This window comes from Plectropomus leopardus, chromosome 7 (assembly GCF_026936395.1).
Source record: "Plectropomus leopardus strain MGB_pleo_1.0 chromosome 7, ASM2693639v1, whole genome shotgun sequence".
Lineage (NCBI taxonomy): Eukaryota > Metazoa > Chordata > Actinopteri > Perciformes > Serranidae > Plectropomus > Plectropomus leopardus.
Window position 1 is genome coordinate 26290924 of NC_142182.1, and position 72089 is coordinate 26363012.

The following is a 72089-nucleotide window of genomic DNA, read 5'->3' on the forward strand; positions in this document are numbered from 1 at the left end:
ATGAATAGCGGAGACTTGACATTTGTAATACTTATTTAGCCAGTTCAGAAGGCCTGCGTTGGCTGATAAGTCTAGTTTCTAGTCTCACGCATGATTGTTGTGACTTTTGACATTATTATTATGATTTTAAAATAAACTAGAGTTGAAATGATGTAAAAACTAGCCTAATTTACACTGTTTACACAACGTGTATTGCAGTCTGGTTAGAATGTAAGCAGGTAGATCCTTAAATCTGCAATAGCCTCAAACAAATGACAGTGGAAGCAACATCTGTTGGAGTTTCAGCACACGTGGCTGCCAACACTGTGAGGCCTCCCTTCACCACTTTGACCACACGTGGCTCCCCTATAGCTCCTCTGGCGCAGAACCATAACAGTACTCCATATCTCTTTTTCACGTGATGTATCCACCACTGTCCTCTTGCACAATCCACAAGGTCTTTATGTGGATTGGGAGTGATAGTGGGTTGATTCTCGACATAAGACTCTTTCCATGAGGGTCGCGGTGGTGCACCTGTTTATCCAAAGCCCAGAAAATGTCAGAGCTACTGTGGTAGACGATGACTTGTCTTTTCGAGTCAGAGCGAGTGTCAGTGAGTGTCTGAGACATCTCATTGCTTCGCCAAAATTGCAGAGCGGAGTTTTGCTCTCCACACGAAAACATGCCCTGTTGGTTTCATTTGATATCTGATCACAGATTATGTTCCCCAGTCATAATTAGGAAATATCTTTTTCAAACATTTTGTGCCAGCAACATTATATTATGGTTAAAGGAAACCATTTCTGCTATGTCGAAACAGCAGCGCTGAAAAAAATGTCACTTTTGAAAAATGTACTCAAGTGTTCACTCACATTGGAGCCTTGTGTTGTTTTTTTTCTCTTTTCTATGAGCACCCAAATTAGTTTAACCAGCGCTTGTCAACAGCCAAACCATCAAATAACTTACATGCAACATATTTGGAACCAAATGTGAACGAGCTACCACAACAACGCTAACAAAACCAAGCTCTCTTCAGGCAGGGGGCCGTAAATGAGTACAAATAATGACACAACGCCACCCAGAAACAGCTGTTGGAGAATGATGGGAAAGGAAAGTGGACTGACAGGGCAGTGGGGACGCATGTGAGGTCCTTTTCAGAGCTGGGGAGGAGGAACCTGTGAAAGGGCCTGCCACGCAGGAGAAAGGAGCCTCTCATGGCCCATTGTGCATGAATGCTCCAACCTCTAGACCTGTCTCTCCAGCTCCAGCCATCAGCCTTCCTCCTGACCCATTCTCTTTACCCGGGCTCGCCTGCTCTCACCCAGTAGGAATGTTTGTTTGTGTTTGTGTACCTCTTTCACTTTCTTTCACCTCTGTAGCGACCCATTTGACTCTTGAGATCTGCAAACCTTTCCATATAACCACATATCATTTTATATTGAGCAAAGAAAAACTACTTCAAATTCTAGTTCACATGCACAGAGAAAAAATCCAGTTTATCTCAACTCATTTTTATAGTTTTAGCCATATTGGTAAAAATCACACTGTACTCAATCCAACTGAAATTAAATTGCATGTTATTTGTCCCCTGCAGCATGCATTTCTGCTCTCTGAATCATGTGTTCACCCTTTTTCTCCTTTCCTAAAATTAAAAAAAAAAAGATATGTAGATGTATGTTTTGTCTGTAAAACAGAGTGACTAATGTGATTCAGTTGGACTATAATTGCTGATATCGCTAAAAAGAAGGCCAAGAAACATGAATCAATCACAAGATCATACAGGTTTTAAACTAACCCCCAGGCTGACCAAACTTATTTTGAAGAGAAAATAAAGACAAATGGTAAATGGTAGCAAGTTTATAGTGTGACTTTATTTTTCCTTTTCTCCTGTAAGCATCCATCAGTTCAGAATGACTTCACTGCTAAACTCGGACCTGCTTGCTGCAGTTTTTCTTGGGGATACAATGATTTAACTTTTTCTCTACACCCACTGTACTGTAATACTTCAACTCAGGTTATCTATTGAGTACCGATCTGATACCAGCGCAGTTTTTTTCCCCCAAATTTATAATCTGCACATTGTGGCACTCGCTTGGATTGTTGTTATGTGAGGTAACAAGAGGGCAGATGTTGCTATATCACTGAAAGTGTGACTGATAGGGAAAACACAAGCTGTCAGCGCATATCAATCACAGTGTGGCCAAAACTTGATCCGCTTAAGGACAGTATCGGTGCAGATATCGATCCAGATTGGATTAGTGCATCGATACTTTTCTGTGTGGTAAGAATCTAACCAATGTTTTTGGTGGGCTCATCTTCTATTTTCAGATGAGATGGTTTAGATAGCCTGGCTGAACTGTCAGCTTGTTTATAACCGGTCTGGTCATCTTACCGCTTGTGTTTCTTGCCATGTTGATGTCGTTGCAATTTTACAGTGTAACCAGCTGTTAAATGCTACTGCAAGGTTATTAAAAATGACCAAGCTGTGGAAATAAGAATTAATAATATGTTTATATAACCCTTACTTTATCTCTAAAGTAAAAACTATAGTGTGGGACTTTAAAATATAAATGAACGTCTGTTACACTCACGCCATGGCCAAATCCAGTTCACACAATGCTGATTAAGCCTAGCACTGCCAGGCAAAACTCTCTTTATTTCAATGTAATGGAGTAGGGTGGTGACGGGTGTCTGTCCCAACTTTCCCGCACAGGTGCACCAGATTAATGAATCTGTTTTTATCTGAGATTTGTGTTTCTTTTGCTGTCTTTTTCTGTTCGGCACTAGTGATGTCCCGGTGATGTTTTTTTGCCCCCCATCCCAATCCAAGTCATTTAATATTGAGTATCTGCCAATACCAAGTCTCGATCCAATACTTTTGTTTTCCTCGATAATACACTTCCACAGTGCACACTTTAAGAAGGCTTCTTTTAAGTAATAAAAAAACCTGCATCCAAGCTGTTCCTTGATGTTATTTTATTAATTAGTCTATTATTATTAATTATTTATTTTACGAAATAAAATATAAAATGACAAACCCTTCCTTTGAACTTGTTGGCCTCCTCGCTGTCTTGAGGGAATGTCTCTGTCCAGCAGTTGTTGCTGCGGTGCAGCCTGTGTCTCAGTAATCTGAATGATCTGTATCATGTTGAGTGTTTATGTTCGTCATCTGCACATCTTTTGGGGAAAATTACCCTTCATCAATACATAAGCCATGTTGTGTTATTGCTTGCGGGGCTTTTGTTTCACTTTGCAGTAGTCAGTGTGGCTGTAGTAAGCTGCGCACCAGCCCTCTATGCTCTCCCCTCAAAGCACAGTGGGGAAACACCGTGCGTTACAGCTGAAATTAGCAAAACTAATCTAAAATGAAATCACTGCCTTTAACTTAGGTAAATAACGTAAATAAACAGTCTCATACTGTGTTTTCATTAACAGTGTTTGACGCTTAGACAGGCAGGGCTCAGCCCCTACTCTTATGTTCAACAGAAAGGAGAGACAGACAGCTCAGTGGAGTGGAGGTGATGAAGACTGCGCTTTGCATTGCTCATCTTGAAAGTAGAAACATGTGACAGCTAAAATAAAATAATGGATTGGATGTTCTATAAGCTAGTATTCCCGATCCCGATCAGTCAAGAAATGCCTTGATCGGCCCCCAATCCAATGTTTGAAATCGGATCAGGACATCCCTATTTGAGGCTGCTTTTTTTTCTTTTCTTTTTTTTAATCTCGATGCTTGATCTGTATGTGTGATTCTGATGTTTTGCTGTGATACTCTTTATGTCAACAGTTTGAAAGACTATACTAGAATGTTTTTATTGAAATCCAAACGTTTTGTGCGTAAGGTCACACAATACAGGAATGGCACCAATTCAGTATGACAGGAAAAACATGGAATACTCTGCACTGCTTCTTTCACTGCATCTGGCCACCCTCTACCTATTTTATGAACCAACATTCATCAGCTTCAGTTTTATGCAGAGTCAGCCTGACTTTGATAATTGAGTCTTCCATGCCATGTCTTTATATTGCGGCTATCCAGCACTGCCATCACGGGGCCTCTAAGTACCAAGTGTTGAGCTTGCAGATTGTTTTACTTATACATTCAGCCTCTAATCTGCAAGATTTATACCTCGTCCCACCCCTGTAATTAACCAACTTCCTAATAACTCACCTCATACATTTATAACGTTTACTATCCCCACATATCAGGACACAACAGGACCTATTGAGATGTCAGCTTCAAACTGAAAACATGAGGTGGTTGCCATAGTGGCAGTCATCACTCATATTCCTCTAAAACCACCTCTGCTTCAAGCTGCGTTCGCTATTTATTCTTCAGCCAGATCTAAAGATCTCTCTGAGGGAACTTCAAGTAGCATATTTTAGGAAAGATAAAAGAAGGGATATGACCCACGAACAGGATTACTGCGGGTCACAAATCACAGTTTGTTTAGCTGTTAAGTTACTTAGCCAACTTATATAATAAGCTAAATCAAAGAATACACGTGTAAAAGAAGCCCCAGACATCTTCCGTTAAAACTGGCCAACTCTGATGCGACAAAGCACACCCAGGAAGTCCAGGTCATGTCGAGTTTCACCCATGCTGTCATGGACCCCGACAACCACAGCACGTCAACCAGTAGTCTGAGGCAGGCTTTGGGGTCAACTTTCTGCCCGTGGCTCAGCGCAGCAGCACAAGTGTCTGGTCAGACCCGCTGGTCAGGCACCACGCCCTGCCAACAACCACCGTCTGACAGCTGCTGTTGCCTCACCAACCTGCGCGCATGGGAAAACTTCACAGAAAGCCAAGCAGACGGTTGGGACATGACAGGACAGGATCGCCCTATCACTTTAGAGCAGGCAGTATTCTTAAATGGCCCAAGTGATGAGAGGTGTAGCTGTAGGTCCCAGGCCAGAAAACTGGCAGCAGTTAAAAATGGATTTTACTGCTGCTCCTAGACAGACTTAATAGCACTTCCCAATGAGGTCTAATGCGTTAATGTATTTGTGGATTACATTTTATTGCAATTCAGCTCAATAAAACAGAGAAATGTAAGGGTAGAAGTTTTCTTTGGAAGCATGATACACAGGTCCATATGCAGAAACCATGATACTCAGAATTAGAAACACATTAATTTTTCCTCTGCTTTCTGCCCAAGCCCGCTAATTGATAGAACATATCCGAATACTGGTAAGGTGATCCTAAAATGAACACACGGAGTAACTATTCTTTCAAACCACATTTCACATGTTGTTAATGGTTAATGAAAATCATCACTGGGCAAATTCAAAGCAAAGAATTTTTTTTACTGATCTTTTAAAACATGAAACAAAGATTTTGTTTTGCTAATATGAGAACATAAATTTGATTTGTTGTGTTCACAGAACTCAAAGTGAAAAATCTGATTAACACCATATAGTGAACCATTTTGCTCTGTTGTGTTCTTTTTAGATTTACAACACATATGGCACTTCATAGCTTTGTTATAATCTTCCACCCATTGAAGTTAATTGCTTAAAAAAACAAGTTATTCACAGGCTTGAAAGTGTTATTCAGATGAACTATAAATAACATGAAACACCACGTTCTAGCTTTAAGCGAAACCTGTACCCTGTTTCTCAGAAGCAATATTGATTTAAATGACTTTGTGGTAGCACACAGCTGTCTGCATCCAAAAATCATGGTGTTGTTTTGGTGCCAGTAAGGCTCCTGCTCAACAAGCAGACACCTGCACTGCAAATAAAATGATTACTCAAGTTTCTAACTGAAACTGACTAATGGAGCATGCTTCAAAGGTTTCTTACCAATGCACTGCTTATACTTAACTTAAGCATTAAGTGGACCCTGAGAACACTATGTAACAGCAGTAAAAGCTTTTGAAGTGTAAAACAAATGTTAATATTAATTCCCCATGATTTAAGGAAAATCAAATTATATACAAAATTCATTGTGTGAGACCTTTGCGAAGCAAAAATGACTGGCAAAGCCACTGGAAATACAATGACAGGTTGCAAAAAAAACACCTATGGTTTGGGGGTTAAAAAAACGCTGGAAACACAGTGATGGGTCACTATAAAACCCCTGTATTTTGGGGCCTAAAAGCCAATGGAAAGAGAGCAACTACTTGCTAAAAAACATCCAAGTTTTAGGGCTAAAAAGCCACTGAAAACAAAGTGATGGGTCACTAAAAAACGGCCATCTTTTGGTCTAAAAAGTCACTGAAAAACACAGTGACAAGTCTCTAAAATGCTCACATTTTGGGGCTAAAAGCTACTGGAAACAGCAGTGACTCTCTAAAAAACTCTTGTTTTCTGAAACACTAGTATGTAAGGATCTGAAGCTTGGCAAGCATCACGCCATCACCCATCCTCTCCACCCCCAAATGACAAAGTCAGCTCATATACTGTGTCACTTCAGAATCGTTGATATGTATGAAACATACCAATGTACCATGTTCTTGGTTTGCAGAAAAGTACAGTGCCAATATTTTCTGCTGGTGACAGGGTTGGTATATTTAACGGACAGATATGACAGCAGTCAAGGAAGTAAATAAGTCATGCAGGTCATTTAGAAAAACCTGTTGGTTTCTCATAGAATCTGGGTCTCCAGATCTCGATCTTCTCCCTGGTAACTCTGATGGGCTATTAAGAGAAGGAGAGAAGCTTGGAAGACGACTGTCAGTGCCAGAGCTTTGCCTTAAACAAAGACATGTGTTACCAAAGGGATGTCAGCCTGCCCGCTCCCCAGCACTGTGTAACTCAATCTCCCCACATTCTCATCCACTGAGGGGGGTTCTTAGGAAGAAAGGGTTAAGTATGTTGATCAAAGGCTCAATGATGGACCAAAGGACTTCTCTAGATCATCAGTGTGACCTCGGTGCATCCATCAGCCATTAGGACGTCAGGACTGTGGCGAGCTAAGGCCCAGTTGGTGTGGAGGCAGTGGAGGAGGGGGGTGAGGGGTAGATGAGGGTCTTTTGGAGCTGGGGTGCTGACGGGCCTGTGTGGTAGATGGGGAGCTGGTGGGGGGAAACAGGACCCACAGAGACAAGAAAAAGAGGGGAAAAACTGGGAGGAGGGTTTGGCGGATTAAAGCCCCAACCAGCCTTTAACTTCTCCCAAACCACATGGAGCTGGTGTCCAATGCCCTACATATTCAAAGGCATGTACACGAGCCCACTTCCAGCCGGTGACACAGATGGAGACAGAAATATACAAGCGCCGGGCAACCAGTTCCTCTGATGTTGCTTTCCATGCGGTGCGCTCTGCTGACAGACCGAGTTAGCCATCAACTCTCTGAGCGGGAGATGGACAAGTTCACTTGTGTTAAGCAAACTTTGTCACCATGCTGCTCATCATTACCTGCCACAAACGCTTAAAATCCAGAGTACTTGTTGGGTTTGACACAGCTGAAAAAGCCATTAAAAGTTGTAAGATAATTAGTTTGAACAACAGAGCCCAGTGTTTCTTACAGCACACTGAGCTACATGTTGAGTTGGAGCTGTTTGTGTGTTGTTCCGGTGACCTTCCATCCCCATGGAAAAGCAAAGGAATCAGCAGAACTTTCCATGTATATGACCCACACCATGGAACCTCTTCACCTCCACCACTGCTCTTTCCACAGGCGAGACAGGGGAAGGATGATACACTGGCACTGAGTCTCACTGGAACTGGCTGTGTACTGGGGTTGGCTATTCCTGGACTATTCTTTGGACCCGGTTCTAAAGCATCGCTCTTCAGTGGAGCAAAAGAGTAATCGACTTGTTGCTGGTGCTACAACTTGTTGATTTACAGTAGCACACTAACTAACTCTTGTCTTAGTGAGCTTAGAGATGAAGTAAAGCTGCTCGAGGTGAGCAAATTACTTCAAGACTGATTTTTGGAACTTGTTGACAACAATTGCGTGCCGTGTAAGTTAACCATAACATTAAAAATGCCAATATTTTCCAAGTGGCAGCTGGAGAGTGTCAAGTTCTGTGGTCTCAGCTGTGTAGCATATTGATGTTGTTTTATCAGAACAGATCATTTAGAGTACAGGGCTTGGAGCATTTCTGAGTTTCTATGGTTTGGACTGAGTTAATTCTTCAGTTTTAGTCAGTTCAGTTTATTATTTGCAGCACAAAAATTAAATGCCATATTCAGTTTGCTTAAAAGATGAATTATGGTTTAGAAAAATGAATTGCTAAGCAATTGGCTGTAAAAATTCATGCTGTGTCCTTAGAATTACTGTACTTCAGTATATGGTAAAAGCAACAGGAAAATGTATTTCCAATACAATTTGTGATCATCTTCTTGAAAAACTTAATTTGCCTCTTCCAGAATGTTTGTCTTCACATCATCTCACAGAGGGTGAGGGGTGAAGTGCTAAGAAAAGGGCCCTTAAGGGTCTTGTAGTTTTTCCCTAGGTGGAGTCTGCTTTTAGAACCCCGACCTCACTTCATGAAAACAAAACGTGAGGAGGAAAATAACCTCAAGGCGAAGCCGTGGCCGAGCCAACCACTGGACACTGAGCAGCACAAAAGCGCGTGTGGGCTGTCCTCGAACTCCCTCCGCCAAATGTCTCCACGTAGAAACCCACTTCCCATAGGGATGTGTCCGTCTCACACGGGCAGACACAGGCAATCGTACATGTAGAAGTGTTGTGCAGACAGAAGGTGGGGGTGGGGGCAAGGGGCAAATAAATGCTTAGCACACTTTATATCTACAGAGCTTTGAGCTTTGCACACTCATGAACACAGACACAAATACAGCATTGCCTGGGGTTAAACCCATCCCATCGTCTCAGACTGCTGATGCTGTCCTAACTGTAGCTGTGAGGCCTGAGGGCGTCACCGCATAAGTATTAACCTCGCTCATATTTTACAAGCACCGCTTACTGCCCCAGTCCAACATAAACAGGTGAGCATGCCAAATTGGGCGTCATTACTCCCCAGGCTAATGTCTTGTCTGCTTATATATATATATATATATATATATATATATATATATATATATATATATATATGTGTGTGTGTATATAGTTAAGACTTTTACTTTAATATTTGTGAATCTAATGTTATTTACAGTGTCTGTGACAGTTTTTGAACCTATTCAGTCAGAGCCATATGTTGTTTTTGTCTCTTTGTCGGTGGTTAGGGGATTTACACAAAAACTCAATCAAAACTGTGTGCATCTTGCCCTTTTTTCACTGCACTTTATCATCGTGCACAGTTTTGCTATTACGTTTGACAGCTGATTTCAGTTTGGTTTATTGTGCTCTGCATGCTATTTTGATATGACACTAAAGATATTCTGAAAAAGGCCCCTTGGATCTTTGCTGTCTGTGCAGAAAAGACAACACAGTGCTAGAAAAACAAAAAAAAGCATGCATCAGAAACGGAGACACATGCTGGCACATTATTTAGACAATACAGTTGCAGATGGATGGAGGCAGTCAGGTAGCGTTCAGAGTCCTCAGTCTGGGGTCTTGACGATCCCCACTTTGCCTTGTGGTCTATGATGTCACACAGGGCTCTGCCTTTGAATGGCCATGTGTTCCTCACCACTAATATCAAACAGATGATGAGAAACCTCCAAATGATGGTCTTTCACTAAGACAAGCAGTCAAAACAAAGTTAAAGGAACACAGAAAAACACCAAGTGATCACATGAAAAAAATTAAAAGAGACTATACGTTCTTAATTGCTGCAGGCTGTTTTGCGGGTGGCGTTGAACTGTATTGTGTGCTCTTCTGCTTTGTTTTTTAAACCTGCATTATTATGTTGCAGAGACTGATTGTATTTCTCTCCTTGAGGGCTGCAAAGAGATGTTTTCAGCACAGTAGTACTTCCATGTTTTTCCATGTTGTATCACCTTAACCAAAGCCTCCACATCCTGGAATAACAAACAAGACTTAAAGGATTGCCCCAGAATAATCCATCATCCATGGGACTGTTAAACATCCTTCTTTCCTCAACTGAGGAGAAGTCTGTAATTGAAGTGCGGTGTCTGGAAGACAACAATCCTTTTCTTCTCACTTTGTATCTGGCTAATCTCAAGCGTCAGCTCGGAAGACCTCTGACTCCTCGTTTTTTAATTTAATGCCTTCATTTGGGTAATTTATTTTTTTGCCACCCTTGCTTTCTCTTTCCCCCTCTCTTGCAGTTGTGTCTTATCTCTGAGAGGCCGCGTGTGATCTGAAAGTTCCTGTCTCGCTTTTGCCAAAGTTACAAATTACAAGGAGGCAGACTGTTGGAGCGCATTCAAAGGAATTTGGGAGGGCTTTTGTCACTTCACAAACAGTGAAGAAAAAATGACTTGGCAGAAAGTAATGTGCTCCCAACAATAAAAACTAAACTTAAAGTTATTTTATATACCTTTGGCTAAGACCCATTCAATTACCTAGACAGCAGTAGTAAATTCTCTTTACACCAGATAGTAAAAGATTTTGTCAGCCAAATGAGGACATCACTCCAAAGGACTGACCTGTTCTGAGCTTCCTCATTGGCTCAGATCATTTTAGTTCAGTTCAGTTTTCTGGTCTTTCCTGTCTTCTTCAATCATTGTAAATGAATACAGACTGCCTCACATTTTCTTTTGAGTCAGCTGAAGCTACCCTGGTTTCCCAAAGCACTATAGACGCTCACATGTCTTGCCAGTGAACTCTAAATAACAGGATCATAGGATAAATTTGCATATAGTTAATACATGGCCTTGGCAGACATTAAGCATCCTTTTCAATGATGTCAGTGATGTCTTTACTCCCAACTGGGCCCTGAATTGGAAAAGTTGGTGCATTGGTTGCTCCCAGTGTGAATTAGACCAGAAGCATTAGCTTGCAGAATATATCCCAATGAACTAATGATCCTGACACTCAAACAATAGCTGCTTTAGAAGAAGGCACACACAGCAGACTCTGTTTTTCTATCTCATATTTTTAATGACAAAATGTTTGTCAGAAACAAATGGATTTATTTTTCTCAATCCAGGGCATAGTATGGGGAGCTTATGCGGTTCCGGTCCCCAGGGCTTCAGACAACTAACAAAACACATCTTACTTCTGCTCTGCTGCCCGCCTACAATGCTTTTCACATACAGGAGGACGAGTGGGAGCGTCCAGCAAATGAATGAAATTGCATGGCTCTCTTTCACAGAGGTGGATTGAACCACTGACAGTTATCATGTCCAAAATGATAATTTATGAATGATGTAAATTATTCCTCAAGCAGCACTGACATCGATAATCTTCTATACTTTTTCATGCGATCTGCAACATTTATAATACATGAGTACCACAGTTTTTGAAGGCCAGGGTGAAAGGATGAAAATGATTAATTAACTGTCATGACATTATTCTGAGGCTGAAAACTGTTTAGCCATATATTTTACCATGCTTTGCACATAGTCTCTAACTTGGTTCGACAGCTGCTCCTACTTACATAGTGTACCCACTCTTTCTCCAAACCACTCTCAATTAGCTCCTCTCCTAAATAACCACTCTTTTCACTTGCAGTTTCCGGCTACACATGCACCTCCTTGTTTCATCAAGCCATCCCATCCATCTCAAAAACACCCTCACAAAAGAACTACACTCTTGTTTGTGTGTCTAAAAACAAGAGGCACACTGAGCCACTTCCTATTCACATCAGGTCATTTGCATGAAGGTCCTCTTCCCATTTAGTGACTCCGAGCAGCTCTGCCAACACAGAAAGCATGAGGAGAGGCTCAAGTGTTGAGCCGGTTATCCCGGTCATCCTGCGTCCTAAATCCTCAGTCATTAGAGTACCATGAATCGTACTGCATCATGCTTCGAGAATACACTGCTAATATCATCAGTCATTCCGACCACAACAGAAAATAAACACGGAAAGTGGTGAGGTAAAGAGTTACTGTGGGTGTCACAGGTGGGTGTGACCACCCAAGTAAGACAGCCCCAGTTACCCTGAAATAACAGCATGGGTGCTTTTTCAACAATTCCAACTTGATGAATAATCACTTTTTGCAGGCTTATAGTGGATTTATTTTGTTGGGGGGGGCATCACTTTTTCACTTTTAATGGAAAATAACAGTTTTCCATAATCCTTCTTGCTCTTTTCCATCTCTTTCTGATCACATTTCGGCTTGACACAGACATGGAGAAGACGCTCCTTTCCATGCTGGGAGAGATAATTGACTTCTGTTCCGTGCGTGCCACAATCAAGACAAGACCACAGCGCATTATGAAAATGTGCTGTGTACAAAATAACGTCAGCAAGTCAGCATACTGCTTGATTTATTTATTTCAGATTTTTTAATGATTTATGCTTCGTATTGCATTTGCCAGTTACTATATTAAGCGTGGTTGGAATGTTTGAATAACAGACTTCTTCATAAAGTTTGGCTTCAAACCCGGACACACACAATGACCAGATTTAATGTGTTTCTTCATAGGGAGAGAATTTATAAAAATAATAGCTTTGGATATTTGTTGGAACAGTCGATATGGGCAAGTGAACACTGAGCGAGAACATTCTTGTACTGACATGAGTTGAACAATAAAATGAAGAATGTGGATTCCTTACTCAGGGTTCAAGGATAAGCTTTCTTGTATAATACAACTCATCATTATGTTAAAGACACACCAGCTCTTTGACTGTGAAAATGCATTTGCACCCTTTTCAAAGGAAACATGATTTTTTTTTAATGCCTCCAGTTTGAGTTATTTTAATCTGTCAAAAGAAATTATAATTGTCAGAATGAGGCTATATGTTATGATATATTAATAAGTTACTTTAACTGAGTAAATATGCAGATCTATGTACATGACAACTGTGTTTGATCCATCTGAGTAGCCCCTCTACTAAAAATAAAATAAGTTAAAGACTGATGCACATACAAAATGCTAATCATGCAAAGTGCAAGACTAAGCTACATCAGTCTCTAGATCTCTATAATGTATGGTTATTATTGATGTGCAAATTTTATAATACATTCTAAACCTATTAATTAATATGTAAACCTAAAGATAAACTGGCCTGTATAATCTGTAAACCTCACGTGACCTCGAAAAATATAGATTAAAGCTGAATAGACGGCAACATCATGAACAAGTCAACAAAATAAAAAGTGGTTATAACATAAAGTGCCACAAAGCACTGCACATTCTCAGCCCAAAGCCAAGTGTTAGCATATCGTTCATTTAGTCTTTTTCACACTGCATGAATTCAAGGAAAATTTGGGAAATCCTCTTATTTACTTTCTTGCCCGCAGTTAGATGAGAGGATGAATACCACTTTCATGTCTGTGTGTCAAGTCAACCTGTTCTCATTCTCAGGACACTAATTTATGGTATTAATGCTTTGTTGCACCCCTTGGAATCTTATAACAGTGTACAGGGCACCCTTTAATGTCTCCATGTGATAAACAGTTGAAACAAATTGTAACAGCTCGTTAATGTTGTGAAATAGTTGCGGATTGGTTTAGGCAATAAAATTGCCTGGTTAGGTTTACAAAAAATATAATTGTTTTGGGTTAAAATAAGTATGTTTGTTACATAATGGCATGTGACGTCATGTGACTGATAATATGTAAATTGTGTAAGATTACGTTAGCTTTTGGTTTCACACAGGACAACAATAGTGGTCTCCTGGATGAAAGTCCGTTTTTTTTTTACCCATCCACCTCTCCTCCCTCACACCCTTCGCAGGCTTGCTTGCTCTTTCTACTGCATCATTTGCTCTCAGCATCATCCACAGATGGGTTCGCTGACATTGCCTCATAAACATGTTAAAGGGTGTTGTTAGCATCGATATCACAGGTGAAAGGGCGTGACAAAGCGGTTGTATCTGATGCGCTGGGAATGAGAACAGGCTGTTCAAGTTTGGATCTAGAGCCACGAGGATGTTAGCTTAGCATTGTATAGTTTTGGCCATCATTCCTATCATTTATGATAACATTGCACATACCAAGTTATTGAAAATGATCTGAGCCTGCTGAGACATTTCTAAAAAGCTGGCTAGCTGAAGTTAAGATGGTGGGAAAACACAGTTGAACAGTCGACAGACTGCTTGAACTAATTGTACATGCTGAAGTTGTCATGTCATTGTTCCAATGGCTCGTTATTCCAAAATCCCAACAGTCCAAAAAATGTTGCATTGGTACAAACGCCCATTGGTGGGACAGCCCATCATCCAGAAGGCCCATTGCTCCAAAAATACACTCCTTCCCTGTCGTCAGAAATATATAAGGCACTTATTTTTTATGCTACGAATAAGGCATACTCTGCCCCTGGTTTGCTTACCCTGATTTCTTACTGTAGCCACTTTGACTCCTCACGCCTAAACCTAAGCAATCCAACCAACTCAACCAAAGAAGGCAACAAGTACTAGTCATTCAGGTGCAGAGTAGGGCAAGCCATGCCTTTGCCATAGTAATATAATCTGTCTTTGAAAATGTTTATTTTTGAAGGAATGGGCCTTTTTTTCAAACTGTTGGAGTTTTCAGATAATAAGTCTATTTAACAATGGGCAGTCCCCTTGCAGATGTGCCCTCATTATAATCTAATTTATCTTTACCAACAAAGTGTTTTAGATACCCTGCAGTAGGTTAAGTGTTGGCATGTTTTACAACCTTTCTAGACTTTCTCATCATCAGACTTGTTGTGCTTATGCTCAGTCAGATTTTTTTTTTGTATCACTGTGTTCCCAGATCTCAGCAGTTACTTTGGTGAGTACAATGTTGTTATAACTGACAGATATTAGGTCTAAAACTCCTAAAATAACATCTAAATTGCAATAAAGTAGAATTATCCTTTAGCATTGCCACAGAATAAAGCTAATCTAGCCAGGACCAACATTTCCCCACACCTCTGATGAGAACAGTGAGTGTAAATCATCAGACCCAAGTTAGCCTTGTGTTAGGTGAAAAAATGTATACTTTGAACTATGAGTTCTTGTTCAGCAGCGGGTCAGGCTAATATTAATCTCCTCTATAGGTTTTATTTTTCTACTATTATATGCATGGGTGTGTAGTTAAAAGTAATCATTGCCCCAGTGACCACAGCTTTACAGATATTTATGGGCTAATCAGTGTCTTTTTAATTTAGACTGCAGGTTCAACTCAAACTGATATTTTAGCAATGAACTGCCAAACTGAGTCAAATGGGAGTTTATTTAGTTCTCATGAGTCGTATCTGAATAGAAAATATCAGTGCAGCACTCGACAACACATCCAGCAACATATCAGCTTCATGTTTAATGAACTGAGGAAGGATCTCTGCAGTTAAATTAGTTTTCTTGCTACTGTCTATTAACTGAAAATAGATGTTACTGCTCAGGGTAAAGGGACTGCAAACAAACTATGCTACAGTAAAATAGAACCAAGGTGTTTGAATGTGAAACACACTGTAATGTTGTTTTTGTTGTCAACACACCAGTAGCAATGAAATCTTTTTTTTTTCTTTTCTTCCTTTTTTTTTAAGAAAAGATGAGGCTTGGGAGGGTCATTTTCTAATAGACACACATTTTCAGTCAGAGTTTCTAAAAAGTATTTTTCTTTACACTTAGTACAAAAAAGACATCTCTACCCGTTAGTGCTTCGTTTTAAGATACTATAACATAAATAAACAATTTATTTTCAGTGTTCAGAACAGACAGTTCCAGTGTGACTGGAAAACTAACATACTCCACCATATTCCAGTTGGCAGCAGAGGGTTTAACAGAGTTCTCCACTCAGATTTTGGCGCACCCCAACGCACCGTACTTACAAAATGTTCTTCATTTCTACAAACCTCCAAAATACGCCCCAGCCAAATTGGGGGGTCATTCATGTCAAGATTCACTTATGCTCCCCTTTAGTGAAAAATACAACAAAACCCTTAAAGGTTTTCAATCAAAGACTTGACAAATCTGTCCCAGTCACCCCTCATCAGCCTCTGTCATTTTGATGAACTCCCAGGTTACTGTGCGTCCTCTCCATGCACGGGTCTCTTGTGAATTTACCAATTACAAATCCCAGAGTGCAAAGCACAGTTCCCATCCAGGGCCTCATTCATTAACTGTAGTCCCAACTTCACTGCGGATATATCAGTACATGAGCACGATCTCTATGTGACAGTAAAGTTCTGGGGTATTACCTACTGATATTTAGCATTTACTTTCTGAAAAGAAATTAGATAGATTCTGCTGTGCAAAACGATGCCATGAAGAGCTAATAGTGTAAATTCCATTCCTTTATTTCAAAATCTCTCACTGGTCCACGTCACGCTTTTATCTCGCTCCCTCGAGTCTTCCTCATTCAGTTAGTCCTTGGTGCCTCACTTTCTGGCACTGAGTTTCTCGTGTCCTTATTTGCAGGTAAACACCTCCGTCCTCTCACTGCACGTGTTGCACTTGACGAAGCAGCACCATTGGAACTTACAATTGCACTGCCACACTTTGGTGTACTGGTGTGTATTGTAGCCCCGCCCGCAGCACATAAGGTCGCAGCCGTCTGTATGTGGCGAGGTGCGGTTGCACAGGCGTCCCTGGGTGCCCACACTCCCTGTGGCTGCGTCCTCCTCGCAGTAGTTGGGCGACCTCTCGATGTAGACGAGGTCTGTCTCCATTGGCTTACGATAGCCCTGAGTCTGCTTCAGCTTGAGGTGGGTGGGCTGGCGCAGTCGGCTAGCCCGGACTACCTCCACATGAACGGCTTCGTTGTACTTGTCCTTGAGTACGTAGCCAATTTCTCGGAACTTGGGAAGTGTAGTCCAACAGGTCTTGGTGGTGCAGGACCCCGAGACGCCATGGCACTTGCACTCGAGCTTCATTCTTTCTTCTAGTACCTGGACAGTAAAAGAGAAAACAAAAGAGTTGTAGAACTGCAGCAAATATGGACATGAAATTAGACTCTAAGCCCCGTATTAATAAAAAGCAATGAGAACAAACCTTATGCGTTTCTATCTGTTCGCCTACATTTCGGGGGGGGGAGGCTTACAGCGAACATACATATTGCACACCACTCTCAATAACCTTGTATGTTTATGGCTAATCTCAATAAACAGATTCTGCAACTGGACAAAATTTTTGTACTAGAAGTGTTGAATTGTTAAAAATCTTAAATATCTGTTTATTGAAATTAACAGAAATGACTAGAAGAGGAAGACTCAACTCAAAGTATTGGCCCTTGCCTCCAGAGCTTTATTGTGATGATGACAGTCCAAAATTGCTGTATGGCTATGACTATGTGAATGCCTATTTACCACAAGAGATAAGACAAAAAATGCCATACCATAAAATTGCAGTTATTGTATTTTTTTTTAACCATGCACTGAACCACTGAAATTATCCTAAATACATGGAAACATCACTCTGTATAAGCTTGCATTTGAACTGGTCTGAACTGTTGAATGCTCTCTAATCTTTATTTCTGCATTTCGGAAACATTGACAGATGCATTATTTAAGTGAAGAGGACACGACACATTAGGCTCATATATTATTGCATTTTGTCCAGATGCTGCCAGAATGCAAGCTTTGTGTTGTGCCACTAAGTAAGTGAAAACAAATGCAAAATATGTCAGATTGACTAGATGTTGAGATGTTTATTTGATTAACTTTTTGTGTAAAATCTGTGAAGGCAATGTGTCATTTCTTATCTGCACCCATGCTTTTACTAAGTGGTGATTGCGCTCGTAGCTTAAACTGTAAATTCAATGTGGGTACTTAAATCCAATTGCCGACCTGGCTTGAGTGCAGAGCGTTAGATCTCTGTGAAGTAGACAAATCCAAGCATATCTGATTTTCTAGTCATGGATGACATGCAGTTGCATGTCCTGAGGGAAGGAAAATTGCACTTACTGGTAATATTCCATCCTGTAATTTGGTCTACCTTCCCTAAACCACATCAATGACTGAGAAAAATAAACATGGCTCTCATACAGCTATCAATCATCTTTGATCATTTGAATCCAGATTATTGTCTCATTAATTGTGTTGCACATGCAGCACAAAACAAAGACATGCTCAATCAATTGTTCACAGCTGGACAAGAGACATGAACTTTATTCGACAGCTGAAAAAATGTGACAAATAGAAGAAAGAAATGTTGCCACATTCATGAAAGTGGATCACAGTTATAGATTCAGATGCTTTTAGTCAAAGTGTAATTTTAAATGCAATAATGTCACATTTTTTAGGTTATTCCCTTACTCAGACTTGGACTTGATTTTTCTTTGAGGTTATGTCCAACATATGGTACACAGGGCAGAATGTCTTCTCCTTGAGGCCTAATCCCGGGGCATATGGGAAATATTGTGCGCTGTCGTCAGTATTTAAGTGTCAATCCTTTGCCCTGTGGGACTAAGAAACTAAAAAACCTCAAAATAAAAACTGTACCCTCTTCATTTTCTGCTCCTCAAAGGAACAGAGGGAAGAGTGGGGTTGGAGTTCGAATGGGTCATATTAACACGTCTGTAATAGTCCTGACATGACTCCTTCAACCAAATAAGGAACCCCTGACTTGCTCGAACGAAGCGTGTGTCTTTGTTGTATGAGATGTAAGTTTGGTTGGCAGGGCATTTTTCCAGTGCAGCTTTTTTTCCTGGCACTTCGCCTCGCCAGAAGCACAAGTCATCATTTCTATCAGACACTTACGAAATGTACACATGAGTTGTTCAATATCTCTGTCTGTCTTGTCCACGCGCTCATGTGGTCACAGTTTCCTGATTTGAGGACATTTGATTGAAAAAACTTGAGCTCCGCAGACTTCATAAAAGCCGGGGTCAGCTGTCAATCACGCCTCGCATGTTGATTCAGAACGAGGATTTCCAAAAATGTATAGCGCAGAAACCACAAGGAATTCCTGGCACAAGGAGTCTGACAGATGCATGGAAACATTTACTTAAACTGTGTCCATCAAAGCCTCTGATCTGTTACTAATTAGTCCAGTATGAGCAGATTCCCATCTAAAGATCACTTGTCAAACACATAGCCCCAACACAAGATGAAAGAGATCTGGGGATTCACTGGCTGTTCTTTCACATTCGGTTTAATCACGGAATCTATAGTAATTAGAGTTTTCTGTTTCATTGATGCTTCTTATCTCTGTTTAGGAAACAGTCTCAGTTGGATCCCACTGGAGGAACCACTGTCCTTCTCGTCAGACTCAGGATCATTTTTATCACCTCATTTGTCTTGGAATATATCGGTATTGAGACTCTTCTATACAGCTGAGTTCATGGCACACGATAGATCAATAAAAGCCTGAAGCAGACAAAGAAAACAAGCAGTATTGTGAACTTTCACACGTCACAAGAGTTAGCTCAAAGTTCAGTTCACGCATTTAAATGTTTACCTTTGAACTTCAAAATATGAATTTTGAACTAAATTCACACAAAAAAAAAATCCTAGCTTGAAAAATTAACTAGTTTATGTTTATTCCTTTGATTTTTTGTTTGTTTTTTTTTTATTAAGTTTTTTAGAACCTATGTGCACAGTTTAGATATGTGATATTTTTGCTCTTGGACTCTGCACAGATTTGTACATAAATGTCCTTGAAATATCCACATGAACTGGCTTCAGCAGTTCGGGTAGCTGCATGGACCCTGTATTGTCAGTGCATGCTGGGTATTGTAAATCCTCGCTTGCTGTAAAATAAGCGTTAACTGTTGCAAGAGTGAACAATGCTCATGTTCCAAATTTATTAGTTGCAAACTAATGGGCTCAGTTCAGGGTTCACCAAAAATAAAAGCACATTTAATGAATGCACTCTTTTAGTGTGTTCATGCACAACACTGCAAACAAGATCCATAAAAGTTATTAACTATTTTTCACAATAAAGAAAGCCCAGCAGAAACTGGAAGATAATCTTCTGCACTTAAACAGCAGTGTTTTTGTTTTTAATTTATACTTGTCATTTCAGGTGTTTTGTATTCAGACAAAATCCTCATGCAACACTCTGCTCTACACTTAGCAACCTATATTTGTCTCTGTTGGCTTGATAAAATCTAATAGCAATCTGGATATTTTCTTGGGCTACATGCAAATCACATTTGTTATTCAGGTCAACAACGTGGTAATAAGCTGTCTTGTAACTGTCAAGAACATGAGAAAAATACAAACTTGTTTTTGTTTACAGTTGGCAATAATAGCAAGCTACCTAAAAACTATTTATGAACTAACACAACTGCATGGATGAATCCCATTTACAGACTAAAAGCAAGACTAAAGTTTCAGAGGCTCAGACCTCTGTATCCTTAATAACCTCTTCCAGTCTAAGAGAGATTTCGGCTTCTTACTGTCTCAGCAAAGAGGAAATCTGACTTTTGCACATCCTCCTAGAATCCGAGTTTCCGAGCCCCAGAGTGAGAACAGCAACAGTGCCAACTGACAGCCCAACATGCCAGCACCCTGGCATGCAGCACAGACCCTATCAGTCTGCTGTGTTAACACCGGCATTGTCGGCCTGCTTTCACACCCTGAATAGACGCAGTCAAATGGCAGTGACATGTTTTGGTATTGTGCAGAGAACTGCAATAATATCCTGTTCCTGACTTTACACTTCATAATTCCATGAAAGGAGCTGGAAAGAGGGGATGGCAGTCCTCCATCTGGCAACCATTGGCCGGGCCCCATTTTCCCAGTGGACACGATAAAACCCAAGTTATTAATTAGATCCATTTGTCAACATAACATCATCTCTTCTCTTTTATTTACCTCTCACACTCTCTCTCTCTTTTTTCTTTCCTCTGTGACTGTTCTGAGATGACTAATAGCAAACAAACATGTCCGTATCGGAGTTTGCCAACACTCTCTTAGAAATAAAAGACGCCCTCTTAGAATGGAAAGATATGTCAATAATTGGCTGAAGCAAAACAAGCTGCTGAAAGGGTAACTGAGTAATCAATCCATCAGCAACTTGATCAATCAAAGTGTTTTGTCACATGACTATGTGACTTTAAGCTCTTTATCTAGAACTGTTTGCTCTTCTGCAAAGGAACACATTAACACATGCATGTATACATCAAGCTGTAATAAAATGTTTTGTGTTTTTAAAAGTCCAGTGTGTGGACTTTAGGGGAATGTATTGGCAGAAATGGATTAAAACATTAAAAGTATGTTATAATAAGTAGGCCAAAGTTTCTTTGGTTTATCAAAAAAAAATAATGAAGAAAATAAGAATTGTTATGTTTTTGTTGTCTCAGAATGAGCAATATATCTACATAGGAAGCGGGGTCCTTCTTCATGGAGTCCGCCATGCCACACTGCCATATTTCCACAGCAGCCTACAACAGACCAAACACTGGCTCTGGATAAACCCATTCATGTTTTCGCATTTTTACATTGGCTATTGTAGTTAGCAACCCCTCCGGAACATGCCAAAAAGCATTGAAAGAACACAGATTTTTTAACATGAAACTGCTTTATTCTGTGTATTTAATTGGTCAAAATCACTGAATCTGTTTCTTTTTTGGGAAAAGAAGAGATCTCTGGGGATAATTTGGCTCATGTCGAATATATCCTAATCAATCAGCACTAAAGGAATCCTAAGCAGGAGTTCATGGGATAAGTTTCAACTGGTTGCAATCTACAATCCTCACCACTAGATGCCACTAAATCCCACACACTGCTCCTTTAAAGAAAGATTACTTCATGTCATCTATATTCAAGGACACAACTTAATCACTCTGCTTTATTACAACTTGGGTCTTATTTCTGTCATGTGGGCAATTATTTCTATTGCTTTTGATAATAAAGTAATTACTGAGATATCAGAACACAACAACATTGCCACAGCAACATGGAGACAAGCACATGAACAGTAAAATAATACTCCAAACTGTAAACAGACTTAAAAAGTTAAGGCAGGCTATCTAAACCAATAAATTTGGAGATGAAAACATAAGTGAATGTGCCCAAAATGTTAAACTAGGGCAAGTACGATAGGTCAGATTTGAGTGATTAAGTGTTCAGTGTTCAAGAAAAAGTTTGTTTATGTTTCTTATCCAATCTGAGTTATTTAAAACAATGTTGCCAAATTCCTAGATCTCAGCAGTTAATTGTTGAATAAAATGTTAAAACGGATAATAAGAAAGATGAGCTAAACTATAAAAAAAATAGATCCAAGCTGTAATAAACTGGAATAACACTTCAAATATTATTTCTTAAAAGGTGTATAATATTAGAATATTGTCCATTCATTCAGAAAAACTTCATTCAAAAGGGATTTGCTGTTGCTCCCCCTAGATCACCTCTGGGTAAATTTTTTTTTCTTTTCTTCTGTGATTAAGAAAATAAAAAACACTTTACCTTTCTCCCTGCCTCATTGTTATGCAAGTTCATCAGGCGGCGCGGGGTCTTTTTAATCTCGCGGGCATCCACGAAGCGGCGAGAAAACTCGATTCCGTACTTGATGTCAGCCGAGCAACCTCCCCACTTCCAGCCCTCCTCCTGATTGTAATACCCCTGCTTCTCCCGGTCACAGCCACACTGGCTCAGGTTGCCCTGGCTGCACGCTGCTGTGATGGCGTGGGCCACCCCTGCCGCTGTGATGGCGTAGGTGAACGCTGCTTCCCGGCTGCCTGAAAGAGGGAAAAGAGTTCATTTTTTTCGAAATACTAGGATGATATGAGATATTAGCTTTTACCACAGCTAAGCAGCAGCCAAGCATGTTTAGCGCCCACTACAAGTAAAGACCCATGTAAACATATAACACTTGCTTTTGTTTTTTAAGCCAAAACATCTTTTGTATATCAACCTAAACTATATCAGCTGTTTTCATTAGAAATTTGCCATGCTTTTATAATATTGTAAAAAATATAACTTCTTATTTGGACTTATGCTGACCGCCGTCATTTTCTGCACACTGCAATCACAGTGAATGTTGCAGCAGATAAACAGCACAGAATCTCCAAGTCTGCTCCATTGACTTGATAAGCTACCAATTTTTCCTTCCCCCTCCTAAACAGCTTCCCTCCTGCACCTTGGTAGAAATGTGGTCACATTTCCGACCGCAACGTCCTTGGGCCCGGCCTGTGAGAGTGCAGTGTTGGAATTCCAGTGTGGAGAGAGCTGGTCTAGGTGCTGTCCAAAGTGCTGAATTCCTCTACAGGAGCACCTTGTACTGCTGCCCACACAGCAAACAGCTGGGGTCTGCAGGTCTGGCTGCCTCACTCACATGGCTCGCGCACATAAAAGGAGACACCCTGAGGTGCAAGAGCCAGATAGTAGTAAGACAGCACAAAATGAGATCAGCAGCTAATCCTAAACAGGAGATATTTTTTTTACCTGTGCTGTGTGTTAGTGCTGTTGAGTGGAAATCTTGTAAATTCAATTTATGTTAGTTCTGTGCTTTCTCCTGACCATGCAACAATCAAATTGAATAATTGTCTAGAAGTTCACACAATTATCTAACTGCTTGGATCATATGCCTCTGGATAAAATGCAAAAATTACAGTCTGAAAGCCAAAATAGGTCACTGTTTGTACTTTTTCTAATAAATCAGCCACAGCATGAAGTTGCAGTGTCACAATTACAGCAAGTAATGCAAATTTTACCAATTCCTGCACAACCTTGCAATTCTTGCCAATCGCTGCAACCTTACCAAAATATTTGCCCAATCATCATAGTTTTCCTTGAGTTTCACCAGTCATAGCAGTCCACTGCAAAATGTCAACAAAAGTACTTCCTTGTTCCTGGTTGTTAAGATGCAAGAATGGATACAGTTGCATCCAGATTTATTGCACATGCTGATAGAATCAGGCTGAGTTAGATTAAATATGCATGCTTAATGTTAGCATAAATCACAAACTCAGAACAGTGCAGTTGTGTTCTCACTGGAACAAGTTGCCATAAAGTTTTATTTATTTTTATTGCAACTAATTTTGCAATTTTTACTGACTCCTGTAATTTAATTGCAAAAATGCCTGAAAATATTGCAACATGCATTGCAATGTTTTAGAAAAGTTGCCATGAAATTAGGCATTTCAGGCAACAACAATCCCATATTTCAATTGATTGATGGTTGCGTTTCTTAAATATGTGAAATTATACCATTCAACACCTTCAGTGCTGCCAATGTGTCCAACGTCTTTAAATTGCCTTATTTGTAAAACCAACAGTCCAAATCCCAAATATATTCAGTTTAGATGTTTTCTTAATAAATGACCCAAAAGATTAATTATACATTATACATTATTAACTACAAAGACTGTTGTTGATTGATTTTCTGTTGATTATTTCAGCGCTGAGGCAAATCATCATTTTCATCATGGAGTATCAGTGACAGATTAAAAATGAAAAGGGAGCCAAAGGACTCTGGTACACATTTAGCCAAAAGGTTGGTGGCAAAAACCATGGCATACCATTCTTTTTTCCTTCTAAATATCTCAGAATCCTCTCGTCCTGCCCTAATGGCTACAGAGGGCTGGCTTAAAAGGCCTCTCCTGGTCTAAAACAGACTGTGGGCTATTATAACCCTGGTCTCCCTTCAACTGGCAGTAATCTGGAAGGGGCCGAGCAGCAGAAATAAGGCTAACCGCAGAGCAGAGAGGAATGTTTTGTAAGTCTTTTGATGTATGTTGTGTAATGTACTCAGTTGCAATTATTTGAGTCTCTCTAGGTAAAATGCATTTTTTTCTGCCCTCCAAAGAGCCAAAAGCTCCTTGATGATTTATCATTTTCTCAGTGGCTTTCAGAGAAACAGCCAAGAAACTTGTCAGATCAGTTTGGCAACAAACGTCACTGTATTACATCACATCTTAACAGCAACTCCAGTGTTCTGGACATTGTGACTTGATGTCACTGCATGCTGAAAATTTGGGTGTGAAGAGCAAATCTTCTTTACTTCTTTGTAAGTTAAGTCTGGTAGCATCTAGTTGGAACCGTCATAATTGTTGCTGAATTATGATGAGTTCTTTGTAGTGCACTGTATTGGACTATTGGCAATAACACACTCAAACATGTCAGATGTGACAGATTTACAAAATGTTTTCAAATGAATGGAGTTTAAACAAATATGCAAAACTTTCCTAGTGCAAAACAAAGCTGCAAAAGTTTGAAATCTGGTAAAACACCAAATGCAGAAATAAACTTTGTAAACATTCAGTACCTACAATAAATAAACTGATACTGCAGATGTACCCACAGTTGCGTCCACCAAAAACAGAAATAATATCCCAAAATGAGCAAATGGAGGAAATGTTTACATCTGCAGCAGCAAAGTACAACAATAAAGTGGAAATTATAAGGAAATAAAACACAAAAATGCCCCAGTATGGCCTGTGTCATTTTGCCTGACCAAATAAACTTTTAAGAATTTTAAAAGTTACTAGACGTAAAATCTTTGCTTATTTTACCTAATTTAATGGGCCCAGACAGTGCGGTCAGATAGAGCCAAGGCTGCTAACTGGAGTCTAGCCTTGGCATGTCTGCTTTGCATAAGGCAGAATAGTAAAATGTACTTATCTATTGGGGTTTATATTTGCCTTTGTCTAATTTTATGGAGCTTTTTTTTGCATTAGTTACTTCTAAATAAACCGCCTATATGCAGTCATTTGCAGCTGTTTTTTATTTCATTTCCTTTTTTTTTTTTCTTCAGAGGGATTTTTTGCACCTCTTATTCTAGTCTCAGGGGCATTTTCTGAACTCTTGCAGACGTTTTCACCCAAAGCCACTGTTAATTTCCTATCTTGGCACTGCTGCTGCAGAGCTAATACCACGGCCACAGGTTTGCCCGGTGGGGACTGACTCACAACCACTTGCTTCTTTGGTTAGCAGTAGAGCTGTGCCCCACCAGCTTGTGGTAACATTCTGCTGCCCCCACCTCACACACATGCACAGATGGAGTGCGTGCAACCATAATGTACGTGCATTCACACGCATACGTATGCACGCACATACTCAGTGACTGGCCACATAATAAAAATACACAACACACTCTCGCTGCCCTCCACCCTCACACACATACACTGTTAAAAACACATTTGCACATAGACGCACAAACAGAACGTCAGTGTAATGTTTAAAACAGGATAAAGGCAGTTTCCAGAGAAAGGGTGGTTCCCTCAGCCATAGATGCATGCCCATTTCTGGGCCCATTGAGTTGTGCTGCTCATGGGGAAAATGATGATGATGGGGCTTGTACTGGTTGTCACCCCCTGGTGGGTCTGGCCGTGCCAAGGCTCTGCCTGGCCATAATGAAAGCCAATTACACAATCCATGGAACTGCGGCGATCAAGACCCTCTTTTTTCTTTGTGCAATGAACCAAAGAAGACATCGGAAATCAGCTTTTTGAATTATGTTGTCCGCTGGGTATAAATATCCATGTGTATGGAGCCTTCAATCTTCCTTTTGCCTATTCAGTCATATTAAGTGTGACTGCTCTTTAAATCAAAAACAGAAAAACAAAGTTATTTACTTCATAAAAATAGTACTGAGTAAAGTGTGGTTAACCTTATTCTCAGGTTAGAATTTAAGTAAAAACACATTTTGGTGACTGAAATCAAAGATGTAAAGGTTCTGAGTGCACTGAACAAAACAAATACATTAATACAACCACAACCAGGAAACTCTAACAACAGAGCTCTGTTTTCTTGTGCTGGATGTTGAGTGTGCAACATCATTTTACTCCCGTGCCCTCAGGAAAGGAAGGCCCCGCTTTGCTGAACAGCCGTGTGGTTGATGAAATGCGGAGGAGAAAAAGCACCCATAACAGCAGTTGAAAGCCCTACAGAGGCTGGCCCCAGAGTCCTGACAGCCCTCCAGGAGGAACCACCCTGGGATAGCCTCGCTAGCTGCCAGTGGAAAATTGGAGTGACCAGAAAAACCTCAATGAACTTGGAAACATCCAGGAGAGAAGAATGGGGGAATATTAAACCAGATGTCTAATGGAGTTTAGTGGCAAGTGTCTGCTACACTATCCAAGAAAGTCGGAAAGAAGAAGATCAGCCCTGCTTCACTCAGAGCAGGTACAAGCGTTCATAAACAATCCGGTTATATCCCTGCGTCAGAGACTAAAACCAGAGATGTAGTGAAGGCTCCTGACTCAGTGCGCCTTGGCCTTCACATTAACTGACCACACCACTTTGGATAGCGGCCCCTGCTGCAGCGCCCGTCGTGTCTTTTGACCATCTGCTGAAACTGGGACACAAAAAGAAATCTCTGGATGTAGTGGCTTGCCGCTAAAACGGCAATCTGTGTTTAGAGCCGGAGGCAGGCACACCGCTAGACAAATTTCACATGACACAGCACAGGAGATTTACAACCGACGACACTATACAAGCAGCGCTGGTGTAGTATAGGCTAGCTGATGTAGTAACACTGCCGCTGACCTCAACAGGCCTCACTTCTTTCTTCAGGCCATGGTTAGGCTATGTTGCTGACAAGATATACTGAAGGGACTTTGACACAAAGCTAGGAGGCCACTGCTTTCTCCAAAACTAACCCAAGGTCAGTTTTGTTGCATGACTACCCTTTCACAGGATAAAGGGCTGAAATCTAAACTGAGGGGATCTGTTTTCTAGCTGGTGAGACACCAAACAGGCAACAAATCTATGTTCATGTTTAGTTTCTGGCACTGAGAAAGCTACTGACAACCAGAGTCAAATTCTGTGTTTGTGTCAGCATTCTTGGCCACAAAACTTTTGATTCTGATTCTGACAGTTAAGGCTGCACAAGCTCTTAAGAAGGTCTGTGGCTTATTGGAGCTGCAGTGAAACATGCTGTAAGAGCACTGGGATACGAGTGAATTACTGCAAAGGTGTGGAGGACATTATATTGTAAGAAGATAGGAAAAGAAATTCAGAAGATGAAAAGAGCTGGAGAGAAGTAGTTTCGACTGGAATACTGGTCGGGGTCTTGCCAAGGAATAGAAAAACACACAGATGCACAAACACACAGACCGGCAGAGCCCAGCAGTGCAGTTGAATGGCTTCTCCACACAAGCCAAGCCTGTTGGTGGAGCAGTGAAGGGGAAAGCTTTTTAAAGGCCCCCTCATCCCTGGACATGCACTCACACCCCGGGGGACAGAGGAGGATTGGATTGCATAAGAAATTACATCTCAACAACACAACGATACACCAGTTTCAGAGATTCATATCCATTAAGCACAAGGACATGTTGTCACGGACAAATGGCACTACAGTGAACAAAGGGAAAAGTGTCACCTGCTGGTGGCCAGGGGTCCTTACACTTGTGGTGATGTTGACTAACAGTATGATGTAAACAGGACAGGAAAGTTTGCGTTTTTTTTCTAATCTAAAAGACGTAGAATTTGAGAAGACCCCCCAAAAAATGTACCTCATTTCCCCAAGAACTATATTTTAGGTGGATGGGGAGAGATAACAACACTTAAACCACACTTTACTCAGTACATTACTGTTTTTGGAGCCGCATATCAATTCACTGACTTAAAAATCTTGTTTTTTTTTTTTTTTGCATGGTCCCCCTGTGCTCTCTGCCTTGCTGCACTTCCATTCTCCAAATAAAGTAAAAACCCTAAAGCCAGAAGGATCTTAAAAAAGAAAAAACAAAACTTTATACAGCAAGTTCAAAATATAAAACACACCACAAAAAAACTTCAGCAAACGGGCGTATCAAATAGAAATCTGAGATACTTTTCGCTGTTTTGTAGGCACTAAATGTATGTATAGGTTCATGCGCACTCTATATAAAAGTTATTTTCCACATTCTACATATATAACAAAATTATGACACCCAAAACACTGAAAACAAGCTTTAAGCGATGCCTTGCTGGCGCTGGAGCTGTGTCTCCAGGGCCCCATGGAAGGGGAAGAAAGTTGGAGGAAAATCCCTTTGCTTTGTATACCAATCACTGAACTGACTAATGCGCTCTCTACTACTGTTTTCCGTTCCGCTTTATGTACCGTTGCTATGAACATATGCTCCCAGCAAATTATAGACAAAGTTGTGGTCCGTGAGGTTTGCAGCTTGAGGAATTAGCACAGCCGTGTTCCTGTACAATAAAATAATATTGTTTTACCAGAACTAGGCTCCACATTCTCCGTGTACTCACATCATGGAGCTGGGGAAGTGACACGCTTTGGCACAGCCGCTTGCTGTAGGGTCCCGAGTTTGATTCATATAATAAGGAGGGCTTTGAGCAGTAAAGCTAAAACAATTATGAGGGTATTTAACGTTGCCGGTATTAAATGCTGAGAGTCTAAGTAAGCTGCCTCCCAGGCATAGAAAATTGGGCTGGCAGAACACATCTCAAAAGCATCCTTTTTTCTTCCCCTGATCTCCCTAAGGTGGAGATAAAGCTTTTTGACTGAATACCGAGACTTGCTAAAACAGGCACAAATCCTTCTTCCCACCCTTTCATCCTAATAATGAGGCCGAATCAGGACCTCACCTGCTCAGATCTAGAAATGTAGGCCTGTTATGTGCTGTGCATGGTAATCATCGAGTTCATTTGAGGACAGCGTTGAGGATTTTCCTCAATTTCGATCCCATTTGACTCTGTTTCATCTTCAACGGAAACATATTTACCGAGATATATATCAATCCCACATCATATCTTTGAAGATATCATTATCATCATCACTATAATCAGCGAGTCAAATATGCCACTGATGACATGTTTCCTTTGTCGTTACAAAAGAAGCCTCCAGACCTAACATTTCCATATTCGTTGATATCCATCAGACCCTCCAGGTCTCTTAACATCCTCTCCCTCCTACCAGCGTCTCTTTGCCTCAAACCCACTAACTCATTCTCTCTGAGCTCTCACCTAAGTGGGCCAGTAGCGGTGTGATTGTTGGCACATGTAAATGTCCAGTGGCGGCCCTGCGTGTAGAGAATACAGTGATCGGCCTGGGATTGTGTGGAACAAAGCGCACTGTGAGATTACAGTTGATCCTCTCGCATCCTGTTTCCTCCTGCGTCTAGCGGCACTGGCAGACACAGACAGACGCAGATCCCACCGATAACACAGCGCCGAGGGGAGGGGAGGGGCAAACGACACACACATACACACTGGGGCCCGAGGGCCAGGGCCCAGAACGACCCCGGGCCACGTCAGCAGACAGACGGTGGGTGGGCAGGAGAGAGAGAGAGGGAGAGAGGGAGAGGGGTGAGGGAAAGGAGAGGGACCCCAGCTCCCGACACACCCACACAGTCTGAGACAGAGATGGAGCTGATGAATGAACAAGGGGCCTGGCGATGATAGCGCTGTTTGGTTGCGTAGGACGAGAGGCCCCACCCTAGATACTGACACATGTTGTGGGCAGGGGATGTGAGGCAAGAAATTGGGAGAAAACGAGGAAGAGATGACCTTTAGCGAGCCTGATGACCACAGCCCACGCTCTGTAGAACAACAACACATCAGACTCCCCTATCTGATAAAAGGGGAAACATCCTACACATTGCCACACACACACACACATACAGTGTATATATATGACTGCTCTGTTTTCTCTGGACTCACGTAGAGGAGCGCAGAAAGGATTACCGCTACCCACATGATGATGGGCTGAAAAATAGGCCTTTTATCCATCACCGTTCCACCATAACACAATGCACGCATCATTTCCACGCTGTTATCCGCATAGCATCAAGAACTCAGCTGCCTGGGAGTGAATGTGCAGTTTTGCTGGTACATCAGAAATATTTTATTATTTTGCGAGAACAGCCTCGATATATTGACAAATGGCAAATATTTTTATCTATATGGGATTACAAAATGGGCTGAATGATTACTCAGTCGATAACCACAATTTGTCCGAAGGGTGAACAACCAACAAGAAACTAATCCCACAAAGGGAAAAACCTCGGCGGCAGTGAGATGATTGATGGTATTTTGGGAGTTCACCAGTGTCAAAGTACCCAATTATGTGCTCATGAAAACCCCCAGTTATGAAGAATGAGTTTTTGACTGTCTTTATTACACTAGTCCTGGGTATAACACTCATAGCCAAAGTGCACTAAGCTCATATGTCAACCAGGGAAATGTTGTAGTTTTTTCAAGGAAGACTTAAACTGTGAAGCTTCTCTCTCTAATGATGATCGCCTTCAAAATACAAGCGGCAAAGAAATCTGTTGAGTTTGGATTAATTTTTTTTTTCAAAAAGAAAGATTAAGTTGACAATGTAGGTGGCTACAGTTACTCTGTATGACTGACTCATTTGCTTTCAAGGAAAGAATGTTTATCCTGTAGTTGATATTTAACTTGAATGTCTGTTTTTAAGACGGCGTCACATGATTTAAAAGGAGTTTGTTGAAAGAGTTCAGCTGGTCGAAATTAATATTTCAACTTGCATTTCCTTTTACTTTGTCAAAACTAGGAAACAAAGCAGGAATGGAACCACATGGTCATTTGAATAGATTTTCTCGTCCGTTCATTATTAGCCTTAGGTTGGACTGCGATGTTGTACTTGCATTCTGCGGGGATATGATTTCACCACAAATGACCATCAACTGATTCCGAGAAGGGGAAGGAGCTCCGCCAGTGCATTTATAATCTGCAAGTATTTTGTTGTCCTCAAACCAGGAGCTTGTAGTGCAGCATTTGAGAGGAGAAATGCTGGCTATGTGGGGGAAAGCAAATGAATGGCTATTTTAAGCCTTGGTGAGGAGCGTAATGATTAACTACGACTGCTTCTGTAATTTTTTTTTATTCAACCTTCCTTTTCTTCTTAGCGTGTCCACACATAAACTGTAACTCGTTCAGCCACAGCTGGACACGTTTTTTGTTTTTTGCTGTGTCATTGTATTCTACAAGGTCTTTGAGTTTGCATGACTGCCTCAGGTAGCTCCATCTCTGCAGTGTTACCCTGCGTCACTTGGTTCCACGTTGCAATTGGTTAAGCCATTTCCAGTCTACCCAACTGCTGTGGGGTAGAGTTTCCGGTAATATGCAAACCATGGAAAAATGTGCCAGGGGAGAGATTGGAGGACCTTTATCCTATGCAGTAATTCTTAAACTAGGATTAATGCTTGCCGTATTGTCCCCAGTGCGAGGTTCGCACACCAAAAATGACCAAATTTTGTCTTTCTCCTCAAGTGCAAAGGCTCCAAAACTTGTCCAGGCGCTTGGTTCTGCATCTTTGAATTTTTTTAACAAGGCACCTACTGCTCATGTTGGGCTTTTCAGATGAAAATGGACATCTTTGAGGAAAGACTGGCCAAGCAAGTTTGCCTATAGAGACAACTCTAACACTCTTCACTGAGAGACCACAGGGACAGTCAAATGGCGTACTGCTGCCAGGCAGCATCTTCTTCTGGTAATGTTATGTTAGGGAATGTGTTCTTCAAGTATAACTCATCAACTTCATGATTAATCACAGAATATTTTGTTGGCATGCCCCTCGTATTTTGGAGTGTACCGCCTCTCACTCGTAGCTCTAGTGCCATCTACAGAGGCCCACACCATGGTGTCTTGTGCTAGTGAAGGTATCATCATACAGCGGTTCGTATAATATCTACCGAATTAGCGGCCATCTACAAGAACGATGTTACGTACTTAATGTAAAGGTCCCTAGGTTAGGTTTAGAAAAAGAAACATGGTAGGCTGCCTTTGGGTTTGACCAAGTAAAGTTATGTATAGATTAATGAAAAAAAAACCTGTTGGTGGACTTTAAAAACGACTTTAAGTTCACTTAGTTTCACCAGGTTCTCAACGCGGTATCCTGGGGCAAATTCCTGTCTTTTGTGACACATCCATCACCCAACAAGTCTCCTTACGCAGGTTTACGGTTTTTATACTACTTCTTTTTTACTTCCGTCAACACATTTGTCACGTTTAGCAGCCTTCCAGATTACATGAGTCACACAAATTACTGGCTTATCATTATGAGGGTTACATACAAATTATGAGGCATTGCTTTTTGAAGGTATACATTTGAACAGTGCATGAGAACAGCCTGGGCAAGATAAACAAAGGTTTACTGCGCTTATGACTTCAGTGGGTGTTACTGTCTTCATAAAGCTCCTTCACCTGATTCTATGTATAGAATCATTGCAGCTCCTCTTTGCCTAAAGCTGCCGTGTGGCCATTGTCCTCTGTTACAACATCAGTTTAAGTGGTCCAAAGAACTTTCTTCTGTAAGAGAATTGTTCAGGAAAATTTGATTGACACCGCAGTGATTCACAAATATGAGCCAAAGCCACTATCAATCTTTTTAATATAAGAATTTGGGGTTATATCAACTATAACAATGTAAAAAAGAAGATTTCATGTAGTAAAAACCAAAATCCTGTGTATCTATTGTCTCTGACAATCTGCATCCAACACAAAAAGACTCCAAAATCTTCAATCTTCAACAAATTCAGCCTTTTTTCCAAAGGTAAGGAATGTAAAACGCTAAACCCAAATCCAAAAACTTCTATCAACCACATCCTCGTTGCAGCTATCCTCCTCCACTGTTTAAACTAGGGATACACAAACCGACCTCAGCCCTGAGTTATATCTGGCTCTATCTGTCTGTCAGTGACCTTTCCCCTCCTCAGAGAGGGAGCTCTTCTCGAAGGAGCCCTGCATCTCCAGCTCCTGATCAAGTACGTGCCTGTCCAGGAGCTCTTTCCACACAAGTGGTTTTCAATGAACCTGCTGACTTAAACATCCTTTATCTGACTAGACGCTGGTTTGGCCCCTGCAGCCCTGCAGTTCTGGCAGGTGGATCTCCCGCTGCCTTTACTACACTCTCAGCTTTCAAGGGGATATTGGAAGACAAGGGAGGAGGGAGGGACCAACTGGCTAGTGGGTCATACTGTAAAGGAGGATGGGAAAACAGAGACATGAACGCACCTTCTATTCTCCAACCTGCCTTCAGCCTAAGCCTCAGCATTTGATCATACTTGCATTTGTTTTGGGAACCACTCAGATAGATTTCTTAGCCGGTTTTCATGTTCTCATCCTGAGAGTTTCTAGTCATGACGCACAGCTCCGGGCTACAACTCAGTACCTATCTGAGGTAAATAAGAGAGAGAGAGACAGAAAAAGAGAGTACATGGAAGAGAAAGTGCAAGGAAGAGAGGTATGATTTAGGTCACAGAGCAAAACAGACGTTCTTTGCATCTTTTCAGAAAAGCCTTTTTGTTTTAAAGTAAGATTAATAAATATACCACTTCTTGCGTGCAGTTCTACAAGCATGTTGATATGTTCTTTAAACAGCAAATAAATACAAACTTTGGTTTATAGTACAGCTAAAAACAAATACACTGCTGTATTCCCTCCGCAGCAAAAGGCTCACCTGCTCAAGTGCTGCATCTATTCTTGTGCAATGGGCCAGAGGCAGAATGATTGAACTTTTGTAATATTTCACTGCCTGCAACAACAAGAAACCTCTTTCAGATGACAAGCATGAATCAGGACGGTGACAAACTGGCTGGAAAGTCAAACAGAGAGTAACCAGAGCAGGCCGTTTTATGACAAGGGGGCCAGTGTTGGCCTTTGATGCTGAGTGTAGCCGTTGAAAGGTGTCCATTTTCAAGCTCTAATCGCGAACATCAAGTGCATTGCAATTTGAACGGAGCTGTAAGTTGTGCTTAAGCAGGTCTTACAAGTGAAGGGCATCTTTATTACAGGCGGTCAACCAAAGGAATGTCTGATGGTACACAAGATGAGGCTTTTTTTAAGTTCATGTAACAACATAACAATAAAGCTGTAGTTGTAACTTTATATGAAAAATAACTTTTCATTGATGCTGAAACTGTCACTGCATTCACACAGTGCTAAATGAGACGGATAATCTGTAAAAAAAATAAAAAATAAAATAAATAAATATGTTTGCTGAGGCACTTGTAGATGGTACTTTGTTTGCCTGTTTGCAACATAGTAGTTAGGTCACAAACTTTCTCATTTTACAGCCAAAAAGTACACTGAAATATGTTTCTATTAGTATAATAATTCCTTGAAAAATTGAGGTGAAGTTTAGGCAATGTAGTAACGGGGTATTGATTCATATTTGATCAGCACTGTCCACATTAGTTTGGCAGTTTGACCACAGTTCACAAGCAGTGATTGACCTCAGCTCCAGAGACTCCTCAGCTCTGATCAGATTGTTTTTAGTGCACCACTGTAGATTTTTAGCAAACAACGTAAGCAGCATTAATAATAATTTTAATAATAATGGGGGAAATTACAAGTTGATTTATGGTAATAAACAGGACTCTGTGGTTATGCTGGTTGATGGAGATAAGCTGTGAGAAATACTGGTCCATGGCTTCCTTTTCCTTTACAAATGTAAAAAGTCAGTAGTTCTTGAAACAGTGTGTAATGAACCTGCAGTTTAATGGAATTCCACCTCGGATCAACTTTCTGCAGGTTCATTTAAGGCTACAAATTTCCTCATTCATCCACATGGCTTTTTGACAGCAGATTTAAGTTTAGTCTTAAGTGGGGCAACTATGTCCAATAAGGATAGACATAACTGATTAAAGGCTAGTAACTGGTGATTTGTATTGGAATGAGTGGGTAACATATGGCCAACTAAGTTTAAAAGTGAGGAGAAGGACTGGGCTGTGTATTCAGTGAAAATACGGAACTGTAAGTTATGCTTTTGAGGTTTAATAGTATTTTGGAGGGCTGTGTTTAGGAGGATGCACATGTGGTAAGAAATCAGCTCTCTAAAAGAGAGACTGTTTAAAGTCAATCCAAGTGTAAACACTAGGTCTAGTGCGTGTCCACAGTCGTATGTTGGACTGTGTACATGTTGGATAAAATTGTAGGATTCAGAAATATTTAAAAACTTGGTTGTGGCACGATTAGAGGTGTTGGCAACATGAAAAGTAATCCCCAACAATCAAAATTTTTGTCATTCTTAAACACACAGGCTAAAAATAAAAAAAAACAATAACTACAGGGTTAAAAGTTGGGGGCAATAAATAACAATACAGAGTACTTTAGGGACAGTTGATTTTAAACATCATCCCCTCAAAACTTTGAGTAGTTAACAAGTAAATAATGTGTTCTTTATCAAATTGACAAAAATCCTGAATGTTTTTCAATTTTGTATTTATTGAATAAAACAGCTTTGTTAAACCAAGTGCAAATGAACTTTATCTGAAAAATAAAAATGCTGATTTCATAGTATACAGCACTTTTACCAAGTACCACAACAGAATTGATTTTTTATGTTTCTCTGTTGTCTTGTTGTATTTAATTAATCTCATATAGACAACCTCAGAAATGTGTCCTAAAATCCGGAAATCAGTTTGCATTTGAGCACCTCCAGTTCCCTTATCTCAAAATCAGTTTTTGATTAGATGCCTGAAATAAGGTGTTGGTAACACAAGCTTAAGAGACTTTCAGGCTTTGTTCTAAGTGGCTAAATGAGACTTCAGAACGTCATCAAGCCAAACCGCACTGAGCAGTGCTTCACAACCTTGTGGTAGTAACATGACCGTGGTGTAGTTCATTTGTAGCCTAACATTAGCTTTTTACTTTTGGTGATCGCATTTAGGCTTCAAAAATCCTGAAAGTGTTGTTTTTTTTGTGGAGACTATCTTGATGAACAACACATATAAGTATTATAAATGTTTGTTCACCACAAAGCTTATTTTCTGCAGTGATCTTAAGTCTAATGGAAAAATCCCACAGGCTTTTTGACAAGCGAACCACGGGTGATGCTAACTTCTGTGTCCATAATCTTCTCTTCGCGAATGGCTGTGGGGTTATGTATGTAGTTATGAAGTATTTTCAAGTCAAAAGGCTTTAGTTCAAGGGAAATCCCAAGTCATTGGTGTTAAAGTCCAAGTCGAGTTCTAAGTCTTTTTTTCGATTTTGTCAAGTCGAGTCTGAAGTCCTCACATTTATGACTCAAGTCTGACTGGAGTCCAGGTCATGTGACTCAAGTCTACACCTCTGGAATATAATGACAATTTCAGAAAATACAACAAAAATATATATTTCATAAATATTAACAATTACAGCTTTAAAGGAGGAAAAAAGTACAAATATACAGTAATAGTGGAAATGATTATTGAAAACTGAATCACCAGAGTTGTGCAATAGAATAAATGCAAAAGGAAAATAAAGCATGCTCATATAATTCTGTTTGTGTGTAAAAGTTGAGGTATGGGGCAAAGATCACTGGCTGGATTGAAGACACGTCAACTTATTATGTGAGATGTGTAACAGAAACCACATGGGGCTTTCGATGCACTTCACGCGTGGGTGAACACACTTAAATACGCATAATAAAACGGCATCAACAAATCACAGCCCCGGGATCAGTCTTGACAGAAATATTTAAAATAGAATGATTCATCCAGAAACCAGGCCAAGGATTATGATTGGAGGCTTGACCACGTTCGCCATTCTCATCCTGAAACCCTCCCTCCTTTCCTCCTGACTCGCTGATGGATTTGTCTCTAATTTCATTATTACTTCTTAATAGACTGCAACAAACCACTCAATAACACCCATTTCTGTTAGCACAGGATAATTCATTCCACATTTTTTACAGACTCAAAGTACCAACTCATGCCAGCACCATAGCAGGGCACAGGGAGAGGACTGCTACATCTGCTTTTGCAAAGGAAACAGAGACGCGCTTAAATTGCCAGTTTCAAATCTCACTGCGAGTTTATGGTGTTGTTCTCCAATTTGTCCGTTAGAGCATAATAAGGGAGCCAACGCTCTTTGCGAAACAGAGAAACTGTTGAGGGATAGAGCTGCAACAAGAATGGGGATGCTTTCATTTTTCCATCAATCCATCTACCCTCAAGTCTTGTGTTCAGCAGAGTGTCAGGCAGTGGGGAAGGTGCCAGCAGAAGCCATCTTCTGAACTCAATACACTTTTTCTGTTTACAGTAGAAGAGTGAAATAAATATCAAATGACCGGCCTTTGAAACGGAATCACCTCTGCTGAATGGAGATATCTCAGGCTCTGTAATGCTCAATAACCCAACTATTAATGTGCGTTCTCTTGGAAAGCAAATGTAATACCATGGAGAAGCTCCAGAACAGAAAGACTGCCTCCAAGAGCAGGCAGCACAGAGAGAATGCATTAGACTTGCGGTCGGCTGATCTTTAGTTCTTGAAAAAATGCCGACATCTCCTCCCTCCAGTCCAAAACTAAGACTGGATCACAGAGCGGGGGGAAAGGTTTAGTGTTCATAATTTGGGGGATTTGAATGAAAAACTTAAATGGGAGCGGAACGGGAATAGCTTTTCCCCTGTACTTGATTATGATGATGTGGGAATTTGCAGATTCGGAGAAGGGATTGGAACATTTTGTTGAAGGGGTGTATTCCATGATTTCATATGCCATGCTAAAGAATTCCATAATGCATACAGACATGGTCAGAAAACATGGTTACATCTTCAGTCATCAGCAACAAACACTGGAAACTCATCGCGACTGAAAATGTCGTGTGCGAGTTGATGGCAGTTTGACAAAAAGGTGTTGAGGGAAAACGCTAAATCGCCCACTTTTGGCATGGAAGTTCTGCAGTAGCTGTGGCTTCTGTGGTCTCCCACGATGACCTAGTGGGACATTGCTAAACTGAACGAGCACTTTCAGATCCCAACCAACAGCCTTCCCACCTACAGTACTGAAGAGTTTCATCCCACTGCCTCAAGATAGAAAAGCCAACCACACACCTGTATCCACAAGTTCTACTGCTTGATTAGGCTTAGAGTATACTGAGGGGAAAAGGTTTAAACATCAGTTAATGGTAAAATTGTGTGTGTGTGTGTGTGTGTGTGTGTGTGTGTGTGTATGAGTAAGAACGCTCTAAAGGCTAATACAACAGTTATTTAAAGGTATATTGTGCTGGAATTGTCAGCAGACTGCTCTAATGCACTTTTTATACTTTTTCTTACGTATCATGTAATCATGAGCCAGAAATGTGTCTATATCCCACGTATGTGGGAAGGCTGTGATCACATGATGCAAAGGACAAAACAGAGTAATTTCCTAAAGAGACCAATGTTTGGGAGCATGTGAACTTTGGGTCATTTGATGGTACACTATAACCATGTTTCTTAAGCACAGAAATTTTACTTTTCTAAACCTAACTTCTGTAAGTGTATGTTTACGTATGTAATGTCATTTGTGGGGCATTCATTCATAGGATATCATAGAACTGTCCTCAGGGGATACATTATCGTTGGTTACTCAAAACCAACCTCCGATTCACCGTGCTTGGCATTTCACCTTGCTGTATTTACATTTTTTCAGCACCGTGTTGTCCATGATTTTTGTAGTTTCCTCTTGGATGTGTGCTGTTAAAGGTCTGAGTCAGAGGGCAGGGTCTCTGCAGATAAATACACCACCACTCACCTTCTAGTGGATCATAAGTAATGGTTGAGAGGGATTACTTTTGTATGACTCTATACATTTTTTGGGAAAATCCTGCATTGTTTTCCTTTAAGGAACCGCACATAAAAACGTATGTTACTGCAGGATGATATAGATCAAAAGGGTCACAGTATGTACCATTGTTCTATATTGCACAGAATTTTCCCTTCTATAGGGGTAATTCTTAATCATTACACCCCGGGTCCGACACTAGCACAAAAATCATTCAGTTAACATCAGAGGACACTGCCACTCTCCAGACAACCGCACAGCATATGGGTAATACTCTGCACTGTTTAAAACAAGCCTGAGTGACTGTAGATCATTGTATAAAGTCAACTGGAATAGCTGCCACTTTTCATCCTTTTTTATCCTTTCTGGTTTTAATAGTGCGGCAAGTCTGTAAGACAGAAGTGCAACATATCGCTCATACCCATAAGTCTCCGTCTGATCTCAAGTGCTGAGTGAAGAGAGAAACCTGAATACATCACCAAACTTCCACAATCCACAACATCACCACAATTATTTGTTTAATCGTCTGACTGCTCCTGTTATCCCAAATGAGCTACCCACATCAGTATACTATAAAAATTGAGAGCAAAGATGGCCAAAGCAAAAAAATAAGACCTTTGTTCTATCACAAAAAAAATCACAGTAGCATTTGTGATCAAGAGCTTATTTAAGTCTCAGATAAGTCTCAGTCTCTGCTGTGTTCCTCCAAAAATGTTGTTAGGTCCTGCAGGACATGGCAGTTATAATCAACCATCAGACCAGTATCACTACTTTATATGCGCGATATCGAACGATAAAGCTGATGACTCACTCCTCAGGTAAGATAAACATACCTGTTTGAGCTGAAAAAAAAAAAGTTTAGAGAAGATCTGTTATATATCAGGTCTCCAGAACGAAGCGCTGCCCAGTGGTTAGAGAGATTTCTCAATCCACTTCAGTTCAACTCAATACAACTTTATTTTCTATGCAACTAATGTTCCAGTCAGTGAGTGAATTTATTGTTCATCTCTGAACCTTTGGCTTGCTTTTTTACCGCACTTTATCAAAAACACATTTTTTAAACAATAATATTTGTGTGTGAATGGGTGTGTGTCCTTGTTTCGATCTGTCACTTGCCAGTGCATTTATGGACAGAAATAATTCATCAAAATGTAAAACATGGACTTGAAATCTTGATTTTTACAGTTATTGATGCTTTTATCACTACAGACTTTTTTTTGATTGTGCAACAAATCTTGAACCTCTTTGGGACTATCACATCCAGATCAAAAAATCAGTGCACAAGCCTCTTTTTAGAAATCTAACGCACAAAGAGCTTCTGTGTGAACACACCTCAGTAAAGCCATGGGTTCCACATAATATGCCAACACTGTCAGAGTCACAAACGATGCAACATGTTCAGCCTTTTGCTCCCGTAGAGTGGTGGAATAAATCTCTTCAAGGAGCATGAGACATGAAGATCCCTGTGCTTTTGCATCCCTGTTATAGTTTTTACAAACTATTAGGAACAGAGCTACTGAGTGAGTTAGGCTGTTCTAATACACTGTTTGTATTTAAGCCTGTGAAAAGAAATGCATCACATTTTGGATAGAACTTGTGTTATCAGAAAGGCTTGGATCAAGTGATCAAGATGTTAATGGTCATAAAAAAGGAGGTCGTCTGTTTAAAGAGGCATTATTGGATGGTGGATGGGTAACAAAGCAAAGGACTTTCCCCCCAGGAGACTGGTGTTTGTGTCTTTGTAAAACCAACTGAACTTTGAGTTATTTTAAGGAACATCGTCAATATGTTTTTTTCCTAAACCTAACCTACGTTGAGTACATAATGTCATTTGTGCAGCGTTCATTTGTTAGATATCCTTTAAACCGTTGTATAAGGATACTTTGTAAGGTTACAGGGTGCCATTGCCACACAGATGGGGCTAGAGATCATCACCATTTAATTTATAGTTCAAAACTGTAATTGAGAAAGTGTAGGTTCTGCTACCAGATGCGTTTCTTTCCCATTTATCAAATAAACAAAAAAATAATTTGAAAAGTGTACCTTCCTTTTTTCTGTATATTACCTCCATATAAAATTGAAACATGACACGACGGGAGGGGGGGGGGATTTGTGGGGATTATCATGTGGAAGAAAAATAAGAAAAAAAAGCAGAGAACTAAGTCTTTTGTTCACTTGTTATTTTCTTTATTTAACAAAAACCTCAAATCAGTAGTCTTTGTAAATCTGCTATGGGAGCCAACCCAGAACGAAATCAAGTTCCACATTCGACTAAAATAAGACGTCATCATTGGAATACTTTACTGAGATGACCACCAAGTCCCATCATTATTGGACAATCATGGCAGGCCCAGTAGTCATCACTCCCGACCAGAACTGGACACCAACAGTCATGTGCTCACTTCGGGCACATGACGCATTTGTGGAGATCCACTATGGAAACCAAACATGAAGAACAAAAGCGAGCATGAAATTCAAATGACGCCACTATGGGATATAAATGTCGCATCACTGATGAAAAGTGGAGGAGCCACTGTGGGATTGAATGGCCTCAGCCTAAGTGAGTACATTCATATAACTTTTCATGTGCATCAAATACACAAAGATAATTGACAATGCGAATACAAAGTGGTTTAGGTAAACATTATAATATGTAGGAACATGAGCATGTGTCCTACAAAAAATGCAGAGTAGACACACAGATGCTTCTGATGAACCAGCGCCTAATATCATCACAACATCTCTACGCCCTTCAAAAGAGCATGAAAGAACAGAGCAAAAGGAGGAGGAAAGGGGATGTTGAGTGTTGAGGAAAACAACATGAGCTCCATTACAAAAGAAAGCGCCACATTCACAACAAAGAAAAAATGCTTTTGGAGAGGGAGCTGGAGCTAATTCAGCTACTCCTTAAGAGGAGTGATTGTTAACAGAGCCACTGGATTAAATGCACAGCCCAACCGCAACGTAATGGCAACAAAGCATCTTCTAAATGAAAGGAAATATATAAAAGTCCCTGTAAAACAAAAGCGATGCGAGAGAGGTCTGCGGAGAGCCAAGTCTCTCAAACAAAAGCATCGTAAATGTAAATGTTTGTCTGCTTAAGGTCTTTTTCTGCATGTATGTGCACAGCCAGGCATGGACACAACCAATTTAGCCCGATTAACAACAGATGTGTCCATCTATTTTGGTTCGACAAGCGCTCTCTGCAATAACACCATTAGTTGTCTCCTCATTTGCGATATCATTTTTCAACCATACGTTTTCCCCATTAGGGCTTCAGTGCCTTTCGGTAGCTTTTCCATAACTCTGGCATAGCCAGCGACGGTCGGCATGCTGCTAACCAACAGTCTCATTGCAGAATCTACATCAACAGAAACCAGAGTGCGCTGGAGAAATACAACATTGTCAATTGAGAAGAGGACAACTAAGATGGGCTGGAATCTGCAGTATATGAAGCCCTCTTGAGCAACGCCAACGCCAATGGTTATACAATAGAGAGTCAAAGAGGCTGTGTGTTGCTGGTTTGAGTTTTGACTGTGTGATGTGTGCAGTTTGGGTTTGGCTTGTGAAGAGCCATATTTCATGGGGCTCAGAGGGTCGGGGGCTGGTACCACATTTTTGATACTCCTCTTGTACTGTTGCTTAAAACTGAGACAATAGGATGGCTTGAAACACACATTATGTAACTTCTGTTCCCTCTTGAAGAGGAAAGTCACTGGTACTATCACAACTTCATTATCATTACCAAATGACAGTCATTGATCACAGTCAGCTAAATCCATTTTGAGTTTGCAGCGCTCATATATTCATTTAATGATCGCCTGTGAACAATGTACACACACACACATACACACACACTTATGTGGAACCATCACTGATGATATTCCTCACACTCAGGCAATGGCCTTATTCCTTAAACAGAGTTAAGTAGCTTTAAAGTTACAAACGTCATTCTATACTGCACGTCTCATATGATGTATTTGCTTGTGTCGCATTGTTTCGGCGCAGCTTTGCAGCAATATTTCACTCAATTTGAAGTCATTGTCAAGTGTCATTTTAGTGGCTACTAGATGTAAATACTTAAAGTAAATACTTGTACATCATTCAAGATGCATGTACCTTTAATTCAGGGTGAAATTTGGGGGATTTCTGGAAGATTTGGGACCCAAAAACTTGCACCACTAATTAGGGGGGAGAATCACCAGAGGTCCCAGGATACAATATTAGCACAATACTTAAGTCACTATATAATATTATTGTATTTTTAAATATTTTGTAGTATGGTGAGTGTTGTGATAATATATTGATATATATTGCAGTTGATTACCTTTTTTTCAACTGCAAATTATTTCCCCCAAGGAAAACGTTGTCATGATTTGTTTGATCAAAGAAGATACAGTTTTTAGTCTGTTTGTCTCAGTTCAAACATTTCTATTGCAGCAAAATGTATCTAATGGAGTGAAAAAACATTTTATTATAGTAGTCTACCAAAAGTTTAATTTGTATTTGCAATATTAACAGTTTTTATTTGCCTAATAAAAAAAAACAATACTACCACTAATATCTGTGTATTGATGCAATATTGCTGTGCAAAATATACAGATTCTATTTTGTTTCCATTTCTTTCCTTACCCCTACCACTTATCAATGAAGACAGGTCCTGTATTAAAGGAGTCGTGTCCAACATTCAGAGCATACTATTATTCAAAGTCTGAGCTAGGATTATCTGCACATGGCTTTCAGCATGGAGGAGACTGAACCAAAGGCCAGCAGCCAACATGCTGACAGAGCTACAAGTATTTATCTGTAAGAAAACCGGGGGTCAGATGTTGCATTGCTAGTGATGGTGATGGTTAACAGCAGTAACCGGCATATGGGTGCAGTGCAGAGCGCCGACAATTAGCTAACCAGTGGGATACACACACACAGAGACTCACGGGCACTAACATGCACGCACAACCGGACCAGCTACCACAACAAAGAACAGAGAAGCTCTGATTACAACACGCAGAGAGGTAACATGACTTTAGTCTCTGTTTAGGGCGCGATAATGCCACTATATTTATACAAAGCAGACTCCCGCTTAATTAAAACTCAAAATCTCATAAAGAGCAACTTTAATGTCTATTTTTGTGGTACTTCCTTGTGTGAGCACTTGATTTTAAGATCTTATTTATTTCTGACATCGGGCTGTGTTTAATTAAGTTATCATAACCTTATTAACACACAGAAATAGAGGCCCGAGTTTTGCGCTCTAATAACAAATGAACCCAGCCATGTCCAATAGTTTGAGCAAGGTTATGCCACGTAACATGTCATGATCTACCCACGAGAGAGTCCTGCAGGGTAGAGGAAGCCTCTAAATCACTGCATTAACTTAAACAAATCAATCAATTCAAACCCAGTTATTACTAAACAAACAGTTCAACAAGTTCAAACCGTTCAAGCTTGAGCAGGTTCTCATGAAGACAGCCATATAGAAGCGCACAAACACAAATACACTCACAAGCGCACTCTGTGCCCTTTCCCTTTCTCGATAGAACCCAGACTGACCTACTCGCAGCTCCTGACCGAAGACTGTCCTTTCTCCCAGCGCCGAACAGTTCCAGCGTCCATATCGGAACTGGTACTGACACTCATTGATGCCCATCTGGGCGCCTTCGCCCACAACAATGATGGCGTCTGGGCGGCTCTGGCAGATGGCCCGCTGGCGAGGTGCCAGCCCGGGAATCTTGTTGCAGATGATGTTGGCACCCAGAGCCACCACCGAGGACAGGGCCCTGCCAAAGTAAGAGAAACACACCACACGCGCACACATTCATCCATACGCACACAACACAGACACACACACACAGACTCAGTTAGAACTTGGTCAGACTGACTCATTTATGTGAGACTGTCCAGAACAGGATTCAATTCAACCAGTGATTGATGCACGTTCCGTAGTGAAGTGAAGGCTGCACTGCATGAAAGTATTGCTCTTTAATGGATTAGAGGTAAATCAAAAACCTGAAAACATAATCCAACATAAAATATGAAAAAAGCACACAGGGAAACTTGCTAGAAAAGCACAGAGAAAGAAAACAAGATGCTTATTTGACTACTGACATTCCACATCGGTTTGGATGGTGGGAGTTTGAGTAATGACTTGGGGTTATGTGTTAATTGTTAGGTAACATAGTGGCGTGAACAGTTGCCAGACTTGCGCGAATACAGCATATACACTTGCTCAGTGTCTTGTGATGGAGTTGTGGGGTTCAAATTTTAAACAAATGTCATGCAAAATATTATTCTTTATGATTTGTGTGATTATGTGTTTGAAAGTTATTCAGGGTGAAAAGTGCCGCCTATAACTTTCATGAGAGACAGCTTTTACTTCAGCCACATCCTAAGATTGGTTTGCATGGAAAATATGTAAGGTTTTCAACACTCGTCGCCCTTATTCGCAGGGTATTAATGTGCTGTATATTAGATGACACATGTCCTTCTTGGTTCTCAGGGACACGTCGTCACTATCTGATCACTCAATGCGATAATATCAAAACATGTGTTAAAGATGGCTTTGCAACCGCTGAGAAAGCCAAAACAGATTACAACTAAACAAAGCACCGACTCTGTTTACAGCCCTCCAAACCATGTAGATACATACTTTTCAAACATGTCAGCAACAGGGAGCTATAAACAAGCGTGGAGGCAAACGCCGGCTTTGAAGTATGACGTCGACCTCCGAAAGCTTCACCACAAGCGGGGCAAACTAACGCAGGGAAGTTGTGTGTCAGCGAAAAAGCGACGGCGGCAAAAGAGGAGCGAAAAGGAAGAACGGATGAGGGAGGGGGGGACACTGAGGACAGACAGTGATTTTTGTGGATTTTACTTCACAGTGATCTTGGTAGGAGACCCCCTGACTAAGAACAAAGATATGATCGTTGATTAGAAGTCGCCCTCAGACAATCATGCTCCCTTTCCGCTGGTTTTCAGCAAAGAAGGAAAAACATAAATCTCAATTTCAAACACATAAGTTCAAATAAATCCTAACTGCAGCGAGGCGAGTATCTGTTACCAGACTGAGGACTGCACACATTCTCTTGGTCTTCGCAGTGCAGTCAGGGAAACGCACAGCAGTATATAAAAGGGGAAAAGTGCCATTGTGTATACTGTTGCTTTTGCAAATCTGCTCTCAAAGCTACCACGAAAAGCTAACGGCAAGAGTTTTTTAATTGTAGCAAACTTAAGATGTGTATTTCTAAAAATAAAAAAAGAGAGAGAAAACCAGAGGCAAGATGTTAATGCGACAAATTCATTTTTCTCTGCAAAACATGTGCATCACTACACAGTCAACTGAAGGCCATCTCTTCAAAAGTCTGAAACAAAGTCTAAATGAAAAGCAGAAGTTCATCAGGTGCATTCAGTGTCTGCAGTAACACTCTCAGGCCTGCTGCTGCTTTCAAACCCTCTGCGCTCTCCCTGCTGTTAAACAAGCTTGAACTCCTCTGACCCTCTGTGACCCTCTGCTGTATAAGCAGTCGTTCATGGCAACAATGACATGTAGTCCGCACAAACCGAAAGGTCAGGCTCATTAAGACAAGTAACGTGCAACTGGAGAAATTCACTGTCTTGCATATTGAACGTGACGGGTGAATGAAACTGGTTTGTTTATGTAAATCCAAAGGCAGTAAAATACGTTTGAGTCTTTTATTTATTATAGTAAAGGCCAATGCAATGGCCTGTTGATGTTTACAAGTCTGACAAACAGAATTGCCTAATAACTCCCCCCTCTCGGCTCTTTCTCATGCCATTCACCTGCTAATTCACAGAATCACAGTCAACCACGGGCAACCCAAAACCATCAGACAACACCAAACAGAGAATTCCACAGCTAAGCTTTTAAATCCCTGAAATCATCAAAGTGCACAAATGCGATTCTGTTTGCTTAGCGTATACTCTGTGTGTGTACGCCAGCAGCTTGGGGACAGCTCACCCACGGTCACAGATCCACCATCAGATAGACCACCAGCAGAAACTCTTGTATCAGGTACTGATCCAATGTGTACGCTGATGCAAAGCGTGCAGTGTTTGATTAATCACTGGCGCTGTGAATGCAGTTTTGACACAGAGAAGTTTTTGTTAACTACTCAGCAACAGGTGGTATGATTTTTTAAGTAAACCTCTGAAATTTATTGGCCACATTAGTGGTCATTTAAGTTTAATTTCAAGTTTGAAAGAATGGGTGGTTTTGGGGGTCCTCATTCAGAATATTTTGAGCATCAAACACTTAATTTCATGCCTTCTTGTAAATTTTTCTGCACCAACTTAGGCCATTTCTGCATCATTTCATGCTGGAAATGTTTTTTAATTTTGTCAAAATAAAAGTCCTCTGCTACTTTCATGTTTTTATTGGTGGGGGACACATAAAATGAGTGGTTTTGGGGGTCCTCCTCCAGAAAGTTTTGAGTGTCAAACACTTAATTTCCTGCATTCTGGTGATTTTTTTCTACACTAATTTGTCCCTTTTTGCATCAATTTATTGTGGAAATGTCTTAATGTGTTTAATTTTGTGAAAATAACAGCCCTCTACAACTCTCATGTTTTTATTGTGGGTGATAAATACCCGTCCCCCCACCCCACCCCTTCAAAAAAAAAAAAAAAAAAAACAAAGGAACAAACAAAATAATCTATGCCTGTGGTTATACGGTATATTCTGTCAAATTCTGCTGTTGGACTGATCGAACGTCAATAAACTGGCTTTGCACAAGGGCTCTGACACATGCGACACATCTTCATCCTTAATAATTTTGTCTGTGTTACATTTAATCACAAAATGTGTGATGGAAAAACACATCACATAAACATCCATCATTAAATGCAGGAGAAACAGAGACCTCTGCCAGTCTAACCTGACAATAAATTAATTTCTTTGGAAAAAACATGACCGAAAAAATCAAACCGGTACCAGTGTCAGTGATGAGGAGCTTAAAGATTCCATCACAGGGTAGTTTGGCCTCTACGTCACAGCATACAGCGTGCTTTTAGCCACCTACTTCATCACATGAAATACTCTGAACCTAACTGACACACTATTAAGCTACCACGCTTGCATCTTCTACCAAGGAGTACGCACACAAAAATGCCTGAGAAACAACTCAACTAAGTCAAGTGAATAAATGCTTCGTTTTCGAGGGGAAGGGATTAAACTTTTATTTTAGTGCTGTGTATCATTTTCCCTCTTTTGTTGCTCATTTACAAACATAGGTGTAACGTTTGGGAGTGACACAGGTGGGACACATTCCCCTCAATATTTGTGGATATTCCCCCCTCAAAAAACATGAAAGTAGCAGAGGACTTTGACATTTCCACCATAAACTGATTGCAAAAAGGAATAATTGGTGCAGAAAAATCCACTAGAATGCAGGAATATTAGTGTTTGATGCTCAAAATTTTCTGGTAGACAACCCTCAACCCTCTCTTTCGTATGTGCCCCCCTGGTCTTGGAACAAAACTCACACCCCTGCATATAACACTATGGCCAAAATAGAAAGAAGACATTTACACTGTGAATTGATGCAGAAAAGGCACAAATTGGGGGACAAAAATCACCAGAATGCAGGAGATTGAGTGTTAAATGATCAAAATGTTCTGGTGGAAGACCCCAAGCCCCACCGGTGTTGAATTGAAATCTATACCCTTGTTTACAAATATAAGAGCTTAAGAAAATACGTTTTTATGGCTTTTTTAAACTATGCCCACAGACGCACACCGGTTAGGTCAGTGTTACATTAACACAACAGGGTGAAAATGGTCAGATTATTGCCACTGGAACATCAGGTGAGAAATTCCTGATATTGGAGTTTGAGGTGTGCTATAGCCCAAAAGCTCTACATGCTCAGATCCTTTCGCTGACGGCTCATCTGCTACCCACAGCTCTACAATTTTTACAGTTTAACAGGCCAAATCATTTGTTGTGCAGCTCTGAGGAAGGTGCACTGCATTACTCTGACTCCATATAGAAATATTCTCCCCCAGACATATGTTGTGGTCAATCCTCAATAGAAAACATACTTAAATAATCCAAACAAACAATGGTATGTTAGTTTTAATGTGCAAGCCATTACTATACTTAGCAGTGTAGCCCACTTTTAACAGAAAACCAAAAACCACATCTATTTCAGCATCAGGTTTGGGGTCTCCAGGCAGCAGAGGAAGGAGCGAGGGCGCATGGCTGAGTAATTATTTTGGAAGCTTTAAGAAAGCCAGTGTTCTCCTGCAAGTCTCGTTTAATTCAAAGCCGCAGCGCATTATAGTGTCAATCACGTGCATGTTGCAGGCAGATATTCTCAGATGTGGCTTCACAACGATAACATCGAAATACTGAGAATTAACCAGCGATGAGGTAATGCACAGAGATGATCTTTCACACGCTCTGACAGGTTAACGGTGCTCGCATGCGTAAAAAGTGCCCATATTGTGTGAAATTCTCCTCACAGGGGGAGAAAAAGACAGAATCTCCGCATCCAATTGTCTTGAACATCTCTGCCACTCTGTGGCCAAAATGAATCCATGTAGCCGTTACCCAAATATTTTCTGACCAAGCTAAATATTTGCAGTATACAAATTATGACTGCCTACTCACAACACGAGACATGTTCATCCGCATGCACACGGCACATTAGCGCGTTCAGGTTTAATTAGTTTATTCCCACGTGGATCATTTTCTCGGCTATGTTTCCACAGATGAATAAATCACTATGAGAATTTACGCCTGTATAACATTAGGAAGTGTGTGAAAATATCCCAGAATTAAGTCACATTTACTGTTCAAGTTGCACTTTAGCTACGCCTGCTCCCTGCGCCGTTACAGTCTGATGACACAATATACACAAGTTAAAAATGAATCTTCACTCTGTGAGCGCGAAGAACTGAAGAAATGCATCTCCAAACCGGCGTTTGGTGATGGATAAAAAGGATATATAAGCTGCACGGGAGCTATACCAAACCCGTGCGTCTTTGTGTTGCTGAGTATGAGCGCGCGCGCTCTCTCAAGTTAATTAAGGACCCCGTTAATTGGTTCAAACTTACAGGTAGCTGCCACTCGTCAGGATCAGGAAGATCTGTGGATAATAGACTGACAGCAGTACACTGCGCGACGAGAAGATGATCATGATGACATTGAGCAAATGGCCACGTTCGGATTGAGTGAGACGACGCGGACAGGATGAAAAAAAAACTCCCTTAATTCCCGGTTTTTAAGTCCCTTTCGCATAAAATCAAAAAAAGAGGTGCTGTGCGTCTCCTTGTCTTTGGTGCGGTGGCTCTACGCAGCTCCAAGCTCCCAGGGCCGTGTGTGCGCTGAGATTGGCTCTGTCATCTCTCAGCGGCGGAGGCTGTTACACAGTACTGTGGGTTCCCGAGCCGGAATGATGATGGTTTTAGGGATTTTGCATGGCAGAAAAGTGCCTCTCTCCACTCTCATGAGAGTCGTGCCTGCCATTGGGCAGGGAGAGACACTGCTATCCGCCCACTTTGCCACAACGGGACAATAGGGTGACACTGATCCGATCCCCGTTGGACGTGCAGGAGGTTTCATTCATCATCACACCCCCACCTCCACCACCACCACCACCACCACCACCACACCCCACCATCCAGCCAAAAATAAACAAACATAGACGCTGGCTGCTTGAGCCTCGCATCACAGCTCCAAAAAATCAGTACATTTATGTGGCAGGATGTCATTCTGGATCAACAAGTTGGTGTCACATTAACGCAACAAAGTCCTCATAATATGACAGATATTATCCCCATAATATTTCTGTATGGGTGTCTATGTGAGGGTGAGAATAAAGCGACATTATCCTGCTGAAAAGACATTTCCTCACCTCTTATGACATTCCTAAAATCTTCTTAGGACCTATACTGCATTATGTCTTCTTGTAACAACTTTTCCTATAATATTTCCTTAGAAATATAACATAAAACATATTTGTGGTACTCAGATATGAGTTTCAGGGACCTTGTTATTTCCTGTGGTAGCTCTATAATATTCCTATAGGCGTCTATAATATTCGGCTCAGTCTGCTGCGCTCGCATGGGATGGCCTATAATATTAAAAAATAAATTTTTCTGCAGTTATTTGAATATTAAAATCCACAGACTTTAAGGTTCCTAAAGGTGAAGGTATTTCTTCAAAAAAGGTTTCTTGTTTGGATCTGAGCAGAGAAATAAAATCCTTGTGGAGATTTGGAGTGAGTTGAGAGGCTTTTATCGCCTCAGCGTCGGGACTCTCACTCAACACCTGCAGACTCCGGCTATTGTAAATGAAGAGGGTACCATGAAAGATTTAACCGGAGTAAAAAAGGATTTAAGGAATGAGCTAACTGCTCGGGCTCAGTAAACACAGAGATGGGTGACTTTCCCCCCATATAGTGGAGCTACTGTCATGTGATATGAGCATCTGTGGAACTTGAAGTCATTTACACGCTTCACTCCACATGAGGTTCTCACAGGGAGGGCTCACTTTTTTTTTGTTTGGTTCATTGTGGCTGCAGGAATCTCCGAAAACACCATGAAATCAGTACAGGTGCTTTAGTCTTTTTTTATCATATGTGGCAGCTTGCATTTTAGTTAATAAATTATAATTACGCGCAATTGACTCATGAAATTAAATATAGTGGCGCATAAAATGTTGTGTTGTTGTTAGGGACTGTATTTTATCAGGATGGATGGGGTGCATTTTGGTGTTCTTTTATCAATTTGTCACCTTAAGTGGCTAATTAAAAAAAAAGAAATCCCTCCCGGTACTTAAAAAATACTTGAACTGCATGCACCGTTTTGAACTACCCCCTCACCCCTGAAAAAATAAAGAACAGTCCCTTATATTGATTTTGTGGCTTTACCTCAACTGCATATCCAAGTTATGCATTATTGCATGCTTACCTGTTTAATTTTAGACTTCTGGGGCTTATTATAAGTTAAGTTATAAGTTTTAGTGAAGAAAAAGTGTTGTTATTTCAGTGTGTAATAAGAAGAAAAACAATAACCGCCCCGTGCCTGCACAGCTGACAGAAATACAAAAATAAGTGCCACATGAGACATAATTCGTCCTGATTCTAATGTGTGACTACCTGGGGGTCCTAATATGCTCATGCTTGAGAGGCGCTGCCGTATTTAGTGCAGCACAGTAGAAACAGAAGTCCTTCTGTGTTTATGCATCAAGGTGAGGTATTGCAAAACAGGTAAAAACTCCGTCTGGCCAATGGAATGTGGAAATACAACTCAGTCCGCCGCTATTAATGAAGGTATGCAGGAGTGAGCTGGATCTGGAGCAATGACAGCGGCTCAAATTATCTTGTGCGACAAAAGGAGCAGGAGTCTCACGAGGTGAACTAAACTGTGAATCGATCGCATTGTCTGTTGGCATGGGACTTGATCTGCCACTTTTACGCACGACACATTCCCCAGGTGCAGGCGTTTGGATATAATGATTAAAAGATTTTTTTCTTAAACACGCCTGCTGAAAACACATTTTTTTAAGGTCAGAGGGCAGCCGACGCTTTCCTGTAAAGAGTTTAATAGTCAGTGTGTCGCAAGTTGATATTCACGTTTGCGCATGTGAAGAAATCAGTCTACGCAGGTAACCACAGGTAATGAAAACTCACCCAAGCCTGAGGTATATGATGCCAAAACACAGGAACACGTAGAGACTCCGCTTTCGGAGGGGTTTGTGCATGATCGTTGCCACTTTGTCCAGAGGCCATGCACTGTAACATCAAGTGGTCACGCTTTTCCGTTCACATTGGCAGGTTTCCTAACCCTTCCAGATGCACGTATACCGCCTATTTTCCGCGACGTGAAGCTGTAGCGCCTTTGAAATCTTCGACCGTGTGAAATCCATGGTCCAGCAGTACAGGTGAGATGCTGATGACGACCTGAAAGGTGGCTAACAACTCCAAAATGAAACTTGAGAGAGGGTCGGACTTGAAAAGGTGAATGAGTTCTTGGAGGAAGTGCCTCCTATTCGTCCTTACTTTCACGGTAGAGCCTAATTAACGATTCCCATTTGCTGCGCCGTGCAGGTAGAAAAACTAGATGCACTTACTGCCAACCCTGTGGATTTTGCTTTTGTACATGGCTCGCTGTTTCTATTCTCAGAAGACATCTTAAACTCAGTCCACATTACTAACTTGCAACAGCCAGGTACTCTAATACAGGTAACAAAAGGGCTACACGCCTCCTCCTCCTCCAGCATGGATATGCAGGGAATGGGACGGGCTTCCAGTCTGAGCTCAACACGTGTAGTTGTTGTACAGAAAACTAAAAGGACCGAAGTGAAATGGCCTTTTTATAGGCCTGTGGCCCAGGCTAGGCAACACTAGGCATTGCCCCACCAGTGCGGGCTCCGCGGATGGACTCCACCACAACAGTAAGCCCCATAAAGTCAAACAGACGAGGAATGGCTTTCCAGCTGCATGGATAAAAAGTACTATTGCATGACTAATAATGACTAATAATAATTAACTGGCGTCATGATAAATGTGTTTCAGTGAGGTTCTGTCAGTCAGTTTGATTAACAGTGCAATGCATGAACAAAACAATATAAACAAAACAGCAATATTCCCAGTAGTTGGGCTTGAGTCAGAATGATGTGAATTTTGAGCAGATGTTCAGAGTACACAGTCAACTCCTTTGGGAGCTTTTATTTGACTAAGAAGACTCCCTCTGGTGGCAACAAGACACTGTTGGACTGTTATGGTTAAACATACAGTGAAAACCTCCTGCAGTGGGGTGCCTACATGGCAGTCCTCATAATCCAGAATGAAATGAGCGCTCTGCTGCGTAGGTCAAATTTTTAGTCTGAATGAAGAAAATAGATTAATGGGTTCATGGGTGTTATGGTGAAACTAAAGTAAGAGGCAGTTTCAGAACTCGGTGTTAAAATGGAATTAGGAATTTTTTGTTTAATCCTAACACTGAATATAAATCACCCATTTGCTGCAAGAACAGTTGAAGATATACACACACACACACACACACACACACATATATACAGTACTGTGCAAAAGTCTTAAGCCACTTTGAACTTTATTTTAATTTAGCAAGGTTATAATGACCATATTTATTTCTCAGTAGTCTCTTTACTAAAATACAACCAGTATATAGTATTTAAAAAAAATCAAATGTTTCAGAATAAAACAACGTCATCCAGCTTAAGTTGCAAATATTTACTGTGACCTCCATTTTGACTTAGCATGTCTTGAACTCTCTTAGGCAGGTAATACGAGATTTACAATACTTATCTTCTGGTGTATTTACACCAGGTAACATTCAAGACATGTCCAAAGATCAGTATTGATTGTTTGAGCTACCTTTTGTTATCGTTGTATGAGTCCATGTTTCACACTAAATATTGACTTCAGACAGAAGAAGCCATTTTGTTTTGACTTTTTTTGCTGTTTTAAAACATTGTACATGTTCTCTGTATTCTTTGTATCTCCATAAAGAGACTAAGCAATAAATATATATATTATGTTCACAACCCATCACAAGCTTTTTGCACAGTACTGTGTATATATATATATATATATATATATATATCTTCAACTGTTCTTGTTTTATATATATATATATATATATATATATATATACTCATATGATATTGGCAACCCCATCATCCACTGACAGACCTAGCACGTTCAAAAAAACAACAATAAAAAGATTATGACATTTGCCGTCTAGGGTGCAGTACAAAAATGAAGATGAAATTTTCAAATAGCACATTCTCTCTGTGAGAAATTGACAAATTAGAAAAAAAATGCATTGACAAACCAAGACCCCAAAGAAAAAGGGAGAAAAAGAACTTGAGAAATAAGTGCACAGCATATTTTCTTATTGTTTTTTATTTATATTTATTGTTGGTAATTGTTAAGTTTTGTGTTTGTATTTACTTCTCATGAGCTCTTGTTCTTGTCAGTAATGCATAGTATTTATATAATAATAATATTATTATTATATTGTTATAATATAAGGGGTGGAAAGCCAATGTGAGAATGTCATAATGGATGGTAAAGTGGGATTGGTTACCTAGGGCCCTAATGGGAGGGGGGGACTCAAAAAGCTTGATATTAAAAGTTTGTGTTTGTTTGCAATCTTTTACCTCTACATAATTTGTGGGCTCTGAGCTGAGATGGGACAAAAGAATGGGGGCCATCCACCCCCTTTTTATTGACTAAACTTAAATCAGAAAAATGTCATTTTTCTGCAGCAAACTCATTGGGACACTTTTCTGCTCTGCCTGGCTTGTCAAAACTCTAAGGAACCCCATTCTCTTCTATCTAAATTTTATGGTCTTAGTTCAATTTCTTAAAAGTGCACATAAACTATCAATTCAGTATATTTCCAAGAAACTGCATGAAAAACGGCTAACGTGTTGTAATAATGATGGCATAAACTAAAATTACAGACATGAGCTATCTGAGCACGGAGACTGCCGGGCTGTTGTTGACCACGAGAAACAGACAAAACCGCAGAGACCTTTGTTTCAAGACATCCCTGCATTGTGGTTTCAAGGCCTTTTCCTTCAAAACATGCCCATCAAAATTCCAGATGGATTTTAGAAATAATGAAAGTCAACATGCGGGCCCAGGGTGACATAAAAAAGACATGTATTTGATGTCTACCCCGTAACAGATGGTCTTGTTTGTCTTCAAATGTACATAGCTCATCGTCGAGGCCTGGGTGGGGATGGTCCTGTTTAGTTTAATTAAAATGTTCAAAGAGCCAACGCTTTTTTATTAAAGCACGATCGAGACCGGGGACAGTGTGCGTCAGCGTTATTTGTCACCCGCCATTGTCATTACAGACATGTCCCACACATCCGCGCTTGCTCGTTGGTGGCGCGCGCATTCCTGTGCACGCTAACACACATTATCTGTCTCTCTCTGTGTCCACACAAACAGTAAGTATGCTGCATACAGACTCACAAATCAAAGCCGTAGACACAAGCACTGCAGACACACACAGAGGCTCTCACACACACTGTAGCACTTGGGTGGTATATGGAAGATCTTGTGACACACTGTTTATTTAACTTCAAAAAGCTGAGGCAGGGATGAGAGCATTTGGGTCAGCGAGGACATATCAATCTGAGTAAGTCATACGCCACATCACCGCTCGTGCTTTATGCTGCATTACAGGCCATTGTATTTGAAATATTTCCTCTTACAGTCTCCTGAAAGGCGGTCGCTGTCCTCCTTGCTCCGTACTTACCCTCTTCTCAGTCTGCTCCATTACTTTAACAACTGCCAGCCAAATTTTTTTTTTTTTTTTCAACATTGCACCATTGTGTATCTGTTCCTTTTCATCTGCATGCACTCTTCCCAAACTGTAGAGGGGAAAATGTTGGGAAGAAAAAGAAGGGGATCATATTTTGGCAGGCGTGGGATGATATGTCGCACTGTCTTTTTGAATATTATTAAGTACTCTTGACCGACAACTAAATAAGAAAACCCACCGGTTGCCCATGTGTTTGCATGGGAGCTGGTTCAGCTGGAAACAGTGAGAGGGCTGAAATGCAGAGCGTGCCAAACCATGGAGTGGCGTCTGGGGCTGGGTCCACCACATCTACACTGGGCCCCAGGCAAGAGGGGGGAAACGGCTATTATACACTCGCAAAGTCCCCCCTCTCCATCTCCATCGGCCATCTCCCTCTAACTCTCTGTTCTTCTTGATCTTAACGCTTCCGTCAATTAACCAAGCTCGGATTTAGTCACAGGGGATGACACAGCGAGAGGAGGCAGCCGCAGAGGAAGACGACTCACAGAGGTGCGCTTAGAGAAAGTGACCTTAGACCTTTAGGATGCCTCCTCCTAGATCTGTCAGGTCAGAGGTTAAACCAACTCGACCAGTCCTTCCGTCCTGACCAAAGGGTTTGACCTTTTCCTCTCTCCTGTTCAATCACAAATGTGGATAGAGAAACAGGGTGTGGTCTGATTAATTCCTCGCCATGCTCGCTGATATATCAAATACTTGGTGGCTCATTTGTGTGCATATATCCCAGCGTGCCTCTTACTGGCTGATTAGCCTGGGCTGAATGCTGCGCCATGCCCTCCTAGTGGAAAGCAGTTTTTCTAAGGGTTGGCCTCGCCAGTGTCCGATACCACTTGCGGAGCTTGTATTAAGTTTGAACTGAAACTCAAAGGGAGAGCAACATTTTTTCTCCTGTTAAAACCTTCAAACACTAATTTGCAATGTTGCTATTTTAAATAGGGCTCACTTCTTAGTGAGGCCGCTGGCCAAACTGTCATGGGTGTTTTCCTGATCGGACCAGGGCTGCGAGACAGAACAGGGAGGCAGGATCAATTTACCCAAATCTGACAGTCTGGGACACCACGCCAGAGCTGTAGCCTCTAGTCAAGAGCACGCTCTGTAAAATGAATGAAATGGCTTAGAGGAAAGAAAAGAGTCCAGTTTCAAGTTGGAAAGGCCTGAGAGGGACTGAGATTAGGACTTGTTGCTACTGTGCCATGTGTCTAGACCTGGCTCATGAGTATATGAGTGTGACTGTATTTGGTTATGTACAGTATGTTTCAAGGAAGTCATAAAACATGCACTTAATAATTACTGAATGTGATAGTTCAGCAGGAATAAATTCTGCGAGGACAAACTAACACAAGACAAGCATAATTGAGAGGAAGACAAAGTCAGAAAAACAAACCACCAAACATTTTAGGTTTACTGACCAATATTTGCTAATGAGCCAGAAGCAGAATAAAGTACAAATATTAAAATATGTCTGCACATTTCAAATCGTCAATTCATCAATTATATGTAATCCATTGTTGAATTTATGCTTAAGTATGTAATATATATGAAAGTATGTTTTGATTAATCTTTTTAGCCTTTCCTTCCTGAGTGTCAGAATCAATAGACTGAAAAACCAGAATACTGAGTTGACACAGTCTAGGGGATTGAGCTGAGCTGTTATATTATTTCCAGAGATCACAATATCATCAGTGATGTACCCACATCCAGACTTTGATATGTAAAATGCTAGATAGTTGATACACACCATAATATACACAGCCAGATACCGCACATCCTCTAAATCCCTGTGCGAATATAGCATCATATAGCATTGGTTTAATTCCATTTTATTCTCCAGGGGTCACATTACAGAAACTTCCTTTCGTCTAAAATTCTAAAATCTCAGTTTAGGGTTACATTTAGGATTTTTGGTAGTACAAACAATGTTTCCTTACTGTATTTACTGTATGTAATTATATTTTAAAATAGAAATTTAGCAGTTACAGAACCAACCTAGCTAAGGGATTACCCAAACTAGGAATCCTAAATAAGGATGACATAGAAAGTTAAAATTACTGCCAAAAACAGCTGCAGCACTGTTGTTAGCTCAGGATGGCAACGACAATGAAGATGGGGAACAATGTAAACAAAGAAATCTAATGATTAAAAGGCTCCTTAACTGTATGATGATGGTTCAAAATTTCTCAGACCATGTATATATCGACTACCTAGACAATTAATTTAGATTTTATGTAAATTATTCATATTGATTTTAAAATTTTGATTGGTGCCTGCAACTCTGGAATTCTTCATATTGTGGCTTGTCCATCTTGAGTAGGTTGCCAGTACATTCTAGTTATAGATACAGGTATGATAGGAGGAGTGCCAACTGAAGAATTCTGATTACAGTTGTTTCTTAAATTTAGATCTCAACTGGAATTGGATGGTCAGTATGACATGAGAAAGACTTTGACCTCTTATGCCAAACAGATATTAAACTTTGGTTGAAATGAATATCTGTTAATGAGTATCTGACAACATTTTAAATGTATAACGATGCGTTAGAATTTTATTTTGTGTGGACATTAACATTATGGCGTTCTGCAGATCTTGGGTTTTGGGCACCTTACCTTTTCCACATCATTTTTCCACGTCAAGATGACATTGGCATGAGATGTCTGAAAGACGTTGGATTTTGGTTTCTTAACAACACAACTTAAAACCAGCAAAATGTCAAAGCCATCTGTCGTCAGTATTTTTCATCAAATTGACGTTGGAATGAGACGTTGTGCTGTTATTGAGTTTTGGTTGCTCGATGTCACAACCTAAGTGCAACCAAATATAAAAGCATAACAGTGATGGCCAGATGCGATTAAGGTAGGAGGTAAGAGATAGAACAAGACAAAGTCATTTTAAATGGCTTCTGTATCAGGAAGACAGGATTTTTGCTGTCACTCAAAGATAAAATTAGATGGGACGCGCAGTTTGGATATTTTTCTTCAGTGAGGCTCCAAACAAATTTAACGGGTCCGACTGCTCTGAAGAAATTGTTTTTATGCAGGTACTTGAGTTGAAATCAGATGGACAAGAGGCCATCTCACCACAATTTGGGCTTGTCAGTTGTAATGGGATGTCAATGAAGGCGTCTGTGTGTTGTGTTTTAGGGACATGTGGTGGACAGTGGAGTGCATGTAAGCAACAATGCTGCTGTTATAGCCCAGATTGACCTGTTAGAAAATGGGAGGCAAAGCTGAGGGCAGAGATCCCTAAATTCAGAAACAATGTGTTTCATTTCTAAAAAAACAACAACAAAAAAGACTGATGTTATATGAGGGAAAAAAACAAAACATAGACCACATTCGGTCTCCTCGGTCACAGAATGGAACCCAGGCATTTACATTCACAATAAAATCTGACAGACATATGGCTTGTGTCTGTAGCAAAGGCCCCAGACCTTGTGTGCAGTGGAGCGAACACGAGCAATACTCTCTGTTGGCCTCTAATAAGCCCGAGGATATGAGAAAAGGTCTGAGAACAGACAGAGTCCTCGTCAATTTGGCACTTTGGAGGGGATTTCATCTAAAATATTGATAGCATGACATGTTCCTTATGTCCAGAAGCAACAATTCAACGGGATAATTGCTGTTTTGTTTGCAAAATGGCAGCCTGACTATGAAAAATAAGGGCATTAATAAAGCATAAATGACATAAAACAGTAAGTTTGAGGTTCATTTTATGACATTTAGAGGGCTCTTAGCACTCCAGCATGGCCTATAGTTCTTTAAATAACCATCTTGCATCATTGATTCCAGCGCATATTGGTCTCATTGGCTGAGAGCTATTAGTGAATGTTCGGAGCATGTTTTGCCTCAATAGGCAGGAATATGGATGAGATAACATTGCAAAACTGAATTAGGTATTAACTTTCCTCCCCTTGTGGGTAAACTTTGCGGATACATCAAATGCATGCTTTGGCGTTGGAGTTTACATACCTGTGAAAGTTAAACAGAGAGCATTGACATAAGGTGTGGCTCCATATTTGTATCTGACCGCAGCTATGGACGGGCACAAGTGCACAGACACGTGCACACGCGCACACACACACATGTAAACCTCCCTCTGAACAGCTGGGAGTGTTTGCGGTGCGAGTGGGTCGTTCGTTCTCCACTCTGTCTCACACAATGACCCATGCACTGTCTATGTTTGCACAGCACCTAGCTCAAACAGCGTTCGTTTCCGTCCCCTTGCCATTCAAGCACACTCTCAGGCTTGCTTTTGTGAAGACGCACACAAACCAGGAAGGCTTGGCCTTAGGTCGTGCTTAGAAAACCGGGGCCGAGTTCATTGAGAAATCAACTAGAATCTCAGAAATGCACCTGATACATTTTGCCCGTGTTTTCTCCCCTGGCATTTGATAATTTGGCATTCCAGTCAGGGTCACAGAGATATTAGTCGTGCAATATTTCATTTTCTTAACAATGGCAGTCACAAAGACATGCCTGCCGCTGGGAAGAAGCTGGTACACCGAGTTCACAAAGCCAGTGAAAGACCATCCTTGCTTTCACTCTGCTCAGTCATAGAGAGGTTAATGAAAACCGCAAACAAACAATGAACTCCAGACCATCTTAACAAAATGAACAAAAGGCATTTTCAAAAGAGCAATATCATTTATTGTCTTAAATCAAATCATACATTACATGTGCTATTATTATTATTTTTTTTAAGTCAGATCAAATTCAGAAAGAGCAGGCTCTACTATTGCTTGCTTTTAATTTTCTCAGAATTTCATTATTCTGCTGAAGAACCCAACATAAATCACTCTGGATGAGTGCATCAGCTAAATGTCAAAAATTCTTTTTTCTTTTTTTTTTTTAAGTATTTGGCTATTTTCAATCCGATCTGTTTCTGCCTATGCCATTCCCCTCAATCCATCCATGCTGTTTATCTTCAGCATTGCGTTTGGCAGATTGAGGTTTCTATACCAATGGCCTGATATGTTTGGATATAAGAACGTGGTTTTCCTGTTTTGGCACTGTCAATGTGTCTTTTCATATACCATCCTGACATCAAACGCTGGGTATGTAATATGTAAAGGCCATCTGTGGCGTTCACTCCTGCTCACTGATGGCTTGGCAGCTGTATAGTGAGGCCTAATAATACCGGCCTGATAGACTGCGGTATAAAGAAATGGCACAAAAATGTTTCCTTACAGTGCTGCCTTTTTCAGGAGGCCTATCGTGAAATGATATTCAAGCTAGATTTGCTGTTGATATATGGGAGCAATTAGCTCAACCATCATCCTTCAAATCACATCATGCCACATGCCAAGATCTCGTGTTACACAATGGTTATATCTGCAGGTTTAAAACACATGAAATAGCATGTGCATTTTGTTATTCTGTTGTAACGTTCACCAATTACACAATACAGCTAAAGATTATTCTTCTGTACATCTTATTTTTGTATTGCAATAAAGCACTGTTCAGTGACAATCATTATTTGAAAATAACTTGTGTGTTCACAGGTCATATGTGACAGAGTTGGAATCCCTGAAATCATGTGATCGACTATCCAGCCACAAAGGATGGCCATGTGATGCAGTTGAAAGCTCTTGAAGAAGCTGGTAAGTGTTGTCTGTGACGTGAGTCATGGCTGTAATTGCTGTGGAAAGCACAGCATTTGCAACTCTCCGCCATAAACTAGGCTGCTTTTGTGTTTGATGTAGTAGTATGTAGAGAATGTGCAGCAGACATGAAAGTAACATTTGTACAATGGTTTCAGTTAAAGTTCACAGGTTATTAATCATAGCGGTAAGTGAACCTTGAGTGACCATTTTTTGTCGTACTACTTTCTGGGTCAAGAAGGAACTGTCTTGTCAATTATAAAAATACATTTACCTTTAAGCGATGTGGTATCTTTACCATTTATTCAAATGGTTGAGTAGCAAAAGAAGAAAGACAGAAACCACTGTTGATATTTGCCAAATTTTATCATGATAAAGGCCTTTTTTCCTCATCTCACAGGCCTCCGTCAATTAACTTAAAGGAATATTTCAGCCTCCAAATAATTGTTGGTTTATCAATTACTCACCCTATGCTATTTTACATTTGTGAAGAAAACAAAATTCTTGCATGCCTCAGGTGAATGGAGAGTCCAGAATTCTAGAAAATTCCTGATGAATTGAAGTAAAAGAGGGGTACATTTAACCAAAACAAAACTATATGTTAACATCCATTTGCAAACTCTCACATAACTGGTACAGTACAATCCAGGTCTCGTTTATCCAGTCATATGCTCAGTACTCTCTGACAAGGTACTAAAAAATCACAACATATGCTCTCTTCAGTGGAAGACTACATTAATAAAAACACCTCGCTAAACATGGGAGTTGCTGGTTTACTGCTGCCTCCATCTGTAGTGTGTTTGCGTTGTTGTGAGATATTAGTGTTGTGTTTTGCAAGGAAAGAAAACAAGTTTTCTTCATGACTTTAACATTAAAAAATTGTCATTTTGTGGGGTGAAGTATTTTCTTTAAATGTTAATGGCCATCCTAGTCTTCGTCTGTTATTACATCATCAAGCAAAATACAGTAATGCAGAGCCCCTGGGTTAAAAGATCAAGAAAAATCAAAAAAGTGCTCATATGACACATTGGACAAGTCCACTGTTCTGCCTCCAGACTGACGTTTTGTCCAGTTTAAGCATTAAGTGGTTAAAAACCAGATCCCAACTGGCATATAAAGCTTAAAACTTCTCAGATAAATTGTAAAAACCATAATTCTTGTAATACTCGTATTTTGTCATTCTAAATGCAGTTTTTTTTTACCTCAGAAGTCATTAGCCCACTTCTCACAGCAAAAGATACTTTTCTTAGCCTCTCTTTTCAATTTTTGAAAGTACGTCACTGAACTCCAAGTGAATGTCCATCAGTGACAGGAGTTACAGACTGACAACATGAAAGACACTTACGTCACAAGATCCAATTTAGAAAGCCAATGAATCCCAGTATTTCTCCCTCTCATGTGTATATATTCTGAATTTGTTATCTTTGTGTGTCTGCATGGTGTCTCTGAGCTGGACATTCAGCCTCAGGTGGGTTCAGAGCGTCCCGGGCTTCACTGGCAGCCTTGGGTTGGGCCTGGCTCCGGGCTGCTTGACAAACACAGGTTCCCTTTGTTGTGTCAGCTACACACTGAACCTTGCAGGGGCCTCACATACACAAAGGAATGTTTGGATGGATCTGTTACACAGCCACACACACTGCTTGTTTGCCTGTTTGACTCCACAACAGTAATCTGACATCTAAATTGGGTCAGGGAGGTTCTTGTAGTGCTTTGAGGCCGGACAGTGGATAAGGAGGCAGCCAGAGAAGAGGAAATGCTAGAAAGACAGTTAAATTGTCTCGGGTCAGGAGGGTCACAGTCAGAATCACTTAAATTGTCAAGCACGATAAACATATGGGACGTCGTCTTGGTGACATTGGTGTAAAGACAGCTTACCAGCAATCAGTTTGCAGACTAATATGTTGCGAAGAACAACCAGACCGCACAAAGACATTTATGAACCTTTTTTTTGTTCCAAAATAGAAATGAATTCCTTATGAATACGCTCTCTGAGGCCATTTGTCTATTAAGATTGTTTACTTCAGCTTCATCTCTTTCCAAGTTGCATCAAGGAATCCCACACAATTTGCATGTACAGTCAACACACACTCTATTTCAACTCTCATCCTGCTCCTGGCCTCCTGTTAACCCCACACTTTTCTTCCTGTGTGTTTTGGTCTGTAAAAGCCCACTTTGTTGTGTCTGAGCACTGAGGCATCCCAGTGAGCAACGACTTCCTGTGAGAAGTGACTGCTATTTCAACTCCACAGCGCTTGGGCTGCCTGCGGTTTGTCTGTTTGTCGGTCTGGGTGTCTGCCCTCAAGCTTCCCTCGGTGCGTAGAGGAAGAAGACATTTCCGTGGAGACAGTAGAGTGACAGGCAGTGTTGCCAAACCGAGAGCTCCCTGCCGGCAGACTCAACTCCACTGAAACTGCAAACAGAAAGCATTCTGGGTTTTTTGACAGTGAGAGGTCAGAGGGCACTTTAATGTTCCATTGGACTTGGACTGTGGCCGCTCTGAGGGGATCCTACTTTCTCCCTCTGCATGTCCTCTTCACATCGTCCTCAGTTCTTTTGTCTGGTGTCAGAGTGAAGATGACAACAACGGCTGGCGGACACACAAGGGGAGCCATCCTCCACACTGAGGCCGGAGCCATTACCTCAGCCGCCACCAGCATGACAATGATATTTTCAGTCATAGTGTAAACGCTGTTGTAAACTAAAGCTGAAGAGACATGAAAGGCTTCCCATTTGGTTTTATTTTGTTGCGGTGCAACACTTTTTTTTACTACATGCACTCCCTCAGAGAATTCAAAGAACGTCTCCTTTGTTTGGACTTTAACAATTAGGCCAAGTGCAAGAGTAAAAGTCATTATCAGCTTGTGATGGGAGGCTGTCGTAAGTGTGGAATGGCAGTGTAATGCTCTTATAAAAGGCATTTATATGGAAGATGTTACCATGACTCGAAAGAATTTCCAAATCTCATGTAATTAGTTAATGAGCAAATGTAAATGCGTCAGTATTTAGGAGTTTGCAGTGACTTTAAGCTAATTAGATGGGACAAAGTGGGCCCGCAACTTCAGCAGCATTCTCTGGTCTCTGAATTCAGTCGTAACATAACCAAAAGTGACTGTAAGAAAACAGAGACCGAAATGTTCTTCCGTTCCCCACATGCTGTTCTTCTGAGTATTTATTTTATTCTTCACAGAATTTATTTGTCTTTTGGTCAAATCGGCCACCTCCATATCTCCTGGAGCCAATATTACACCCGGGAGTGGTTGGCCTATGAGTGGATTAGGACTTTTCCATTGACCAGCGGTTTGCAGAGGTTATAATCTTGCACCCCAAAGACAGATTTCCCGTTAAGCCCAGGAAAGCTGTCTGACACCACTTACTGGAATCTAGTGGAATTTGCAGCAAACGCTCGCTTGGCAGAAAGCTTGCACAGAAAGCTCACAGAAAGTGGCAGATAGCAACTGTGGACAATGCAGTTCCTCCTGTTTTAAAGCAATGGTTGCACGAGGGCAATAAATTTGTCTTTCCTTTATCTTCATTTAGCTTGAACAGAATAATGGCTCCCAAACGTGCACAGTGCTGGCGCCGCATGCTGTCGGACAGATAAATCAGTCATAACCAAGCGATTAAATATATTGAGGGATATATTGGTGGTTAATGGGTGGTTGGATCCTGGCACTCCTGTATGAAATTCAGACTTGACCGCTGTCATCAGGAAGCCATCCGGATGATGATGTCTTTGGGAATCGCTGCCCATCTGTGTGTGGTATAATAAATCAGAGCAATATGTCAAAGGATCAGCTCAGTACGTTATAATCTAAATGTCTCACTTACTATATATAACCTTTTTGTGATGTGTGTGAAACATGCTGTCCCAAAAAAGTGTTCTTTGTGATGTGATCTGCACAATGTCAAGCACAAGTCTCTTTTCTGCTCTGACATGAATTATACTACCAAGTGCAATATTCTTGAATGTTGGCAAAGTGACCCAAATCTTCATTTTCTGGTGTCTTGTTATTGTAAACTGTCCAAATTTTGATGCCAGGGTGAATCAAAGTATCAGCTGACATTGAGAAATACTGGAAAAAATTTGCAAAGCAAAGTGACAGTTTAGTCTTCCCAGTAGATGGAGACAAAGCAGCACAAAATGCCCCACAATGCCATTTTGAATCAGTCAAGTTCGGTCTCCTCCAGTCACAATAAAACATTCACAGAAAATGCATGGTTGCTGCAGAGGCATAGCTAATTTTCAGTTGCCATTTGAGTGATGTTTAACTTTTGCAAAAGATACAATTTAAGATTAAAACTTCAAAAACACTCAAAAAGCATGCTACAAAGAGGCACCGATCATGGATTCTGTCTATGCATAAAAGCATTTAGAAGTTAAACAGAGCTGGTCCTTGACTCTGACTAGTGTGGACACCCAGCAGAGGGAGTTGTTGGACAAGCATTGAGGCAGCAGTGGAAAGGAGGTCTCTACTTTCAGCAGTAGTGCAGCCAGTGGATCCGGCCTGCATGGAGCCGGGGTCTGACTGTCCCCCTAGTCCATCCGCCATCTTAATTGCTGCCGTCTTTGCAGGAGTAACTTACAGCTCGAAATTACCGCTCTGATAACAGAATGGTTTTTTTTTTACTGCGGACAAAGACCACTCTTTGATCAAGTGAACAATATATTTGTGTATCTGTTCGTCGTCCTGTACTAGAAAGTGTGTCTGCGATGGTAGTTTTTGTTTGTGATGATCATGACTCTTTACGAGTTTAAACAAAAAGAAAAAAATACAATTTTTAACTGTCCAAACAGCATGTGCGATCAAAGTGTGTTTCAGGACCCTTCACGTCTTAATTATATGCAGCATTTTCTTAATGTGTCCCCTAATGCACACTTTGCCTGCATCATGTTGATGTCACGTTTATCTGCAGTACCTCTGCTCATTTTCCTTGACAAAGCTCAGGGTGAAAATCCCCCCCCCCTTTATTAATCACCATCAACCAAAGTTAAGACAGCTCTACCAGCTGGCCAATGGAGGCCCAGTCCCTGCTTGCACGCCACCCCACACATGAATATCATTAATAACTTCATTAGCACTTCCTGACTACAGCCAACACTATAGTGGATTGGATTGCCAACTGGATTGTGTGTATGTGTGCGTGCAAGTGAGTGTGTAAGGAGCAGGAGAGGGGTGGGGGTAGGGGGCTCTTGACTCTTGATTGCACACCACTTTTTAGATTCAGAGGAACACATCTCCTCCAATTCCAGCCCTGCTGTGTGATTGAAACAGTGTCTGGCTCGGACACCCCACGCTCCCGGTCCCACCAGGCGTATCACTGTACAGTAACAGTACCCCTATTAAGATTCAAAAAGGGCTTGATCAAAGATAGACATTGTGCCCACTGCTTCGAGTCAAAGTGCATTATAGCGCTGGGTTCTGTTTTAGCAAGTTGCACAAAGCACTTAAACATCAAACATATGTAAATACTCTGTTTAATTGTACAATCTGAGACCGATCTCGGCCGGAATGAATCGTCAAAACTGTCTCCTCTCATAGTGCACGGATTGATGTTAAAAATCTGGAATACATAGTGGGGTGCGCTACTTACACAAACTGAATAATAATCACAAATGCACTGGGCAATTTGATTATTCCCCTGTGAGGAAATGTCATTCATGTCCATGATTGCGTGGAGGAAACTTTTTAAACCTTGCAGAGCAGCATAATGTTTTAGTAGTACCCTGCATTTGTTAAGACCTAACCACAGTCTGGTGGTCACCACACTCCTCCTGAGAAACATTAGCTGCTAGGACTTTTCGAGAGTGCCTCAATCTTTACAGACAAAGTGTGTTTTCTTTCTCCGGTCAGATTTCTATAGCCCCTGTTAATGGATGAATGTGGTGATTCTACATTTATTTCCAGTATCTTTCTGATATGTTACCATGAAAAGACCTAAACTGACAATGAATTGATCCTGCTCAAGTTTTACTTGTGTAGTATTTAGTTATTAGTTATTTAGTTATTATTTAGTTATTAAAAATTGTATGAAATATCAATATATACCAAAGTATTATATTGAATGTAGAATTTCCAATATCGTCCTGACGTTGTAAATACTCACTAGTGTACTGAATCTGCAGATGATCAACGTAAGCTAAAAACTACAGTGCCCTGTTTGGTCTTTGGAATTATTTTTGCCTTTTTTTTCTTTTTAACTTAGTGCATATATTCATGTTTGTTTTTTACATTAAACAAAATTCAGTAGGAATGAATGAGGGCCAAAGACAGGTAAGGGAAGTTAGAAAGTAATGGGAGTTTGAATTACACATTGTGGGCTTTGGTCTTTTTGTCAGAGTTGTTGACTATAACAAAAATATAATGTAAGAAGTAAGAATCTTGCTCTTTAAAGGAATTTAAAGTACTTCTCCAGACATGTTATCAAGTGAACTAATTACACTAATGCTAAGATTTTGTTTAACATGATTTTCCCATATAGCTAATAGTTTTAGAAAACAAAAAAGGGCCAGAAAAGGGCTGGAGGCAGATCTCTTAAATTCTCCTAAATTGAGAAATTTGCTTGCCATAGGTTCAGCATTCACTTTCACTTCACTTTCTCCCTTTGCATTAGGTTAGGTTGACTGTTGAAAGAGCGGTGTGCATCAAAGGTGCTAATACTAGCAACAGAGGAAACATTGCAGAGATTCAGCAAAAAATGTTTTAGCCTCAGTCAGCCACTCAGATGAGGAGTCTGTTGTGCACCAAAGTCAGTGACTAACTAACTTATCAGAATACTAAGTGTAGTTAGCATTTTTATACTGTTTTTTAGCTTGTAGGCTAACTGGCTGTGGCCGACACAGCTAGTTAGCAAAAATATCCGGTTAACACTAGCTTAAGAGACTTTCATGTTTTGTTCTACATAATAAAATACGTCAGTAAATACCCCACTCCCGAACTTTGAAGCTTTAATGTGTCTCTAAAAAGGTGGTTGCTAACAAGTGGCTAAAAGAGACTACAGAAGTTCACGCCATGCCGCGCCACACTGAACACGGCTTTACATCCTTGTAGCTGGGGTGACGCAACTGTAGTGTAGTTTGTTTATAACCTGATAATAGCTTTTAACTTCTGATAATTACATTGAGGCTTCAAAAATTCTGAAAGTGGTGTTCATTTGTGAGGTCTATCTTGCTGAACAAAACATGTAAGTATCATACGCATTTGTTTACCACAGAGCTTATTTTTCTGCAGTGATCCAAAATCCAATGAAAGGATCCCATAGGCTTTTTTACAAGGAAATCAGGGTGAAGCTAACTTCCTGATCAGCCAACAGAAAAACGTAATCCCTGAGGCACTCTATTTGTTTCTTATATTAGACAGTCATTGTTGTCTTTGTCTTTTGCATTAGTGACATACCTAATCTAGTTTGCACTGCATACGTTTTAATCTTAGATTTTAGGGAAGTGCAAAGATATCCCCCCTTTCAAAACCACCTCTCTACTGACAAATGGCACACAGATATAAGTCAGTATAGACAAGTTATTTTAGACATTTTAGGGGACATAAACAGAAGATAAACACATTTTTGAATGGAGGAAGACTTTTGTACTGTAGCTATTCAGTGAAGGATTATTACAGACATTTTGTGTGTGCTCAATTTCAGCTTTACCTGTAAATAAAGAAAATCTGGTTAGACTGATGGCATGTTTGTCCCACTTGTGTTTCTTTCCCTTGCAGACTTCACAGTAGCAATGTCATTATGTTTCCAGATCTCTGCAAATACATTGATAACTACAATGTTATCATAGGCAATTGAAATTATGGCCAAAATGCCAAATTGCAGTAGACTAGATTGTCCTTTATTACAGTAGGAAATTAGAGGATATTTGCTTTAACTGTATTTTATTTACTACTCTTTTGTTGTTAAAGTTTACTCATGATTTCTCCATCTGGTATTTCTGCGTGTGTCAGCAGGCATCCCAACACAGACTACTAGAAAATATATTGCTACTAATGAGATTATCATTTCCCCAAATGCTTCAAAGATCTTGAGAAAGATGGAAATCAGGCTTCAGTGACCCAGTAAATTATACTGACTGAGTGCACACCAGATTTCCTACCCGTATACAATCAATCTTTGCTGCGTCCAGACCAATTCGCACATTTGAATAGAGCAGACCCCAGAGCCATAAACTGCTTGACTCTGCCGCTCACTGCACATGTAAACGCCGCTGCTCGAGCTCCCTTCTAATCACACGGGTCAGATAGAAGTTTAGCGAGTAATATTCGCATGTGTGCCAATTTACACTGATCTCCTTCCTTTGCTTCATGTTTAGTTATCACGCAGGATTAAAATCTACTCCTTGGCCATGTATTTCATCATGACAAATACTTTGTGGTCTTTACGCTGCAAAAGTGAATACAGATGTCTTTTAAATGTTAAAATGAGAACAAGATCCAAAACAACATTACAGAGAAGCTCCATGAGCTTTTTTTGATTTATTATGCCTGTTTCCCCTTAAATCTCAGTTGAGCAAAACTTTTTTTTTTTCTCCTTGGTGATTCTTTCACTTGAGCCGTCTTGGCTGTTTCAAATTCATCTCCCGCCCACCCAGACCCTCCTGGCTCTGTCATTGGGGGAGAAAGCTCTCTGTCTCAGTGATGCATGGGCCGGCTCACCAAAGCAAATCTGTGGTGATGCCATTGCGAAGCGACACCGGGTGGGGGTGGGGGGTGGGTGCCCAGTGTGCTGATTCAGCCTGTGTGGAGAAGGAGGGGTGAAGGGCAAGAAGGAGTGATGCAGGGAGGGACGCAACTGTCTCCATGCGGCAGCCGAAATACACTATCTTCTGCCCAGCTCTGTGACAGAGGGAAGGCTTTGTCTGAACAGGCTTGCTGAGATTTAGGAGATGCAAAAACAAAATAGAGGTAAACAAGTAGGAGGCTTGATTTTAAGTGGGTCTATAGTAAAATACACTACAAATGCTTCTATAAATAGCCTTGTGAATGAATCCTGTTTCCCTTTTCACACATATGTGCACTTTTTACAGTACTCAAAGATCCTTGACCTTGCCTGACCCTTGAGCGTTCCACCACAAAGGAAGTGATTGTTCAGGACAGGGACAATGCATGTTTGTCATCTCTGGGAGCAGTGGGGGGGTGTAAGAGATATACAGTAATCGTATTGTGCAGTGACCAGCGTTGGTTGCTTCATGCTGTAAGTTCGTTGAGGTCACCTACTGTAAGGGAAAAGCGTATGTAGCTCTGTGATGAATCCACAGCTCTGACCATTAATTATCCTAATGTCTTTCCTGTTGTTTTCTCAGCTTTTTTTCTGCAGCGCTGACATGTAGTGAAGAATGTTGTATTTCATTGACATTGCAAATGAAACGTCCTCCTGCCTTTGAGTTATGGCACCGCATGCCCACAAAAAAGACTTTGCGAGTGCAGAGCAGTCAGCCGTGGATGATAATAGTGGTTTTGAAGTGTGAGGCCAACATGATCATTTCATAAACAGAAAAGCAGCATTTGTCATGGGTACTTTTGACAGCTCATGACAACATGTGATGAATAACACATGCCGTGTTGAGTAAGAGAACCGCAGCAGGGCTGTGGGGATGGCCCGACAGACAAGTCTGAAATGGCAAAGATCCTCTGGGTCAGCTCGAGGGATAAAACCCTCGAATGGAGATGATCCAAGAGCACTGACAGGGATCAGATGCGGTAATGCCCAGACAAACGACAGGGCTAGGCCACATGAGGTAAACATTAGATGCCCCATGCAAAAATCACTTGTTCACTGACACATGCAAACACACCAAGAAAAATATGCACATAATAAATGCAATAGTAGAAGCAAGACACAAATGTACACATGCATAAGTCACAATTTTATTTGTGTAGCATGTATTTGTATGAATATAGTGACAAAACAAGATCCCTGCGTTATTGTGATATTTGAATCTGTAGCCAACTGTTTTTCATTTGCACCGGCTGGGGTGA

The 72089-nt window shown here is 40.7% G+C and overlaps 1 protein-coding gene across 2 annotated transcripts; it reads right to left on the reverse strand.

Annotated features, from left to right (window-relative positions):
• Positions 1-12218: 12218 nt before the first annotated feature.
• wnt7bb (wingless-type MMTV integration site family, member 7Bb) lies at positions 12219-53499 on the reverse strand. Of its 2 annotated transcripts, none has more exons than XM_042496284.2 (4): positions 52844-53499; positions 44745-44971; positions 22223-22494; positions 12219-16759 (listed from the first exon to the last, which is right to left on the reverse strand). In XM_042496284.2, the coding sequence occupies exons 1-4, from the start codon at positions 52912-52914 to the stop codon at positions 16280-16282; spliced, it is 1050 nt and encodes a 349-aa protein (XP_042352218.1). In that variant the 5' UTR covers positions 52915-53499; the 3' UTR covers positions 12219-16279. The 2 variants fall into 2 exon arrangements, with proteins under 2 accessions (XP_042352218.1, XP_042352217.1); XM_042496283.2 differs by lacking the exon at positions 52844-53499 and adding an exon at positions 50265-50728.
• Positions 53500-72089: the final 18590 nt, after the last annotated feature.

Coding starts and splice junctions, on each gene's coding strand:
- wnt7bb (XM_042496283.2), bottom strand. CDS start 50,347: ATGATCATCTTCTCGTCGCGCAGTGTACTGCTGTCAGTCTATTATCCA. Junction 44,972..50,264: donor CTGACGAGTGGCAGCTACCT/GTAAGTTTGAAC, acceptor TTACTTTGGCAG/GGCCCTGTCCTCGGTGGTGG. Junction 22,495..44,744: donor CGGTCAGGAGCTGCGAGTAG/GTCAGTCTGGGT, acceptor TCCCTCTTTCAG/GCAGCCGGGAAGCAGCGTTC.